We start from the raw sequence: 60,948 nt of genomic DNA, 5'->3' as shown, positions 1-60,948 counted from the left end.
GGGATGAAATTGCAAAGCTTTTCGTTATCTGTGGTAGTCACCATCTTTGTGAAGCTTTACGAGACAAGAACAGCGATCTGATTGGATATCGCGTTTTCATTACAAGGGGCACAACTCGTGATCTACACGAGTTGGCGCCAGAGTCGAGCAAAGAAAAGTGGCCTTGATGTGCTAAGGGTAGAAACTAGGCTTTGACAAAGGCTAATGGACACTGTTCGAGGCGGCGTTTAATCCAATTCGCTCAGTCACTGACTTTGCCTATCTTCACCTGATTTGTGACCAGTTAACCGAACGTTATGTCCGCCTAACGATTTTCCAATGAAAGAGTCATACGTATTCTTGAACTTATTGATGTAACGGTAGCAATAAAACGCTTGCCTCAGGACACAGATTATTTCGGTCTCGTGTTTCCAACGAACGACTGAAATACGTACTTCTGTCTTAAACTAAGAACAGTATGCGCTTGTAATATTGTTGCGCTATTTTCAAAGCATACATGTATCTCAACACCCGCCGGACACATTCAGATGATGATCAAAGAAACAACAGTGTTCGTTGTCATCTCTTGCGTGTATGTTGTATATCATGTAAATACGAAATATCGAACAATCTCAGAACATTTGAGTACATTAGCCTTGCTGTTTATATTGACTCGGGCTGCTATTTGTCCTTTAAACTGAAGAAGACCGACTTATTGAGAAACGCCTCGGAACATCACTAATGTATCAAAGTAGGGTGAGGTGTAACATTATATTAAAGAAAGAATTGATCTTCTTTAATGCTTAAGATTAAGTGTTCTTGCTATTTGTAGCTAGACATGTCTTATAAACGTGTCTCGCCCTTTTCAGATTATCTTCATAGCAAGACTGGCGTCGACAAGCTTACGGCATTGACAGATTGGGCAAATTCAATGAAACGGGATCGTATTAATCGATATTACGTGAAAGAGAAATCCACATCTACTTAAGCGCATTTCAATTTCAAAAAACGAGTAAAACCAACCCTAAAATACACCTTAGTGATTGCCAGAGCTCTGGCTGATTAAAACAAACATGAAATATTAATTTCAACCATGAGAACCAATTAATCATAAAATACCCTGATTGCATCACTTAAATGTGAACCACACAGAGCACTCTGACCAGTGCCTAGGCCTCCACAGACTAGTTGCAATGAACACCGTGAAACCATTCTTTATTTCAGGTAAACGTTTATAAATAACGAATACTGATAATCGAAGTTTAATGTCTGTTTAGCATCAGGCTTCGCAGGTTGGGCATGCATTTAGATCACAAAAAAAATGAATGTATTTGTCCTGAATGATTTTAAAACATTATTTGAAAATTAACTCCATTCCTTATAGAATGTGGTATATGTGATATTGATTGGCCAAAGCATAATAACTTATAACATGACCATTACCAAATAATATCCCGTTTGGTGAATAAGTGGTACATGTCGGAAATATAGAGCATTTGTTGCATTGAAGAGGGAAACATTGAAAGATAGTACCCCAGGGCAACGCATTCAGAGACTCAGGAATATCGCAAAGTACCCCAAAAATATTTTTCCAACAAATGGTTAAGGACTGTACTAGGTCGCCATCGGCTTAAGGGCTGGTTGATTAATGAGCATCATCCATTTCATTACTTCACACGCCTTCTGTGTTCTCGTTAGCCGTGGTCCTTTACACCAACGTGAAGTGTTCATCTGTCAGCTGGCAATGTTCGTCTTCACCACGTTATGCATCATAGAGATCACTAAGGAGGTCGTCTACAAAGTAGACACGGCACCAGGAATACCTCAGAGTATGTTCCCTCGCTCCAGACGTTTGATATCGGTTTGTTTGTCCTTGATACCGCCGACCTTCTTCACGTTATTGAACGTATTCGTAAACGGTTCTGCGTGAAGTTATCGGATAGAGGGCGTACGTGTTGTCCCTTATTATTGTAAACATCTCGGCCAATAATACCAACCGACAATGTTATTGTAGTGTAAAGCCACAATAACGATCGCCCCACACCTTAACAAAAACATGCCATGATGACTCACCGTCATTGAAATCGTCACATTTTAACAATATCGCTGATTCGACTTAAATGTGTTTTCTCGTTACTCACTCGTCTGACCCAGCGACCTGGAGGTTTGGATGTATGGTTTTCGTAAAATCAATTGCTTTATAGACTGTTTTCGGTTCATTTTACTTTTAATACCGATTTCTTTTCAAGGTTTGCTTGAGTGAATGAATTAGATGCAACGCCGGTTTAAACAGTATTTCAGCTATATCACGCCGTGCATGCTTAATGTGTGAGGAAAGTTAAATGTGACTCAGCATTACGCTCTTGTGAACTCCACAGGTAAGACATAATGCAGACAAACCAAGGGTTATTATCGGGGTGAAACTCTGATTCAGGCCCTCGTCCAGCGGATCCTTGCGCAGCTAAGGGACGCAACACTGCTCATGATCAGCCACGCATAATTTCAAGATGCCTGTCCACAGATCAACTTTAGGCGGGATTGACAAAATAGTTTTTCAAGTTTCTACCAAATATATTTGCCTATGCAAAGTCAATGAGCCCCCAATCATACTATGTGTGCGTTTCCCGACCACATCATGACTATCGGTTGTCATTTGTGCCCAACAAACTATTTTTCCTCCATGACAACTAGTTCTTTTACGTTAGGTACCGATGCATGGGTGCCCAAATCACACTAACCTGTTTTTTGTTCGCAGTTTGCCTATACGTTGGGCTTGGGTAAATTCTACAGGGAATAACCCCTTGTAGGTTTCAGTGACTATGAATACAATACGAAGTCCGATCCCTTAGTTTAACCATAAGCAGATATATGCATCACTTATATTTACATTATTTTAGTTCCTGTACTGATCTTGAAGACTGTGAAATAAGCCAACTCGTATCAAAACCGTGAAGATCCGGGTTAGGAATTGGTCTTCAGCAACCAATGCTTATAGTAAGAGACGACTGTGCTTGTTGTAAGAGGCGACTATTGGGATTGGGTGATGAGTGTTATCGTATCGTATCCTATCGTATCGTATCTGTGAATAATCGAGTCTGGACCAGACAGTCCGCTGATTGACATCATGAGCATCGATCCACGCGTACGTGTATTCTGTATTGATGGTCAAAAGCAGCCATGTGTTTTTGATTCAGTCACCTCGGCGTTCTCATCGAAAGTCCTAAATGACATTCATCGTGGATGTTTATCACTTCGGTTAAACCTACGAGCACGGATATTGCGTGACAAATCAAAGATCATTATCACAGCGAATGTTGGGCTTGACCTTTGTGCATTAAAGGGACACAACTCTACGTTACACCACCTAAGATCTGCCGTATACCGTCGTTCGTGAGCCAACAGCTATTGTGCAGATGAATGTGAGGTGAGGTCAAATTGGGGTTAACGTCGCGTCGACGTGCATGTACTGTGCGTGTTTGTACTAGTCCTGACAGATGCCGATTTATAGTGCCAGCTCACTGAGATACCATGCCGCAGTTAAACATGAATACCCCACTCTGACACAGTATACTTACTCCGAGCCGACCAGTCTTTGTTTTAGCCCCTTTATGCCGAGCGCCAGACAGGGTAACAACAAGTACCATCTTTTAACGTCTTATGGTATGACGCGGCCGGGGATCGAACCCCGGAGCTTCCGCTCTCCGGGCAGACGCCCTACCACTAGACCACGGAGGCGGTCTGTGCAGATAAAGACCTCATGAAGACTATGATTGATTGTTATCACAAAGAATAAAACCATGTCTCCTAGTTCTTCATCAACTACCTGACCAGCTCCCTACACGCTATAAATATAAATGTACATCTGATGGCGGCATAAGATCATCCTCCGTCATTATAAGAAAGAAGTTTGAGAAGAAATATTGCAAAATATGCCAACCCTAAAATAAACTTAACTGAAGTCACCCTAATGTTCAGATGACGTAATGTTATCAATGTGCACCATGAATGACTTCACGTCGTATAGTTTTCATCAATGTAACAGGGCATTGTGGAACTTCAACTGACACAAATTATGTACAAATCATCAAACAGTTAGTCCACTCAACGCTTTACATGTTCCATTTGATATGATTTCAACATTTAATCTCGTTATCTTTTCTCTGTCTTCATAGCGTTAAGATTGCTATTGACATGCGTAGTATATGAGGAAATGCTCTCTAACGTAACGCTATTGAGAAAGCTTCAGTTGATAAATTTTGTGTTGTTTATTTTCAACGCCACACACATCAATCGGCCAACTAGGTGACGTGGCCTTTAAATAATCAAGTCTGGACCAGACAATCCTGTTATTGAAATTATGAGAAACAATTCACGCCGTCGGGGTACGATGACACGCAACCAGCCTGACCATCCGATCCATTAGGTTACTGGTGACCAGGTCTCACCCGTAGTTCCGTAGGAGTCAGTTGATTGACGATCTTAGGGTAACATTATGTACCGTCTACATGACGTTAACGTTTCGCGATGAAAAATGAAACTTACTAGGATATTGCTAAGCACTTTATTACATGAAACATAAACCATAATATCACAGATACAGGACATGGGGCATGATTGAGATCAAGGCTGGGTGCTTCAAGGAAAATATAGTCTTTATTTCATCCACATTATGTAACAAGCCTGCAAAATGCAAAATTAGAGGTATATTGTATTTTGGAGCATGAAGGCGATCATGTTTCTCATTCGTACTTTGGAAGTGTGTATGCTTATTATGTAAATATATTTAGAACATACGTTTCCGACGCTTGTACCATTTAAATCTTATGAAACATATGAACAACAAAACAAACCTTGACAACAGTTTTAGGAAATAATAGCTTAAATATCTGAAAGAATATTAAAAAATATGAAAATAGAAGACTGAAACGGAAATAAAGAGTTTTCAAAAAGTTTACGAATACATTTGCTACATGTAATTTTTACATGCGCTGGAGTGGTAGAAGTAACGATGAAACACAAACTCGCTAGAAAAATTTACATGTAGATAGACTTTGACATTTGAATTTTTGAATGCTGGACACACAGTAAGAATTAAGCATTGCATTACAGTCTCAATGTACACGGCTTTATGGTACTGCCGCAGTAAAATCTTTGGTAGCGCCATGTGGAAGTGAGCTAAAGTGAGGCACCGATACTGTGTTTGGTTTTGAGGTTCTTTGACAGAAAGGATTAAAATGTTAAGGGCGTTGATTTTATAGCCTTCCTTATTAACAATATTGAGACATTTCGATGAATATGCTAGCATATATATATAAACATTACCATGAGATCCTAGTTTAGGTACAGAAAAGTTGCAATAGTGTGAATAAAGACTGCATGGTCATGTCTAAACCAACATCTAGATTATCCAACAAATGAAGACTGATGATTGGACTTCTGTATGTAACCCTGTTGATTGATTTAATGTTAAATTCAGGGAATTTCACCAATAACCGTTTGTTTTGATTTTGCCGAAGAAATAAAATTTGAAGCTATTTGTAATATGTCATAAGTTTTAGACACAATAAACACATACGAATTATGAACCTGTAACTATATAAAGGAAGGCTAACAATATTGAGTTCCGCGACAATGAACTGCTTCGAGGATAATTTCTTTTAAGAATGAAATATTGACTGTGAATAATTTTGCTCTTTGAGTTCACTTGTCATAAGCAGTAACGACCTCGTCAAACAACTGAAAGAGCATGATATTGAAATATTAGCATGCACCTACAATCTTCCTTTTGTTCCTCGACCCACTTTCAGTTTCAGTGTCCGTTCAGTTGATTTTAACTCAATATTTCCTTGAATAATGTCAATGTGAATGAGTTCATTTCACACATCTCGGTTGCCATGTAAGTGTTCCGGAATGGTTGTGATCGTCTCTCAGGTCAATACACGGGCACTCGTATTGCACGGAAAAAAGGTTAAACTATCAGGTATATGACTTGGTTCGTCTTGCTTTTTGTCTGAAACAAAAAAATAGATGGTGAATAATGTGAATGTCATGTTTCAAACCCTTTTTGTAATCTGACATTTATATTCTGCATCAAAGAAAACTAAACTATCCTTTTCTTTCTGTGGACGAATGTATAATATTACAAAGTTTGTTTTTAACACATACGTTTCACACAAGTAATGGCAATAAAATAAATACGAATTTAAGGTTGTCCTTTTGAAATTACACAAATACTCTTCTAGAGATATTAATCATGTTTGTTATACCTCTATTAAGAATCTTGCAATTTAATTGGTTAGTCCGCACCACGTGACAAAACAATACATTTCAATGTAGACTACCAAGTCATGTGACTGACACTGACCTCTAATATTAACTCGTCACTCGTCTCTTGTTACCGCTAACTATTAGAGCGTCACTACTGACCAAAGGACCGCCTCCGTGGTCTAGTGGTAGAGCGTCCACCCAGAGAGCGGAAGGTCCGGGGTTCGATCCCCGACCGCGTCATACCAAAAGACGTTAAAAGATGGTACTTGTTGTTACCCTGTCGGCATTAAGGGGCTTAAACAAGGACTGGTCGGCTCGGAGTCAGTATCCTGTGTCCGAGTGGGGTATTCATGTTAAACTGCGGCATGGTATCACGGTGAGCTAGCACTATAAATCGGCATCAGTCCGGACTAGTACAAGCAGCCACACACACACACACACACACACACACACACACACACACACGTGCATGTACGTCACTATATAAGTGCAATAATCTTGGACGCGAAGTTAAACCCCATTTCACCTCACCTCACCTACTGACAAAAGAATAAGGGAACTGAAGAAATGAAGGTGAAGGTGTAGTAACGATAAATGTCTGTAAAATTAATTTCTGTCGTGTTGATCAATATCTGACGAAATATCTTGGCGATACATGTACGACAACCTGACGTCATACTGTGAATTATCTTGCGTATGGTTGCCCATGATAATTCCCGCCAAGCCGCCCGAAGAGCTACCCAAAGCAGGGCCACGTTGATGTGTGCTGGGCGTACACTTTCCGCCCGAGAACATCCCACAGATGTTCTCGCGGGGAAATGGCAGTATAGTGTCCGTATGCCTTCTCGTCGGACAAACTCGGTGACGATCTGGGCTCCACGTGGTCTGGCATTGTCAACTTGCAATTCAACATTTCTGTGAAAACTCTACCGAATGGAACAACGACAGTACGCAAAGTTCGTCAACATATCGCTGGCCTGTCAAATGCCCATCCACAAGAACCCAATCAGTTTGCCTGTCATATGTGATACCGCCACACACCATGACACTACCGCCCCATACCGATCATGGTCAAGACTTTTTGCCCTGGAATACCGCTCGCCGCTACGTCGACAACGTCTTTTTCTGCTATCTGTGAATCGCATGCGAACCTTGATTCGTCTGTGAACATGATGTAACGGCCTGGCCTAGTCCACCCCAATCTTTGCCGCCTATGGTAAGCGGTAGGGGTCACACCCTTCACAGATCGCCTTCCTTTCAGTCGGTCTGCATTGAGCCAGTTTTTAACAATAGATGTTTTAAATCGGAATTGATAACAGAATCAGATTTGAATGTATTGCGTACTGCAATAAATGTAATGAGACGATCTTTTCTCGGTGTCGTATTTTAGACCTACCACGTCCAGGTCTCATTGCACCCTACCGTTTGGCGGTACTTGTCCCACAGTCGAGAAATTTTACTTTAAGATGTCAAGGGGAATAGAAAAAACACAGAGGTCCAGTGAAATAGAGGAAACAGATGTCAAGTGAAATAGAGGAAACAGATGTCGCGTGAAATAGAGGAACACAGATGTTAAGCGGAATATAGGAGACACAGACGTCAAGTGGAAATAGAGAAGACACAGGCGTCGAGTGGAAATAGAGGAAACACACATGTCAAGTGGAATAGAGGAACACAAATGTCACGTGAAATAGAGGAACACAGATGTCAAGCGGAATAAAGGAGACACAGACGTCAAGTGGAAAAAGAGGAGACACAGGCGTCGAGTGGAAATAGAGGAAACACACATGTCAAGAGGAATAGAGGAACACAGATGTCACGTGAAATAGAGGAAACATGTCAAGTGGAATAGAGGAGGCAGATGTCTCGTGGAATAGAGGAAACACAAATGTCACGTGAAATAGAGGAGACACACGTGTCAAGTGGAATAAAGGAGACACACGTGTCAAGTGGAATAGAGGAGACACACATGTCAAGTGGAATAGAGGAGACACACATGTCAAGTGGAATAGAGGAGACACAGGCGTCAAGTGGAATAGAGGAGACACAGGCGTCATGTGGAATAGAGGAAACACAGATGTCACGTGAAATAGAGGAAACACACGTGTCAAGTGGAATAAAGGAGACACACGTGTCAAGTGGAATAGAGGAGACACACATGTCAAGTGGAATAGAGGAGACACACATGTCAAGTGGAATAGAGGAGACACAGGCGTCAAGTGGAATAGAGGAGACACAGGCGTCAAGTGGAATAGAGGAAACACAGATGTCACGTGAAATAGAGGAAACACACGTGTCAAGTGGAATAAAGGAGACACACGTGTCAAGTGGAATAGAGGAGACACACATGTCAAGTGGAATAGAGGAGACACAGGCGTCAAGTGGAATAGAGGAAACACACATGTCACGTGGAATAGAGGAGACACAGGCGTCAAGTGGAATAGAGGAAACACACATGTCACGTGGAATAGAGGAGACACAGGCGTCAAGTGGAATAGAGGAAACACACATGTCACGTGGAATGAAAGAAACACAGTATGTCAGTGGGTTTGGTTTAACACTGCTTTGACCGATATTCCAGTTACATAACCGCCCGTCAGCTTAATGTGGGAGGAAAGCCAGAAATGATGCAGGTCTCAGACATTTACCACTTTGGCGAAACCCACGAGCACGGGTATGGTGCTGACAATCCTATAAACATAACCGGGACGAACCGTTTTGTTGGAAGCAACATTTAGTTATAAAATTGCACTCACCTATTTTGTGGTGATTTGACAGGCGTGATATCGGAGTGAAGAACTTTTTCACTGATAAGGTCATTGGGCACACTTTGGGTAAGGCTGAATATACCGGAAGAAGAACATTCCTCAGGCTCGAACACGTCTGAATCACTATCGGGATTCAAATTAGCGTCTGGTGTGTTACTGGCCCTGGAGGTTGACTCTATGGCGTCATCGGAATCAATATTTGACGAAGCAGCAACTGGAGGAAGAAGACGGAATATATCGACATAGATACCATCTGGTGAATCTGACTGATGCCTCTGGCTATTTGAGGAACTATCATAGGCACCGTTTAGTTCTGGAATGCCCCCAGCAGCAACTTTGGATCTTGTGACATCAGGAAGATGATCACTATTGTTTGATGATGCAGTTCTCATAACATCCGGAAGTGCACCGGCGCCATGTTGGAATTCCTGCGCGTTTGAACGAACTCTGGCTTCATCACAGCTTTGTCTTGCGGCAGGGTCACTTGGTTCTGTATTCCCGACAAAATAGTTCCTGTGACAAAGTTGACGTCTCACGTGCACGTATTGGTTACATCGACACTCCGGTACATCTTTTGAAGAAGTTGATTTTGAACAAACAAACTTTTTTGCAGTATCACGTATCTTTTTGAGGAAAGCCTTCCTCAAAAGAATGTAGAGCCATGGATCTAACGTCTGATTGAGGCTTGCCAGGCGGACTGCAGTTAATCCCAGCACTGGATTGGATTGTTTGGTTGCCAGCGTTATAACGATATGAATCTGAAATAGAAAAGTTAAGAGATAAACAATATTGTGCTGAAACATTGAACGTTACAAGGTACCATACATATAAAACATGCAAATAACATACAATTAACCCCATACGACTTACATTTCAAATTCATTTTGCAATACAAGAAACGAGATGAGATAAGCACTCTTCTTGGCTTACTGGATTATAGATTGAATGTTTCAAAAATGATTATTGTGAGTGAGTATGATTTTACGCCGCTTTTAGCAATATTCCAGCAATATCACGGCGGGGGACACCATATATGGGCTTCAAACTATATACCCATGTCGGGAATCGAACCCTGGTCTTCGGCATGACGAGCGAACGCTTAAACCACTAGGCTACCCGACCGCCCCAGAATGAATGTGAACGTTTCGGTATACGCCTTTTCATATCAGAGAAGTAAGCAGAACTTGACTACAGCTGTTTGTCGTGGTGATATTTAAAAAAACCCTATAGAAACATTAAATTCAACACGGGACAAAGATTTGCTCATAGGCTAGTTAATATTCACGCATGTTTATGACAATATTTCAGAGTTTTTGTGTTATTTTTGAAGTGTTAAAGTACAATGCCCCTTATCACACCCCGTCCTCGTAAATCTAACGTCAAGCTATCTCTGGTAAATATTTTAAGTGCACAGCTGACACAATCCTTAAACAACATTGTATTTATTGCTTCGATTGACGGCGCTTTAAATGAATGTCATTTGAGTTGATATTTAACGTCGTATCGGCATTATTTCAGCCTTATAGCGATTTATGATTGGTGGTACATATACTCTTCCAAGAAAAAGTAGGGGACCATTAACTATAAATGTTTTGATCTGTCGTCAGAAGAATGATCGGCTTTGGTTTTGAAACCAAAACGTACTAACGCCCCGACACACACGAACACTGAATGTGGACCATGCACGTGGGTAGGGGGTGGGAAAGGTAGTCAAATCGCACTGAGCTTTAATATAGTTGATTTTCATTATCCATAGTAACACGTCAGCTCTCTACTCTTGCTTTAATGCAATATTTGTGATCAGATTGTGAATGCGTCGTCTAACTGTTACATGCGCCAGACCACCGGAGTTCAAGTTACTGACCTGACTCTCAGAAATCGTTTGTATGCGGATAACCTGTATGGTCGACGACCACGTGTAAGTACCACCTTTATCAAGTCGACACATTCTAGCAACAGGCCAATGATGTATAGAGTGTAGAAACTGGGGGAATCGAAGATGGTTTCGTTTTAAGATGAGTCCAGATTCACTCTGGACTGTCTGGACAGGCGTGGACACGTCTGAAAGGGTCCTAACCAACATCAGCACAAGGCAACATGACAGATTTTGAGATGGGTCTCGGGATCAGGGGTAGGGGACGGGATCAGTACAACTGTTAGAACGCCACTGAACATCGTGGCAGCCTTAGTTGTGTCGTTTGCGTGCAATGCTGGTACACGTTTTGTCGTCAAAGACGAAAACGCTCGTGCCCATCGTGCATCGTAAATGACTACCTCAAGGAGCAAAACATCACCAGAATGCAATCGCTCGGCATGAGTCCTGACCTTTTGCCCATAGAGCACGCCTGGGACATTAGCGGGCGACGTGTACGTCGACGTCAAAAGTCACCCGCTGGCCGAACAGGGCCAGGTGCTACAAGAAGAGGAGGACAAGACTCCCTCCATTGTTATTGGGAGACAGACCATGCCACGCCGTAGGAACGAATGTTTGACCAATCGGGGGCATGACCGATTATTGATCATCTCAAACGTTACTTTTTTCTGCTGACCCCTGTCTTCTTGGTTGTTTCCACACTTACAATACACCGCCAACATGTTCTGTTGAGTGTCATCTTACACCTCGTCCATCTTTGTTCTTATCTATCCATTACCGTCACTCGACTTTGTGTTTCAGTAATCAGCTGTTGTTTTCGAATAGTTTTCGGCGAGTGTATTAATAACCATTAGCATAAATATGCATGTTGAGCTGTATCTTCTCTCCCCCATTCACTTTGTATTTTCGTCATCAGCCGTTGTTTTCAAACAGTTTTTGGAGAGTGTATTAATAACCACTAGTGTAAATAGGCAAGTTGAGCTGTATCTTCCCTCCCAATTCACAAACATAAACTATAACAGGTTGACTTATTCTTTGATAATATCAATGTGACATGTATAAACTATGATGGGTTCATTTGTTCATAAATAACATCACTGTCATGTCTACTATAATAAATGTGTGTTTCGTAATCTTGAATTACGGAGTAATTAAAGTCTGTTTATGCATCTTTGGTGGAAGGTACACGGGCACCTCTAAGCGGGACAAAGGTGTTGAAGTAAACGGAACGGATGGCAACAGGAGCGCTTTGTTGGTGAGGCCACACGCAGCTTAGATGTTTTCTGTGTGAATAATGTATATGTGTTTTACAGAGTGTAGTAGAGGATCGTAAAAGAGTTAAACCTCAAAATAGTTGTTTGTGCAGTGTTAAAAAATATATTACGACTTTAAATGTCATATGTTGGTCCTTTACCCTTTTTACGTTTATTGTGCTTTGGATATTTTTAATGAGCTTATTTGCTGTAAACAGGTTTGGATACAGACATGTCTGTTAATACAACGTACATGTTTGCAGCTGTCTGTCAGATAACGTTCGCACTTCACGACATAACGTATGGACGTCATAACCCGCAGCTAAGGTTATTTGAACGAAATAGATGCTCAGGTGAAATCTAGCAAGCATTTTACTCAGCAATTCGCAATATTGAAACCATATCATGGCGGGGAAACAAAAGGAGAATATGTTTTCTTGCGAACTAACATCTTGCCTTATCGAGTGTCAAATACCTGTCAAAGATGATATATTCATGCTCTGGTCATAATGGTATTGAGATGACGGAAAGTAACTCCGGAATAATGTCTTACACATTCACTTGAGAAAAATGTCGATTATATATTTTCAAATAAATAAGTATTTCCTATAATAAATACGAATGGACTTTATGTTGAGAATCGAACACGGGACTACGGAACTTGGTTACAATTATACTGCTAGCTAGGCTGTCCTACCACACTCATAAAAAGCTAGATATTTAAAGCACGATGTTTGAATGTTAAAATGTATGAAAATAAAGGAATAGCTCTCAGCAATACTGCTTTCTGCAAGATGTTACACACCTTGACGTTCTCTATATGAGAGTCAACAGTTCGCCTAACGTTAATGGATATGCCTTAGTCCCACTTGCAGAGCTACTCATTCCAAATCACACCGAGAGCCTGTTTCCGGTCACAACGTTAGGAATTCTAACCAGGGAGGACTATTATATTGCATTTTATTACAATGGTAACCACACGTCTCGAGACAAATTTCCCTATTACTGCCCACAACTGCCAATTAATCTCATCTTCATGGGCTCTCTCTTGCAACGCACATCACGGCCTCAACAGAACCACATGTATTTAACTGTCCATTCCATCGGCGTGCAGGATTGGGTACCAGATTAAGTACAACAATCATATTTGCAAACATGGACGTCACGCAGCCTTCGCAGTTCGATGGACCAATGTCTACATGTCTTTTACCTTAATTTGTTCTTGTTTATGATTACAAAAACTGTTTTGTTTATTGTTAACAGACAAGGATGTAACTGTAATGTATAATCTATTTATTCATTCGGGGGCACGGGTGGCCCAGTCGTCTAAGGCGCCACGATTCGCTGTGCAGAGTTGCGTCCCTTGGCCACGCCAGAAACCTATGATTGTGGGTTCGAATCCCGGTTCGCCCCGATTATGTTTCTAGGTTTGTCAGCACCATACCCGTGCTCGTGGGTTTCACTGAAGTGGTAAACGTCTGAGACCTGCATCACTTCGGGCTTTCCTCCCACATTAAGCTGACACGCCGTGATATAACTGGAATACTGTTAAAAGCGGCGTTTAACCCAACTCACTCACTCACTCACTATTTATTCATTCATGTATAATCATAACACATGCTCATGATATAGTCGGAAACGTACAATCGACTCTGCTTTCGACAGAGACTTCTTATGATAATTATGAATTTGGAAAGAGTTTTGTTATATTATTAAGGAATCGTGTTTGGTTTCAACAAAATCATTACATGCGCTGTCGTGTTACTGTAATTTCTAGCCCAACACTTGTTCGTCTTGTCAAGACTCAATTGTTAACAGGTCACTTTCTTATGGTAGGATACGGCTCACACTCCGTCGCAGCGGTGACTCAGCATAACACCACTGCCACAGGCTAATTTGCATATCACGTGACCGGACTTTTCTCTTGTTTGTAAACAAACGCGCTTTTTCAGAAATCAGTATAGAACGGACTAATGCAAGTATTTGGGGGCGCTTCGCATATTATTTTGCATAACTATATAGATATGCTACTACAACTGCGACAGTGAGTTGCATGACAATATATATTTATGCATCAAAGTGACCGTGTCGCTAGCTCTCCGTTGGGCTTCGATGACAGCACGTGGAGCCGTACAACCAATGTAAACATAGGATAACTACGCAAAAACAAGTAGATTTTTACGTATTTGCATACTTTCTCAATGAAAGTTAACCATTCTTTGACATTTGTTTATGAAAATGTGTAGACTTGTCAAACATGAAACGGATGAAAAGCATAATATTATGCAATATCTTGAATGGACTGTGAAAGATGTGACGAGGTGGCAGAGGTACTATGCTAGCTGGCTGCCGGACGCATGGAACTCTGGGTAGGAGGGTGGTACTATGCTAGCTGGCTGCCGGCCGCATGGAACTCTGGGTAGGAGAGTGGTACTATGCTAGCTGGCTGCCGGCCGCATGGAACTCTGGGTAGGAGAGTGGTACTATGCTAGCTGGCTGCCGGCCGCATGGAACTCTGGGTAGGAGAGTGGTACTATGCTAGCTGGCTGCCGGCCGCATGGAACTCTGGGTAGGAGAGTGGTACTATGCTAGCTAGCTGCCGGCCGCATGGAACTCTGGGTAGGAGAGTGGTACTATGCTAGCTGGCTGCCGGCCGCATGGAACTCTGGGTAGGAGAGCGGTACTATGCTAGCTGGCTGCCGGCCGCATGGAACTCTGGGTAGGAGAGTGGTACTATGCTAGCTGGCTGCCGGCCGCATGGAACTCTGGGTAGGAGAGTGGTACTATGCTAGCTGGCTGCCGGCCGCATGGAACTCTGGGTAGGAGAGTGGATACAGTTGTGTGGCATCAGGCTAAAAAACCAACTGACTTTTTTATGCAAAATGTATGCGTGGTGGGTGCGGTAGGACAGGGCATGCTTTTACCACTGATTTTCAGGGATCCATTCACATAATTGTCACTGCTATTTTGCTATACGACTAATGGAATCTATTTCAGAGGTTGTTCGAGACTGCTTGTTCTCTGGCGTTGACATTACATGTTTATGAAGCACATCGCATGGTCAACATCGTATCGTCGACATCACGTTTAATACCATCACCATGACTGTACAATAAGTGTCACGTTTCAAATTGTACATGGCAAGTGTTAGGTTAAAATGATAATAAAAACGGTTGAAAGAAAAAGGAAAACAACCGTTCAAAAGGAAAAATAGGTTTGTCATTAATGCTTTGCTACAATCGATAAATATTGCCAAAAAAACTGTTCTATGGAGTAATATAATATGTAATCGCATTTGTTATTAACCAGCTGTCCGTTACAGCACGATTAGTAGCACACGTAGTCTTACAGACCCTGATACAAACATATATCAAATACAGCCCATGCAAGTCTATAATGTTTGGCAAGTCGAGATTACTGCAGTATCAGGAGTATTCAGGAAGGGAGTCACTGGGCTCCTTTTATATTATATTTTTATTAAGATAACTGAACAACTGTTTTTTTCAGTACGATATGTTCATTCCAGAGACTAGATGTTGGTCTATAGCACACGGAGTCGTGGTGAAATGCATGAGTGCGTTGGACTTTATGTCGCTTTGAACAGTATTCCAGATATATCACGCAGTGGAAGCTTTATGTTGGAGCGAGTGAGTGAGTATGGTTTTACGCCGCTTTTAGCAATTATCCCAGCAATATCACGGCGGGGGACATCAGAAATGGGCTTCACACATTGTACCTATGTCGGGAATTGGACCCGGGTCTTCGGCGTGACGAGCTAGGCTACCCGATCGCCCGCTTTATGTTGTAGGAAAGTCCGATGTGATATGAGACGGTGAGTAGGGTTTTATGTCGTTGAACAGCATTATTCCGACAATAACGGCGATGAACATCTAGAATGTGTTTGATTATGTAGATATACAAATACATTATCACTCAGCGCGACGAACGGACGCTTTAATCATTGGACCTATCCCGTCGAACATATATTAACAAAAAGGTGCATGGTAGATCAGCTACAGATATGACTCATAAACTTACAACACAGAATACAGCCCAAACAGGAACGTTAACAGTTGAAGTGCACGAAAACATGACAATTTCATGCTTAATTTAACGCTTAAATATGAATGCCTTAAAAACACATCAAACCCCTATTAAAGTTCTTTCTAGGTCTTCAAACAACATTCAGACAGACTCGGGGAAATAAAATACTTTGTACGAACAGACCATAGAAATTCCCGAAAATAAACTTAATTCAAACAAGAACGTTTTAATAGTTTTGCACAGAATATCCTTGTGTATTCAAGCTTTTCAAACCATTTTGACGATGCTGTTCAAGGACACCGCTGCGCTTCACAATGTGTGAGTGCTCTCGTCTGAGATGCGACTAGGGATGAGACTAGGATTTCACGGGTGAGTAAGGAAAGTCCATAGTAATTCATAATAAATATAACAAACATCCTGTCTATAATGAAATATATAGAGGATATTTCATGTGTCGAGTAAAATATCTTGACAGGGGGAAAGGAGACATTTTCGTGGAAATATCTCTTTTTCCCACGTCACGAGATGAGAGAAACGTGATATTTCACTCGACACATGGAATATCCTATTTATTATATCCTTTTTGATGACTTGTCTACCGGAAAATTAAATTATTTCATTACAAATGTAAAACCTTGAAATGTAAATTCTCCCTACCTTACACACAGGGACCGTGCACCAACCCCTTGTAATTGATACAGTAACTTAAAAAGTAGTTTCGTGTTTGCAAAATCTTAAAATATATAAACAAAAGTATCTTTAACAAAAAGAATTCATGAAAACTTGGTGACCACTGTTGGAAGCGAAAGAATACACGCTGGTCATGTAACAACAATGCCGCTTGGCGAACGAACGGTTTCGATTGAAGAATTAAATGAGAAATTTACAGTTTATAACGAAAGATTTTCGAGAGAACAGAACAGATTGATATTAACTCCTGAAATGACCATCTGTCATTATTTTGCTTTGTCAATGTGGAACTAACGTAAAAAGGACGTCAACAGTTTGCTAAAGGGAGACAATTTGAGAGGAGGTAACTCTTGTATGGCAATAGTTCCGTCAAAATGTTATGTTCTCAACAGTGAAATATCAAGCGTTATGTTCTCTGAAGTGAAATATCAAGTGTTATGTTCACTGCAATGCAGCAAATATCACTAATCTCAACTTCAGAAAACTCAGTCTTTCACACTTAAGTATATAATAAATGATAACTACGGGATAAATCGCAAAGAACAATAAAGAGCGAAGGGTGGTTTATTTCACGATAAAACATTGTTCCATCATGACATTATTTCTGGAGATTCGAACATGCCCTCACAACTTTATGGCGTATATTGGACGACGTTAGTTTTGAGAGGGGAGTGTCTAGTGAGTTGTTTCCCAAAGCTGTTGCTGGGAAAAGCAGATGGCCGAACGATCGCATTCAAAACCGGGAGAGATGTGACAGCTTGGGACAGCACTGGGAGAAAAGGTACAGGTAATCGACGTGAGGATTGTGAGAATATGCGGGAAATACGCACCTGTGCACAAAATGGACTTGTCCGACATTGCCGAGGTCGGATTCTATTGGGGCAGTTATCATTATTAAAATACGCGTAATTTTTTTAAAGCCTGTACATTTTATCATCATCCTTATATAGGCTGTACATAATGTTGATATCACATATAGGAAATAAACGACTCGTTGTCGTTGTGTATCGTACAATAAAACACTGCTGCGCCCTTCATGGTTTGTTCTCCCTGCTGTGTTTATTTAACGATAAACAACGACCACAGTTGTTTATTTCTAATTTACAAGATCATAAAAATATCTTGAGAGAATGGGGTTTTCTGCATGTTTTATTAATATTATAACAATATATCAGTCTGGATGAGCTGAAAGATTTTGATGTCGCGTTCACGATTATTGCACTTATATAGAGATGCGCATACGCGTTTAAATGTGTTTGTGTGTGTGCGTGCGTGGCGTGTGACTATGTGTGCATTGTTGTGTGTGTGTTGTGTGTCTTGTGCGTGTTTAGTGTGCGTGTTAGGTGCATGTTTTGTGTGTCTTGAACGTGTTGTGTGTGCGTTGTGCTTGTTAGGTGCATGTTGTGTATGTACGTTGTGTGCATGTTGTGTGTGTGTGTCTTGTGCGGTTTGTGTGTGTCTGTGTTGTGATACAGCACTGAGACACAGTATACTGTACTGACTCCGAGCCGATGTATTATTCCCTTAATGCCGAGCTCTATCCACTAGACCACGGAGGCGGTCCATACAACGGCCTGAAGCAAACATAGGCTTTCTACATAGTATCCCTTTGGGTAATCAAATCTGGATACTTGGTGTGACGAGATCAAAGCACTTAGCAACATAAAATTGATCTTCTACTATATACTAGTGACTATATAGATAATTATGGACGATACAATAACAATCCACTACTTTCAAGTAAATATACGATAGGATGTACTACTTCATATGGGTGAAATTTAGAACTTTACAACCTTATTTATAATTTTAAACGATTACATTGATATGGACCCATGAAGATCCGGGGTAGACTTAGTCTTCATATAGGCTGTACATAATGTTGATATCCCATATAGGAAATAAACGACTCGTTTTCGTTGTGTATCGTACAATAAAACACTGCTGCGCCCTTCATGGTTTGTTCTCCCTGCGGTGTTTTAGTTAACGATAAACAACGACCACGAGTCGTTTATTTCTTAATTACAAGATCATAAAAATATCTTGAGAGAATGGGGTTTTCTGCATGTTTTATTAATATTATAACAATATATCAGTCTGGATGAGCTGAAAGAGATTTTAATGTCTCGTTCACGATTATTGCACTTATATACGCGTTTAAATGTGTGTGTGTGTGTGTGTGTGTGTGTGTGTTATGCGTGTTTGTAGGTGTGTGTGCGTGCGTGGCGTGTGAATGTGTGTGCATGTTTTGTGTGTCTTGTGCGTGTTGTGTGTGCGCTGTGCGTGTTAGGTGCATGTTGTGTGTGGGTATTGTGTGTGTTGTGTGTGTGTGTGTGTGTTGTGTATGTGCGTTGTGTGCATGTTGTGTGTGTGTGTGTTATGCGTGTGTGTGTGTGTGTGTGTTATGCGTGTGTGCAGGTGTGTGTGCGTGCGTGGCTTGTGAATGTGTGTGCATGTTTTTTGTGTCTTGTGTGTGCGTTGTGCGTGTTAGGTGCATGTTGTGTGTGCGTATTGTGTGTGTCTTGTGCTTGTTGTGTATGTGCGTTGTGTGCATGTTGTGTGTGTTTGTGTGTGTCTTGTTCGTGTTGTGTGTGTGCATGTTGTGTGTGTGTGTCTTGTGCGGTTTGTGTGTGTCTGTGTTATGATACAGCACTGAGACACAGTACACTGTACTGACTCCGAGCCGATGTATTATTCCCTTAATGCCGAGCTCTATCCACTAGACCACGGAGGCGGTCCATACAACGGCCTGAAGCAAACATAGGCTTTCTACATAGTATCCCTTTGGGTAATCAAATCTGGATACTTGGTGTGACGAGATCAAAGCACTTAGCAACATAAAATTGATCTTCTACTATATACTAGTGACTATATAGATAATTATGGACGATACAATAACAATCCACTACTTTCAAGTAAATATACGATAAGATGTACTACTTCATATGGGTGAAATTTAGAACTTTACAACCTTATTTATAATTTTTAAACGATTACATTGATATGGACCCGTGAAGGCCCGGGGTAGACTTAGTCTTCAGCAAACTATACGTGTCGTCAGAGGCGAATAACGGGATCGGGTGGTTTAGGCTCGATGACTTGGTTGATGCATGGCATTGTATCCATCCCAATTGCGTGGATCGATGCTCATGATGTCAATCACTGGATTGTCTGGTCCAGACTCCATTATTTACAGAGACGCTGCAATCTAGCTCTTATATTGCTGAGTGCGGCTTTAAACAGCAAACAAACACATGTTGATATGTTTGGTAATTTGGTCAATACCACTGCCATGCTGACAAGCTTTGATATTTATAGTCTCACAACGATATTACGATTACACACACGGACCAAACGTTCCATTGCTGTGTGGAACAGATACGATATAACATGATATCAGGGCAGTGAAAGTAAAGTCTCACAAAAGGCACTTCCTCCACGCGAACATACACAGACCGGTGTAGTACTTATGATTTTGATGTAATAGAGTTAGCTTCTACTCACCATAAGCGGCGCCCAACAAACAGCAAAAATAGTTGTAATGGCACACATGAGCCAAATCATTTGCATCTCAACATCATTCTGCTTATTCCGTTTCATCTGAGTCTGCATCCGCCGACTGTCGTCGAAGCTGTCGTGCAAGAGGCTGCTTGAGATGCTGTTCCGGCCCTGTTGTTGCTTAATGTAACGGACTCGCAGCAAGGTGATCATGACGAAGACGTTGCAACATGTCATCAGAACGACAATGCCAAGGTTGACGCCAGCGTAGAGGTAACCGTAGATAGCGAACACAAGGTCGTCGGTACGGAAGTTTAAGAAACACCACGTGTGCGGGTACTGAAGAGTGTAGTCTCCGAAGCCGAACAAGGGTAGAGCACCAAAGAAGAAAACAAAAGCCCACAACACCACCACAGTGATTCTGGCATTCTGTGGCGTACAATGCTTGGAATAAAAGTAAGTACACTTGATGGCAAGAAAGCGTTCGACTGCCATTGCACAGACTATTAAAGGCGTTGCCAGGCCAAAACACACCATTATGAAGGCGTTGAATTTACATAGGCCCTTTCCACCTGGCATTTCTCGTCGGTTCATATAGGCAGCAACGGTAACAGGAGTTGTCAATAGGATTCCAGCCAAGTCAGTGCAAGCCAGTGCTGCCACTAATGTATAAAACATCATTCTTCTTATCTCAGTCTTAGTCTTTTGAAGGACCACGAGGGCCAGGACATTGCCCACAACACCAGCCAGCGACATGATAATTGGGGACATGATAGTAGCTCCAATGGCATATTTTGCTTCACTTGTGTCATTGGGCGTCATGTTCTTCCCTTCTGGAGACAGGGTGCTGAACGGGAACTCGCTGGTATTCATTGTGTATCCTGTCAGTTATATCTAGAGTCGGTCCTCAATGCATGAGCTGTCACCATCTGCGGCTGATCATCAACTAAGGTCTACTGCATCTGAAATCAAACAGCCAGGATTAATAGCCTGTCTCTAATACAAATGGTGGTTTGTCTGATGGTGTAATTTGAGATATGTCAATTCGCGTGTCGGCGAATAGCTGCAACTGTAAAAGTGCTGAGGTTATTATTTAGCCGACAGGAAATACCTGTATTCAAGCAAAATGTTATCATCATGAAATCAAAGTCATTGCAATACTTGAGTCTGAAGCAAGCTGTGATATTGCTGTTGGCACTTGCATCTCTTGGGAAATAAATTAGACTTTCCACAAAGGTTTTAGAAATGAATTTTTGATATCAGCCTTCTCTGATCAGGCTGTTGTCAACGAAGAACTTAATAAAGACCCTTTTCCGTTGTCATGAACGCACAAATTGACATATAGAGTAATGAAAAGAGCGTTATTGTATTGTCCTTCTTTTGAAAGCTTTTATGAGAAAGGAAAGTGATGAATTCTCGGTTATTTAGAAAGCTATTGACCAATGAGACTGAGCTTGATAATGTGTTTGAGCGAACATCAACGTATTTTAACACATTTCACAGGTCCACCATCCCTGGTCGGTTTTCAGCTGACAAACACACCCAGAGGCGAGGTGGCGAGGTGAAATGTATTTTGACGTCGCGTTGAAGATTATTGCACTTACATAGCGACATGCCGGACTAATGCCGGTTATTGCTTGCTAGCCGACCTGGGCGACAGGTCCTTGTTTAATCCCCGTGGTGATGAGCGCCAGACAGGCTAACAACAAGCTTTTAACGTCTTTTGGTAGGTTAAACGAACAAAATAAATACATATATGTGGCGACGTCAAACTCCATTTCACCTCACCTTATGTGGAGCCGTCGGTATCGCTTAACATCGAAGGTGGTCAAAGAATATTACTTATAAATGCACCGTTGACAATATTTTGTGTTCACAATATTGAATTAAGTTGACCTGACAATCATAATGCTACTGCAAGTGTTACTTAACATATTTCAAACTCACGAACTTGTATGTTGCGCCACTCCATACCATATCGGATATCCTTTGTCAGTTCATTAACAGCAAGCATGTAGTTACAAAGGTGAAATATTACGTAGGTGTTTCGGAACATTGAAACTTCTCTGGACGTCTATTGTCTTTGTGGGGAACATCCATGACAAAAAACAGTTTCGTTTCGGGTTCAGTGTTTACTGGCAATGGGTAGGGACAGTGTAGGATGAATCAGGATAAATCGGATGTACTTATGTATATGAGGAAGAGAGTTTATGTCAACTTTTTTATTATGAGGAAGACAACGTTTCGGAGTATATGCTTACTCCTTCATCCACCTGATGAAGGAGTATGCATATACTATATTTTCACCATATCTATATTTTCACCATGTGCAAGCATAGTTAAATCCATTAATAGGATAGCAGGAACAAAAGAAAAAAGGTGAAAAGCGATATTAATGCTTTATTGCTCGAGCCTTCTTTTATAATCATCATGTCACGGATCAGTAAACATCTGTTTCTCCCAGTTGGGGATGGAGTAATGGTTGGGTATGGGGTGTATACTTTCTATTTCCACCGGAATCATGCAAGCAATTTAATCCATATAACAACGTGCATTTTACATTAATTCTCTGATGGGTGTATTTTGAGACATTGCAGAACACATTATGATCCGAACGTGACATCAAGATTTTAATGAGACATATGTGCTATATTCCTACTTTTACCTTGATAATTGACGAATGCGACTGTGTCGATGATACAACCTAATCGTCTTGCATTAAACAACGAAGAACTGAGTCCAACTCTAAAATAGCATAACGATACATTAATATCAGTTGAGAGAAATACATTGTAGCTGCGATGAATAATGGAACATGAAGAATGAGCATAAATATTATGTTACGCCATGATCCATCAATGTTTACAGAACTAACTAAACACAACAATCACATAGATGTAGAGAATTGCGTCTGGAATAGCTGGAGTATAACAGTTCGAGAACCAAAGATAACAATGTAACCTCAGATATCCTTTCTGGTTGCGCGTCGTTTGTGAAATGACGTCACAAATAGCTTTAACGTGTTGTTGTTCACCTGGAGGCATCATGGATTATTCATGACAGCGGCACAGCAGAAGCGTTGAGAGTGAATGAACACTGTCAGTTCGTGACAACATGTTAACTAACTGTACCAGCTGCGAGTGTATGAATAATAGGATAATTTAAAATACATGGCCACGGGTTTTGCTATAATAGAACAAATGTAAGAATACCGGTGTACAATTATTTAGGCATGTGATTGTTGAAGCATTTTTCAATTTTAAAATAATAATTTTAGTTTGCAAAACTTAAAACGTTAGTGTTTATTGCATTTAAAGATATGATCATTACAAAACGAGCAAACAGGACAATGGTGAACGTTTGGTATATCGACCATCCACATACAGTAAACTACGTTTATAACGAACACGCTTATAACGATCTTCCGGATATAACGAACTGTTTCTTGGTCCCGTCCATTTTGTGTATATATGTTGTACGTATGCCCATAACGAACTACGGTTATGACGAATTAGTGGTCCCTTTGAGTTCGTTATAACCGAAGTTGACTGTATGTACCAACGAGAGTAAGCATTGTAAGAATCAAAAAATGATATTGGATCTGCCCAAAATACAAATCCATGCAAACAAGCAAAGGGAAGCGTAGATAATGTTAAATTACACGATTACAAATAAGCAGGTTGCTGAGGTTTAAGGATACAGAGAGGCATAACCATTACATGGACATAAATCACTGTGCTTTGCACTCTGCTTGAGATACGTAATTACACACATACATCAAGCGTGGTACAGTAGCTAGCTTCAGGATACACGTGCTACATTGTGTTGCATCCGGGAGTACACACATTAAACGTAATGAACTGTCGTCGCTCTCACATGACAGACTGATTCATACACTACTGCTGGTGCATATGGAACTTCATTGTACTTAACTGATTCAGAAAGATCAAGTACTGCCATGAACCATGGCTAGGAATAAAGAGTAAATGTGTTTTTTAAGTTTTGTAAAACTGGGAAAGCTTGAAAAATCTAAAGTTTAACATTCTGGATTCTATATAACTGTGAATATGCATTGCTCTTTTTATATAGGAATGAGTTAATTCTACGAAACCATGTTTCGAAGACAAAATATACCGCAATGTCCATGTTTCTGATGGCGGTTTGATTAATATAATAGAGACGTATGTTCTATAATGTGGAGCCATTTTAGTAATTATTACGGCTACACGTAACAAGTAAATAGCATAAGTTGGCATGAAAGCAATACATAAATGATTGCGACTTGTGACCAAATATGTTATCAGGATCATTGAACCACTTTGAAAATATTTAAAAGGCATGGCGAATCCAGCGTTTTTTTAGTATGTATCATTCGAATACATGGATTTTGTACCATGTGTAGATTTAGAAACTAAACCAAAATTGGAATTAAGTGTATCTAAAGAGTAAATTGGATATGCTTTTAACATTCTTAATTTGACAATCCCATCTTTGGCTATGACAAGGTATTACATGAAAATATAGCACACGAATGTTGAAGCACATTTTGCATGATTATAAATACTGCTTTCTCTTAGGAAGGATAAGCATAACTTACATAGTGCAATAAATATGATAGTATTAACATAAACAGGTTTTATAGACGTGTTATAAATATATTATCAAATTCGGGGCAAAAGCTTTATAAAGTGATCATATTATCGAATGAAAGGTACAGATCGACAGTGCACCGAAAGAAGGATTGTCTTAGTATGCCACTTCTTGAACACCACATCGAGTATACAAGCCACTGACATTGCATCGTAGACAGGATGGTCTCGCAGTATCCCACTTTCTTAAGCATGCAGTATTAACCACAAATATTCGTGACAGAAATATATAAGTCAAATTGTGAGGAAGTTGGGATTCCTTAAATTCAGACAATACTGTACAGTATTGTACGTGATATTATCTTGTTACAGCAGGCTTTCCTGAAAAGCGAGCAGGAAAAGATGGATTTCACTGTTGTATGTATGACACCGATTCAACCTTCACAATACGACAAAACCCAACCGCCACACGTTTTCCTACCACAACAGATGAAAATACATGTGTCTGTTAAAGGCACAAGTAATCATTCCAAATAAAACTGAATTGTTACATGCATTCAATACAAATGTTAAATAGAATATTATTGTATCCAAAGCGAGTGTCATGATTATGTCAACGAACGAGGATCATTTGCGGCACATGCATTTAGCGTGTACACGTGTACGAGCGTGGCATGCATAAATCAATGAAACATTTGACTCATGTCTACATTTATATCGATATCAATCTCCGATATGACATTTTCGTCAAATTTTCAATGATCTCTATCAATTTGTAGTAATTAATCAGTCCGTTACCTAATGGTTAAATGAACATAGTATTCATTTATGTACAACGAGGAAGTAGAGATGAAAAGAAACATCACATATACCTGCAAAGTCGTGGATCACTCTTCTTTGTCACTGTATTCTATATATTACATGTAGCTGTTATCCAGTTGCGAAATCAGTTTTGCGATTAAAGGCAAATGAGAGGTATAAGCAGGTCCTACCAAGCACAACAACCAATGCAAAGACCAACCACAACCTGTTATATCTTTATACGCTACGATTCAGACTGATCTTAACCACTTAACTACCAGAGGAGATTCTAAACAACCAATGAACAACCTCCTTTGTTTCCGAGCTGGTTATTACCGTTGTTTTATGATAATGTTTGAAGAAGGTATACCTGCCTTATTTTATCAGTACCATAGCTCAAGGTTGAAAGAAAACAGTTGGGCTAAATTCACAGACCGTACTTGAAAGTTAAAGTGTTAATGGGTTAGCCAAGCGCGACTTCCAGGTGACCCAGGAAAGTGGCTATATAGGCCGAGTTGACCTTAACGTGTAAATAAACGCTGAAGGAAGAAACATCATGGTGGTAATAGTTCTTCAACTAAGATCTGTCATATTGTTTCAATGGATTACCTGCGTACCGTTCCCTGTACTGTCTCAGCGATGCTTTATAAAGTTTGGAAAAAGCACTGATGTATATGCCTGTATATAACACGGAAATGCCATCCGTGAAATGAAAATAACCTGTCACAGGGTAATGCTTGCTATAACCAATAGGGGCCACACTAAACGCCCCTGGGTAGGATGCTTGTATTTAAACCGTTATCTACACAGTCTGCTCAGGGGCTTTTACGCAAGTCTTGTGGTAGGACACCAGTAGGAAGAACAATATCGATTTGAATAACCACATGTATATTGCAGATCTTATCTCTGCTATGTCGAGACACATACAGTTGGTGATATCACGCCTCATTTCATGTGGGAGAAAAGCCAAACAGGACACAGCTTTGAGAGTTTACTTTACCATAAACGGGTTAGGTACTGACCAAGGATTAAAATCGGAGCGAACTGATGTTGAACCAACAACCTACGGAACTGGAAACAAAGGATCGCAAGTCTCCAATTCAAAGTCTGTACCAACGAGAGTCAGATATCGTAACTCGGCGACTGGGTTCCTAAATCCAATGTAGACCATCTTACTCCTGCTACCCTTCACAATAGCTTATTATGAACAGTGTAAAAGGTCATGTCTAAATAATAATATTAATAAATAATTACACTAATAAATCAGTAATCAGTCACTCACTGTCAGAATATTTGAGAACATTTTATACACGTCTGTTAGAAGCATATAATTCATACATATTGTGTGACATATAATTTCATTGAATTATTGAAATGCGATTCATTAACATTTCTTTGATGTAGAATGTGCTGTCAAATGAAGGAAATCGAAACTCACCTTGTGTTTAGTTATATATATATCTTCCTTCAATGTTGAAAAGAGAAAATGCACATATATTAATCCCTTGCATTCTTGTCTGCTTGGCTGCTCAGTAATCTCGGTCCCAACGCTAATCTACATGTATCCTGTGGTAGGCTGGTTAACCGCAGTGAGCAAACAGTTTATCAAAACACCGCAAAGGTTTCACCAAGAATGACACGACTATGTAATCCACCAGTCTTCCGAATCTATTCATCAACCATAACAGCTTTTGTTGTATCAATACCCTTGTACCTTACTCATGCATGAGTCATAAGGGTTATACTGAATCAATATGCATGCATGCATGTCCCTACAACAGAAGTGCCGTGAATATGTTAAACAAACGATGACACGCATTCGCGTGTACAGTCAACCCAAACTATCATGTCTCAATCTCGATTGCAGTAGTACGTACTAAGGGACAGATTTATACCCCAACGTATCATGCACAGCCTTGAACTCATTTGAACTGTGTACCTGTGTAATGTTTTCAGATAACGAAATCCTCCTTTTGTTGGCATGCCGGCTTTAACTATGATTGTCACTGCCCTACAAGTTTTACATATCATGAAATACAGTAAACTACGGTTATAACGAACTCAAAGGGACCACTAATTTTAGTTCGTTATAACCGTAGTTCGTAAGCATCGAACCGTTATAAGCATATATACATCATAACTACAGCAAATTTTAGGGACAAAAAAGCAAGTTCGTTATATCCGTAAGTTTGTTTACATTTATCCATTATCTAACTTTCTAAATAATGTCTTTGAGTGGCATTTGGAAGTTGGAATGGTAACTAAGACAAAATTGTTATGGATGAGCAATATTGTAATAAAGAAGTTGCTCATCCATAACAATTTTGTCTTAGTAACTTTCTAAATGCCTAGACGCCTACACATCTCATGCCCCTTTGAAATGTTTCTATATACGAATGGCCTCGTTTCAAGCAGTCAATGAGCATACATGTGTATCTACCTTAGTTGAATTGTGCTACAGGTATAAATCATCCTGTTATCACAATATTGACAGGGTTTCCACATTTAGGTCTGATAACGCTGTGTAAATGTATTTGACTTGCAGCTCAAATCTACGGCCTGAATGAGACAAGAAAGCAACGTTCAAGTGTTGTCTGAAAAAGCCCCTTACTGTCGCAGGAAATACCGACACATATTTGACCTAAAAAGTGAAAGCACGTGTTCCAGTTCTGAAATGTGTACTACATTCCAAACAAGAGAGAGCGAGTATGGTTTTATGCCGCTCAATATTCAAGCCATATCACTGAAGAGAGCCAGAAATGAGTTTACACATTGTACCCTCGTGGGGATTGGAACCCGGCCCTTTGGCATGACGAGTAAACACTTTAACTACGAGGCCACCTCACAGCCCCTTAACAAGAAAGGTATACACGGATATAACGAACTACAAGGGACCAGAGAAATCAGTTCGTTATATCCGCTGTTCGTTATACACGTTTTCGCACGGAAACGTCCGTCATCTTTGATAAGACAAAACACAATACACGTAATTGCAGCATTGATTTGTATTAGCAGTGATCACTCAATTGATAACAATTAATAACATTCATTTAATAACATTAAATTCATTGATAACATTTTCTGAAGATTGTTATCAAATATATGTACAAAATGTAAACATATTTATCATTTTTCGATTTACATACGAGATGTGTAGTTTGTGATTTTGCTTTTGATTCGCCGCTGATTGCGTACAGCCAATTGTCAGTGACACTTGACACTGAGTGAGATTTCTCAGTTCGCTATACATGTCACTAATTAGTGATAGATGGGCTTGTCGGTGATCAGATATCAGTTCGCTGTATCCGTTAATTCGCTGTAGAGAGGTCCTTATATACGTAAATTTTATATGATATTAAATAGGAGATAAATCAGGGATATTAAAACTAATATGATAGCCACCACAAATATTTATGCTATTCACCGGAGAAACGGAGAAACAAAAAGTATTTTATTTTTCACACTGACTAGAATTAAATTGATAATCAGTTAAAGAAATTGGCACGCATGGTTCAACGGAACGTAAAACGTAGTTGTCTGCAAAAAGAGGAAGATAAATAGTTTGTACACATGTAGAGAAAGTAACGAGGCCTTGATTTAATTTATTTGTCAGTATGCTGACTCAGCAAATCAATTTCAAATGACGTCTTTCCAATACTTTCCAGCATTCGTCCACCGAAATGGGCACCTATCAACAGAACACATCCCAGTGAGCTTAACAGCATGGCTGACCAGATATATAAGATTACGTTACATCCGATCAAAGGGAATAAAACCATCACCAGGAAATCCAGACTAATTACAATTTCTCCATAAATAATCAACAAAGGGTTTAAGCTTGTCTCGACTTTGCCAAAGACACATGGCTAATATATATGCTTTTGATCAACCACAGTGAAACAAAAGGAACATAAATAACGGATTTACGACAATTATTCATTCCCGGGACAGATTGCCAGTGTAAGTCAATGAAATGTAGAATCAATCAGCCACAGTTAATGTAAGATGCATGAGATGATGTAGACGTAAACAGTTTGTATTAAAAGCGACAAAACCTTTTCCATATTCATAAGAAGTCTCTGGTAAAAGCAGAGTCTATTGTATGATTCCGACTATATCATGTGTACACGAATCACTATCAAATGGTGATGATACCAGGTGTTAGCGAAAAGCGAGCGTATCTGACACCACCGTGGCACATGCAAAGGCAAGTCAATTGTTCACAGACAGAAAGAAAACCACGGGAACATGGTGCAGGTCAAAATAGGGAATTGCATCTGACATAATATTTGTCACTGAGTAACATTTTGTCCTGAGGTGTGTAGATATTATTAGATAATCAGTATTCACTATTCTGATCAAAGAGAGTGAGTGTGTATCGTTTTACGCGTCTTTTAGAAATATACCAGCAATATCCTAACTCATAAATCCCAGGTGTATAATCGAACCCGGGCCTCGGTTTGACAACGGTTTAACCACCAGACTACAGCACCGCCCTACTGGTCAAAGTTAGCAATGTACTTGCCTTGGCTCGTAATCCTTATATCTGAATTTTCACAGAAAACTATATTGATCCCAATCGGCCAAGAACTGCCTTAGAGTCATTCAATGTGTGTCATGGGACAGACGAAACCAAAGGTCACAGGGTAACTTATGACTGGCGCTTTGGGAATTGCTAAACTTCGGTCATGCTTTAAGTGTCCATTTACATAATGTAATCTTTCATGAAAATGATGAAGCCCCTGACAAGTGTGAGGAAGATGTAGGTACAGCATGTCGATATCTGACACTTACTTCCTCTAAGTGTTATGGCCAATAATGACAAGGATGCCCATTAAGGGTTAAACTGACACTGCAGACGTTCGGCTATATTAGTGATTGAACTGGACTTGAACTACAATTGACGTTTTATGTAAGTTGTTTGGTTCTTGGGTACAATCCTTGGGGACTGTCTGCGGACTGACCATTTCATTCATATTCGGGGCTGGGGGTGGCGGGGGAGAGTAGGGGCCCTTGAGATATCATAAGAATGTTCATTTGAGTGTGTGTCAAGGGAAACGAATGTGTGATACTGTTGCATGTATGTGATAAGCCTGGTGAGCTGAAGATATCATAAGAATCTTCATTTGGGTGTGTGGCAAGGGAATCGAATGTGTGATACTGCTGCATGCATGAGATAAGCCTGGCGAGCTGGAGATATCCAGAAACATCAAGAGATATCTGACAAAAAGCCCGAAGCGAAGTAAATGTCTAGGTAGATAATGATAAGCATACACCGCGGGATACGACATTGAAATAAATGAGTCTTTGCTCGGAAAGAGATAGACAACAGTCGTAAGAGAAATAACCTCAGGCTGGCTGGAATGTTATGGTTGGAATATTGCTGAAAGCGGCATAACACAATACTCATTCTCTGACTCTTTAATTATTCTGGATAGTAGTCTTTTGACTTACGATATCAATTACCATAGTTACGATAGATTTGTCAAAAACGAAATAAATGATGAGCAAATAAAGGAAGCCAAGCAATGATAACAATGCGTCCATATCATATGTTTTGATCGGAGTAAATGCAGGCATGCATCCGATTCAGTGCTGGTTATATATATTCTTCAGTATTTCACCTTGTGCACATGATGCATAGCTGTTTAGGATGTACAGTGAACAAACACACAAAATAACTTCTCACATGTGAGTTCGAGTGGATGTGTCAACAAAGTCAACCTTTCCTTTATCTTCAAGAATGTGTCCAAGGATAATTGTGGAGCCTTAAGATGTTTCTCTCAAACATTTGGCGTCTACCTAGGAATTCCTACATCAAGCACTCGGAGCGTTTTGACCGTGGAAAAAGTCGCCCCTCAGCTTTGTAACAACACAGAGCTTAGTTGGAGGGCCATCCACTCACTTTCAGCTCCCGGGGAGCACCGAGACATGCTTTATCAATTAGCCCAGATACCGTTGAAGCATGTTGTGTTGCAAGTATTACCTGTCGACATGAACTTACGTGTAACACTTCCAGTTGGCATTCTCTGTTGAGATATGCTTTGGAATGAATCCCTGGTTCTTATAACACGGAAGATGTGGGCCTGTGATAGAATATGCATTACTAATATTGTAGGATACGTGAGCTACTGTCAGTATTTGTTGACAAGAATGTTATGTTATTTTCTGATACGTGTTACAACAAATGGAATGCGGAAGTGACATTACCATAAAATGAGAAGCGTAAGTGATTTTCCAGGTGTGTGTGAAGTGGTCGGCTTCTGTGAATACTATAAGCAGAATATATGCACACGTTGGGAAAGTAACATTGTCGCTATTGCTAGTTAAGTGGACAAACTGTGGGAAAATATCGGATTGGTTTAACGCCGCTTTGAACAGTATTTTAATTATTTCACGGCGTGTCAGCTTGATGTTGGAGAAAATACCGCAGTGATGTACATTGTAGGACTTTGACGTTTACCACTTTGTTAAACCCACGACCACATGTATGGAAACAGAATCATGGCGAACCGGTTTTCGAACCCGCGATCATAAGTTTCTGGCACGCTTAAATAGACAGCTTTGTACCGTCAACTGCGGCGCTTTATCATAGGACTGGGTCACCCCGACCCTCGGTCCTCTCTCTCTCTCACATATACATATATATTTTATACAACTTTAAAATCATGATGAATGCCGTCGACGCATATGCCAAAACAATCGGCCAAAAAGAAGAGAACTTGTTGAATGTCTTCCAGAGTGGGTTAAGTCAGTGCGTGATGTTGTCATTGGTAGAATACATAAACTGAAATAGAGGAAACAGAATTGGATTAACCCAATCTGTCCCAGCCAGCTGTCATCCAACTTCTGGCTGCCCTGCATGAAGAGTCTGTAGTTGTTCCCACTGACAAGGCCTCACATAGCATAACCATTATTAGTAAGCATCACTACATTCATTGTTTGATCCAAGAATTTGTTATACGTGACATATCAAATAATCCCACATACAAGGTCAATATGTTAACTGGGGAAGAAATCTTCCCAAACCACGCATCAGTACTATCAACGTTTGACTTGACGCTAAAGCCTGAAGACAAGTCCATTCCATTCTTGTACTGGTTTCCATCAAATCCGTGCAAAGAGACAGATATTGTTGGGTCCAGCAAATGTACCACCAAATCCCTGTTTCAAAGATGCACCATAAGATCAGGGAAGGACTGTCTTTATATTCACGGAAAGTATTTAAAACAACTGGAATAAATACCATGTAGATTTTCCAAAATCTCAAAGGATTTGCTCATATTATTTTGCAAGCTCAGAAGAGAATCAAGTTCAGTACTGTCATAACACTGGTTGTTTCAATTTATACACTACTATCACTCGGGAAAACGTCGTTCCGTGACCAATGGGGCATTTAACACTGAACGTGGTGACCATACATATAATCTTTATTTAAAGGTACAGGACAATTTGTCAAAACTAAAAGCAAATGTCTTTTAAAAGTACTGATTAAACGATATGTGCAATACTGGACTTACTCAGTTAATGCGTTGTGTGGGAAATTTGGAGACGGGGCAATTAGAAGTAGAATCACCATGGGCACCATTTGTGCTCCAAATAGCCCATTCCATTCTACTGATTGACATAACTAGAAATGAAAGATTCCAGTAAAACCAGCCTAATCTGTTTCGCATCACATTCAGAAGGATGGCCCCATCTTTCCAAATGTCAACTTTCCCTTTTTGTCGAACAATACACCAGAAGGTTCAGTCTTTGTGCCTACATATCAGAACTTCACAGAACGTCATACTCAAGACTCTTGCTCAAAAGTTGTTTCACAAAGGTTACAACATTCAAGGCCTAATGCATGAAGATTAAGACTGTATGGCAAGAGGGATGGCTGCAACTTTTCAAGAGTCAACTTTCCCTTTATGTCGAGCATTACCCCAGCAGCTCCAGTCTTTGTGTCTATATTACACAACGTTTGAGGTACAATCCATTATACTCTTTCCTCGAAGAGCGTCATAATATTCTTACTCAAAGGTTGTTTGATCAGGGTTACAATATTTAATGCATCAGTAAAGCTTTTTAAAACGTTTTATGGTAAACATGTGTAGCGCTTCCAAATTTGGCGCATCAGTGACCAAAACGATGTCCGATTCAATGCCTTATTTTGACTTTACCAAATTTCCCCATTTTTTTTCAGGTGAACAATTGGCTTGCCTTTGCATGTGTTTGTGACGGGTGCCACCGATGGGGCATGATATTCTCACGTTTGCGCGAACACCTGCTGTCATTACTATTTGATTGTGATTCTTAGATATCGGAATCGTACAATGGACTCTGTTTTTAGTTGTCATTTCTTATCATTATGGAAATGGTTCTTTTATTTAGACTCATATTAAGACATTTAAGAAGAGAACATGTTTGAGTATTTGGTTTCTCAAAGATGTTTCACAGATGTAAGGCCGAATTATGAAAACCCTGTGGGAGAAATGATCACATGTTAACATGACGTCAGTTTCAGAGATGAACAATATCCCATATTGACATGATGTAGGTTCGGGTATAAACGATATCCTATTATGACATTTAATTAATGCCAAGGAAAACTTTATATCATACAATGACATTAGGGTAGTTTAAAGTAAAACCATATATCACACATCACATGATGAAAGTCTCAAACAAAATTCAGACTAATGTAAAAACGATCAACATGGATAAAGATTTAGGGTGATATTCAATAAGATGATATCTAGATTTTCAATAAATATATTAATCTGGATTTGAAACTTCACGATAATCTGTATAATATACTTTGTACTTGTGAATAATAATTAAAGATTCAGCTACTGTAGCACCTGTTTTCCCTCTATCGTTTTATTGAAACTCCATTCTTTGCCAAGGGTGGCGAACCATCTTGTAGTTAAAGCGTTCGCTCGTCACACCGAAGACCGGGGATCGATTCCCCACATGGTTACAACGTGTGAAACCCATTTCAGGTGTCCCCCGCCGTGACATTGGTAAGAGCGGCGTAAAACAGTACTCACTCACTCACTCATGCCTTGTTAGTGCGTGGAACCATGAGGAGATTCCTCGTAAACTTTGAACGATAAGAAGAAAAATTACTGCATGTAATATGTTGTTTAATAACCTACCTGTTTATGGCAAAAGTAATATGAAAACAATAGATGCCATCGGATGGCAAAGGCAATGTTCGCCGGATTGTTTTAGCTCGATAAATGTGCCATCTCACCCGGGGGGGAACGAAGGTAACAGAATCCCATGTAGCACTAATGTAGGTGTCAAAGTGAAGACGGTATCCTTAGTGTAGTGTACTCTCTTTAGGAGCGTTGCAAACTTAACAGGAGGTATCGTTACATGCGTAACTATGAACAGAATATCACCTTCAATATAGCGGTTCTTACAACAATATAAGGTGCATTGAGCGAAGCCCATGTCTGGTGTCATCTATCGGGATATTGCCGATACACTGATAAAACTATACTCACTCACCCTCTATACCAAAATAAGGATGTACGATGTAGCTTCTTGTTAATATGAATACATGACACTTAATTATGGATAGCAGCTTCTTTTTATTCTTCTTCGGGCTACTTCTTGCCCCTTCATCGGGTGAATGATGAAGAAGCAGGAAGCGGCTCTGAAACATAAAGAATAAAAGAAGTTGCTATCCATAAAAAATGTCATGTATTCATGTTCTTCCAACTATTAAATGCTTATCAAAGACTTCATTTTTGTTAATATGCATATTTACATTTACAATACATATTGTTACATGTAAACAATGATGATATTCACATTACAATCAAAACCATAGTAAATGAATAGATGTTGGCTCTATACTGATACTGATATGCATGGTGGTAAACATTTTTTGATTACCATATGATTTAGACATTACAGCAATATTTAATTCATCAGTATTGACTGATTGTAAAATTATTTTTAACTTAATATTTAACTAAGTGATATCACAACATTCAAGAAACTTAGTCAGAAAAGTCTTATCGTTGGTTAATCATATACTAGTAACAAAACATGAAAAGAAATTCAATATCAATACTCACGTTTGACCATAAGGTCATACGACATATAAATGTTTTCCTCATTATGTCCATATATTCATTTCACGAGTACATGTCGACCTGACCTACAAGATTACAATGCGGGACAATCATACGACAGCGACAAAGACGACCGGACCATGTGAGGCGAACAGTGTTTACCGGGTACTTCGCATACGCAGACCGTCAACAAACACTGACGTCTCCTAGCATGTGTTGCAAATGTCAAGCCCCTGGGTGAAAGTGATTATTTAAATATACAGCAGCTGACTGATATGAAACGTTCGTCACCGCGTCGATCTATCTTGATGGGGTTTCTATGTATGTATGTATGTATGTATGTATGTATGTATGTATGTATGTATGTATGTATGTATGTATGTATGTATGTATGTATGTATGTATGTATGTATGTTTCTATGGCGAACAATTCTCTGACGGCGTTGGATTGTTATGGGCAAGGCATTTACATATTCTGAAAACAGTTGTAATGTGGACAAATCTTAGACGTTCGGATGTTCAAACCTTAACTTTGAGTACATGTATAGATGAACATGGGACAAGTAAAGATACATTCTTGCCAAGTGATATAATATGACATTTCATAAACCTATGACACATTTATAAGACATTATGTCGTTTGTGGAAATATTTGAATATTGAATATTTGACGTTCCGTATTACACATTCGTGAATGGTATGATATTTTTACTTAATGGACCCGGAAATGGTTGTTTAAACAAGTAAATTATGAGCAATGCTTACAATTTGTAAAGTGAGTTTACCGTACCTTATAACCACGTGGCAGCTTACACGTGAATCAAATCCTCTGCTAAACAGCATCCTGACTCGTGTAAGAACACAAACATCCATCTTCCTCCCAGATCACGATCTCCGCTCGTGGTTGCTGAAGCACGCAGTGTTATTTGTACTGGCTCAGTGGGCGATGCGATACCACAGCTAACTGATTTACACAGTCACCGGTAACGTGCATGTGTACAACCCCACTACAGTAACGACGGCCCTCTCGTCCAACTGTTCCCCGTGAAAGATATGTCCGTCTTGAAGTCACACAAGTATACGCTGGTGAACATCTTCTGTTGGTTATTGTGAACGCCTAGTGCTGAAGCCATTTGCTCGGCATGACCAAGGTTTAATGGTTAAGGGTTAACAGTGCTAGAAATGTCATTATGTGATGACATTATAGCTTGTTCTCGTTGATAGTAGGCGTTAGAAACTGTCCCATTTGACAATACTGAGGAAACTCAAAGTAATACAAAGGTATACAAGTACAGTAAACTTCGGTTATAACGAACTCAAAGGGACTACTAATTTTAGTTCGTTATAACCGTAGTTCGTTATAAGCATATATACAGCATAACTACAGCAAATAGTCGGGACCAAAAAAGTAAGTTCGTTATATCCGTCAGTTCGTTATAAGCGTGTTCGTTATAACCGTGGTTTACTGTACAGAGAAGTACGTTTATAACGAACACGCTTATAACGAACTGGCGGATATAACGAACTCTTTTTGGTCCCGTCCATTTGCTGTATATATGCTGTATATATATATATGTTAAAAACAAAGTGCGGTTATAACGAACTAAGATAAGTGGTCCATTTGAGCTCGTTATAACCGTAGTTTACTGTATATTAATGTCTTGGGATAGGCAAACTACTCTTGGGGGCAATTTGGTGGAACATAAGTAAAGCATCGCTTATTTTGAAATGAATACCCCGGACCCAAAGGACAAAACCCTAGTACAAGAAAGGTATTACTATTCATTTTCAGTCGCTCCCTATGGCACGTGCGTGGATGGTTCCGCTTGACAGTTAACTCAGGCTTAATTTTCCTTGGAGAAAAGACGCTTATATGTATATGTGAATATTAATTGCACGTTGACATGTAGCAAATGCTTCAATGATTTTGGTAAATTTAATTTACATATATGTTTCTTAAAGTGTAGTTGCTTTACATTTTGATAGTTGAATGAGTGAGTGAGTGAGTTGGGTTTTACGCCTCTTTTAACAACATAACGACGGGGTGCCCAGAAATGGCCTTCACACAATGTACCCATGGGGGGAATCGAACCCGAGCCTTCGGCGTCACGAGCGAACGCGTTAACCACTAGGCTACCCCACCGACCATTTCGGAGTTGAACTATACCCGAGATTTTATATGGTGCCTCCCTATATAGTTGTTTCATAAAGTTATGAAACAATTGACTCCGTATAAGCCGCTATTTGGTTGGTATAAAGTGAATAACATGGACTTGGATAATATTTCAATCATATCGTGACTTGTCAGTTTAGTTTGGGAAGAACGCCCCAAATAATGCATGTTTTAATTTTCACTTTCAATCGAGAACCATCATCTTGCGGACTCTGGGATTCCAATTCAGGATCATGGGATTCTATTCCCTCCATACACGCGTTTCGCATGTCGTTAAAACATACCACAGCGTCCCTTGTTTGACAGCTCCACTGCACGCGTTCGTGACAGCTGTTTGAGTACATACAATAAGAGGAATTACAGAAGACTATCGATAACCTTTGTATTTACAATGTCGGGGAATACAATTACTGTACTCTATAACGCCTGGATATGTAAACACACATAATCCTATTTCCCAAATAGCCTAATAAAGTTGGCCACTGGAGATGTTCCACGTTATGACATCCAACTGCTGATACCAATAGTACCGTGGCTGAGGTTTGTAACAGTCGTAAAATATATCTCTTGGAATAAAACCAATGTCAACATTATAATAGGAATGGTAACAGGCGTCTAATGTGCACAGAACAGGAAATTAAAAAGCATATGTTTGTCTCTTGGTAACGATGTCACGAATGCTTTAATGTTTAAAGGGCAGTTCAACGTACATTGGTTGGCCATGATATATAATGCCATATAACATCGGAAACGTCAAGGGTCTAATAATAACACGGCAGCAGCATGTGTTTATGAATCAGTATCAAATAGTGATGTTACCAGATGTTCGCGAAAAGATGAGCGTATCCTGCATCCTTAACAAACACATGCAAAGGCAAGTCAGAATAAGAAACTGAATCGGACAAAATGTTTGTCGCTGAAACGTCAAATTTTGAAAATGTCCTCCACATGTGTACCGCAAAACATTTTGAGGCCATGAATGTTGTAACCCTGATAAAATGTTTGAGCAGGAGTCTTATGACGCTTTGTGAAATCTCCGTAGAAAGAACATGCGGGATTTGCTGGTCAGGATGCGTTCCCAGTATCCCATGCTTGTCGAAAGTACTGACCATGAAAAGGATTGGGTGGTCAGAGTATCCTATTCGGCTAATGGCGTGCTTACGCTTCTTTTGGTCAACTAAGCCAGTCGATTAGTCTGATGTCTGGAAAAAAAGTCAGCCTTATGAATAGATTTAACTTTATTGTGTTATTGTTACCCAATACAGACAAGTTTAGACATTATATTCACTGATGTAACGTCCCCAGTTTCCAATGTTTGACGTGAGAGTCATCTGATGATGGCTTTGTTGTTCATTCCATCCCCAGCAATATCCCAGCTATATGACGACGGCCTGTAAATAATCCAGTCTGGACCAGACACAACAGTGATTGATATTATGAGCAACGCTCCACGCCGTCGGGGTACGATGACATCCAATCGACCTGACCTCTGATCCATTAAGTCGTCTTTTACGACTAGCATAGGTTGGGGGGTACCAGGGCAGGGCAATTGATGAGGGTTAGGTGGTTACAAAGCCACCTGGTTGGTGTGTCCGAGTACCCATGACCCGGTGGGGCGGATAGAGCGCATGCTATAACTACTGGTCTCCATGTCCCAGACTCGATAAGTTTAGTGAGTAGGTGAGTGAGATGAGTTTAACGCCGCCTTGAACAATATTCCAGTTTTCGCAGCGTGTCTGCTTAATGTGGGAGGAAACCCCGAAGTGATGCAGCTCTCAGACGTGAAACCAAATTGCTCGGGTGTGGTGCTGACAGACCTAGAAACATAATCCGGAAAACCGGGATTCGAACCCAAAATAATAGGTTTCCCGTGTGCCCAAGGGACGCAACTCTGCATAGCGACTTGCGGTGCCTTAGATGACTGGGCCATCCGCGCTCCCCGACAATTAAACAGTGATGTAGCTGGAATATTCCTAGCGTAGAAAAAACACTCCTTTATGTACTATTACCGATTTGATTTGATGAAGTTTTCATTGTTGCGTGTATTTTTTTAAGTTTGTTTTGTATGTAATTGAAAATTGAAAGAACTGATGTTACATTTGATTATTTCTATTTAACCATCACTCATTCCTGCAAATGTTTGTAAAAATAAGCTGGATGGGTAATTTTGTGTAAATATATATTGGTTCATGAAGACTGGTAAAAAATTAATTTGCAACCACATGGCCCATGTTATGTTTGAAATTTACCAAAGATAAGATGTTTTAGATACCCAGCAACAGCTTTTAATTCACCCACAGGTTTTCCTGACCCACATCCATTATTTACCGCAGACCATCGTGATAGTGTTGGATTTTAGCTGACTGTAGCACATTGCAACATTCACTCACTAACCCGTTATGCAACCAAGGCTGACGACGTTTCCAAGTCACGGACAGAAACAGCTGTTTCTTGGATTCCTTTTAATGCTTAAAGTATAGGTGGCGGGATGCTACAATCAACTTCAGCAACATGTTGCTTTTTCATTCCGAAAAACTCTGCCCTGGGCATTCATTAATTACGTCATTGGGCCAAACATAATTTCGATTTATTGACAAAATCTATAGATATCTTTTTGTGATCTGAAAACTGGCCGATGGGTCTGTATATTGTGTCACGATTATGTCACGTTGTTAATGGCAAACGTCATTTGATTTAAGCAACAGCATGTTGAAATCAATTAGTTCTGAGTGTGCAACAAAACTCAACATATGTTATTTGTTTCCGAAACCCACGTTTCGTGTCTGGATTGCCTTCTGCAAAAACGTAAATTCAAAAGAATACGGCGATCCTTTTACACATCACAATATGACATTTTCAATCCATTTTGTATGATCTCAACATGCAATGTAAACCTTGTTAGATGGATGTTTCACAAAAAATAAATTTCTCATGTTTCGCAAACAGATATTAATTGAATTGTGTGCTCAAAGGCGCTCCACCTAGCAACTGTGACGTGGTGAATCTGTCTGCGGGTCAGATATCCAATGCCAGGTGAGGCAGAATGTGCTAACAGTACCTAATGAAATTTAATAGTTTGACTTAATCGGCAAACGCAACATCATGCAATATTATTATCCCTCATGACTCTACTGGTAAGACGAACGGCCTCCCATTTGAAATATTACATGTATGCAACCGTACACTTTAGCCCCTGGTATATGCTGGCACTTATGTGTAAATCTAAGCCACATGATCATGAATGCGTTCAGGCCGAGGCTTGGGTCGAGGAAGGATTGGTTCCTCTCCCTGGGGTTAAAGTGTCACACCTCAGCGCCGTTCACATGTGCAACTGACGCCAAAAACACGTTACGTGGGAGGTGTAAATCGTGGAATGCAAAGTGTTTTCATCTTTTTAACGCCTGTGGTGAGTTGGCGAGTATAAGGTCTTCGTCGGGCAGTTAAAATCTGTTTGTGGAAAATAGAGATTTTTCTCCGAACACAATATGAGGCTGCAAAATATGAAAGCATACATGATCATACGATGAAACCTGGACACAGATTTCTGGAAAGGTATTTGGTTACAGTAAACTACGTTTATAACGAACACGCTTATGCCAAACTGACGGATATAACGAACTGTTTGTAGGTCCCGTCGATTTGATGTATATAGGGTGTATATGTGCCTATAACGAACTACGGTTATAACGAACTAAAATTAGTGGAACCTTTTAGTTCGTTATAACCGTAGTTTACTGTATATGTTTTTGTATGTTTTCTGCTTTCAGGAGAGATTTTAATAAATATTGAAAGTAAGTTGTTGCTTCATAAAACGCAACACTGCATCACCTGACCCCTACATCTGGATCCAGATGGTCAATGTATTTACTTTATCGTAAGAAAAACACAGTTATCTCTTAGGATGACCAGATACATTTATAATTACAACCTGATTGATTTTGTGACACTTGAAACAAGAGCTCGTTGAAGGCTCGGAACTTGTGACAGATTGAATCCAGTTCATGGTGACATGTGCACATGCAGTTACCTAGTCATCAATAATTAGCAATCAATACTGTGCTGGGCTTGCGCAACTTTAAGCATGGATGTGATTGAATGCTTGATGAAATGGTAACCCCGTCGACATTCATTTCCCTAACGACGCTGCCTTTTTAAAACTTGGAATCAATTAGTCATTTACTCGATGTACACATGGGGATGTTGGTGATGTTCAATTATGTCGAGAATCCGAGAGACTGCGTGGTGGGCGCTATGGGGAGGTGCGGGGGTGTCGGGGGTGTCGGGGGTGTACCTGGCGATAGATGGAGAGAGGTCGATCAGCATCCCGGAAGGTACAATGTAACAGCATGTTGATAGAAATGGGTAGATAGTTGATAATAAGGTGCATTTTACATGGAAAGATAGATCAAGTAAGGTAGATGTAAGAAATAAGGTACTTCATACTAGGAGTAGATGATTTTTGTCCATTGTAAGATGGTAAATTAAGTAGGCAGGTTGATGGTAAACGAGGTTTGGTTGTTTGTTTGTTGTTTAACGCCGCACTAAGCAATATTCCAGCTATATGACGGCAGTCTGTAAATAATCGAATCTGGACCAGACAATCCAGTGATTAACATCATGAGCATCGATCCACGCAACTGGGATACGATGACATGCATCAACTAAGTCAGCGACAAGCATGGTCGCCTTTTACGGTAAGCATGGGTTGTTGAAGACCTATTCTACCCCGGATCTTCACGGGCTATTTCAGCAATATCACGGCGTGCTAGCAACCTCATTGATGGGGGAAACTGTAAGTGACGTGTGCAAGTATTGTAAAGCAACGACTGCCCAAGGATCATAATCGGATGGGATACGTTGTGGGTATGTGCATGCAAGTTCATTGTAAGTAAGAGGGCAGCGGTTATGTCCGCGCGAATTCGGTGAAATGGAAACATTGTAAGTAGGCACAAACAATCTACATGTAAAATTCAGTGTAAGCATGTAGTTGTGCATATACACTCGCAATGGACAACTTGCAGTCACAGTTGGGGTTAACAGGGGACATGGTGGGGGACAGTGACTTTACAACAGTATTTTCAGTTGATACGGCGTGCAACTTTGATGTGGGAGGAAATCCCGAAGTAATGCAGATCTTGGACGTATACCATTTTGTTGAAACCCACGAGCACGGGTTTGGAGCTGACTAACTTAGGAACATGATCGGGGCGAATCCGGGATTCGAACCTACGATCATGCATGTAGTTTCTGGTACGGATCAGGGATAAAACCTGCATAGCGAATTGTCGGCAGCTTAGACGAGTCTTAATCCAAGCAATAATCAGGAAAGGTAACTGCATGTACATTTGTGTAGGTGCGTTTTCTCCCTTAGTGCAATCTCATTAAAATCAGATTTTAGTTCTCGCTATCGCTTAACAAATATCTTAGGACATCCCATTACGGGTCACGTCAGAACGACCTTTCATCCAACTAATCAGAGCGTCGCTTACCAGATCATGAAAGTGACAGTCGGAATGTGTTTTCTGATCATGCAAATACGAAATATTTAACACGGGGTATTCCGAACGACAGTTACGGGTTTTATGATTATATCCATTACAATCTTCCTGTGCTTGGCGCTTTTTAACACGTATGTGACATGAACAGGATTGTCGTCTCGGCATTGTTCATGGACAAAGGACAGTAAGATTTAATAGCAAACGAGAAAAATATTGTGGACAAAACACGCATTTTTAGTCCCAAGAACAGACACTGATTTCTAATTAAGCTAGATTTACGAGGTTGATGGATGGAGATGCAGGCGCCATGTCACTGGGACTTTAACCGTTGCAGAAGCAGGCTGGCGCCTTTCAGTAAAAGATACGTCGTTTAGTTTCAAATATTCCCCCTGCTGATAAACGGCATTATTTTTGTATTTTTTAACCCAAGAAAGTAGGTGTGCTTATCTCACATCTTGTTATATCATGTCCAACATTATTTTTATTTTGATGTTAAGCAGAAGCTCAAACTGCACTTACGCCAAGATTCGTTGGTCTGAACCCCAACAATCCGGAAACCCAGCCTTTCGGACAATTGCCATTGGCAAAGTCAACATACGCACTAATGTTTGCAACAACAAACGAATTATTCGGTAATGCAAAATGTATTGCATGGTACACATTGTGTGTGTACGGATTAACGAATTTTCAATATATATCAGTTCCTTATCTTGAGTGTGTGGTTATCGCAAGGTCACCCACGACACAAACCAGAAAACAATGCATTTGACCACTCAATAATGTTCAGTACAATCATGTTAAATATGTATCCAAATAGCCCTGTGAAGATCCGGGGTAGAATAGGTCTTCAGCAACCCATGTTTGCCGTAAAAGGCGATTATGCTTGTCGTAAGAGGCGACTAACGGGATCGGGTGGTCGGGCTCGCTGACTTGGTTGATGCATCTCATCGTATCCCAGTTGTGTGGATCGATGCTCATGATGTCAATCACTGGATTGTCTGGTCCAGACTCGATTATTTACAGACCGCTGTCATATAGCTGGAATATTGCTGAGTGCGGTGTTAAACAACAAACAAACAAAAGAACTTTATCAAAATAAAAGCGATCATAATGATCATAAAGCAGAGGCCATTGTACGATTCCGACTTTATCATGAGAATGTCTTTATAAATCACAATCAAACACGGATGATACCAGGTGTTGGCGTACAGGTGAGCGTATTCTGCCCCACACTATGGCCAATGGCATCGGTGGAAATGATTTAGTGAATGAGGTTTGATGCAGTCATCAATATTAGTAATACAGATACATGCACATCATGGCCGATTGTGCCAGGCGGACCAGTGGTTGATAGTATGAGGAACGATCCACGCCATCGGGTACAATGACTCATCAGCCAGCTGTTACTTTATAACAATTTAACCCTTAACCGTAACCATTTAACCTTACCTCTCACGACACACACACTAGGGCCGAAAATGGGGGATAAAAATGATATGTTAGAGTTGAGTGTACTTCAAGGATTAATCAAGCTCTCTGTTACTTTCACAATAAACACAGTTAAAGTGTTCGCTCGTCATGCCGATGACCGAGGTTCGACTCCCCACATGGATACAAGGTGTGAAGCCCATCTCTGGTGGAATATTGCTGGAATATTGCTTAATGCGGCGTAAAACCATACTCACTCTCTTACAATAAAAAACATAATGCCGGAAATGACTCTACTAAAAGGTATTATTAGCCCAATCGGCTTGCTTAGTTAAACATTCCTGTTGATGCGTATTCACGAGTTTATTTCAACATGTTTTTTATATATCAAATGACTCTGAATAAAACCCCAATCTCGGAAATTATACAGATTATCTCCGAGTGGTGAATAAATACTGCAGCTTGCACGTCTGTTTATCTTTTGTTCGGCACAAATTATTCCTTCGGGGCCAATATCCTTCTCTCGTTAGTGCCCCTTTAAATGCTTATTCATCAGTATCATTCTCACCTTGAAAATCAAGTGCACTCTAGGAACATTATGAAAAGAGAACCAGAGTCGCTTTGGGACAATAAGAAATGAAATGTACCAGCTTACGTGCATAGGAGCGGCTGCAAAGTCGTTAAACATGACAGATCAGCACTCGGTCGTACTCATGGCTTCAGCTACGTGAACAGATTCCAAGAACTCTGTACAGCTGCTCTTGATATACGGTGATGTGATTGTAGAGGTTATTTACTTGAGTCGACTATGGTACCAGCACTCCTTGTGATAATTATGGTTAATTATGACTTATGTCTACTTGAAATGGACGAAGATCTTTCAATTCTAATGAGATATGTGTTTTAACAACATTACATTTGAAAAGTTTGGGATTAACGTCACTTCGAACATCATTTCCGTTTCATCAAGCCATGTCAACCTAATTTAGAAGGGGTTTGGTTAGCGCCGCTTTAAACATTATTTCAAGAACACCGGTGTTGGAGAAGACGTGATGCAGTTGTCAGACGTTCAACACATTGGTGAAACCCATGAAAACTAGAAATATTATCATGGCGAATCTGGGATTCGAAACTTTTGGAGGAAAGCAGATCGTGGACATTTAAATAAAGCGACAAACCCCTTTCCATATCCAATAGAAATCTCTGCATAAAGCAGGGTCGTTTGCCCGATTCTGACTGTATCATGAGCATGTGTTTATGAATAAATATCAAATACTACGGGTACCAGGGGTTCGCGAAAAGGTAAGCGTATCCCGGTGGTACCCTTCACGAACTGGTCGGACTTCATTTCTGTCACTGATGCGTCAAATTTGGAAATGTCCTCCACGTGTCTACCGTAGAACTTTTTGAAAGCTTTACCGAGGCCTTGAATGTTGTAACTTTGTTCAAACAACTTCCGAGCAAGAGTCGTATGACGTTCTTTGAAATCTTGGAAGAAAGGGCATGCTCGATTGTGTCTAAAATGTTCTGAAATGTAAACACCAAAGGCTGGAGATGCTCGATTGCTCGACATGGAGGGTAGTTGAGTATTCCAAAGTTGAAGTCATCCCTCTTGTCATACAGTCTTGTGGAGAGTGTTTTGTCACTCTGAATCTTTATGCAGAGATCTAATTATGAAACAGATGAGGCGATCTCACTAGTCTCCTTTATTTCTAGTTCAGGTTGGTAAATCAGTGGAAGGGAATTGGCTATTTGATTCTTATTGAACGATATCAGATTATCAATATAGAACCTTAAGTTGAACTTCTTGGACAAATAACCTCGTTTTGACTTTGCCAATCCGAACAGAAATTCCGATTCATATGCATAATGGGATTCGAACTCATGATAAACGAATCCTTGCGCATTTAAAGAACTCAGCTCTACACGTCGAATGAAGGTGCCTTAGACCACAGGGTGATCCGTGCCTCTAACTTTAATAATGAAAAAAGAACAGCATTTATGGACATGTATGACTTTATTTGTGAAGGAAACAGTTTGGATTATTCACCTAGCAAAATCTAATAGGATTCGGTGTTATATATCATAACCCTTTCCCAGTAATCCTGAATAACCAATTTCCCGTGATTGCCTAGTTTAGGTCCAGTACTTTTTATTATTGTGAGTCAAGTTACTCTTAAGGTCAAGTACCTTTTTATTGTCGTGAGTCTGGATATTCTGTAGGTCAAGTACCTGGATATTCTAGAAGTCTAGAATTCAGTCCAGACGACTTTAGTCTTTAAGGCGATGTTTTAAATCAGGCATTTTCGTCTATCTTAATTGTCCCAGAGAGTGAGAGTGTTGAGTTAATTAACTCTGGTGTTAATTGGTCACAGTCGGCTTAATTGCCTGTCTGTGCGTCTTGTCGATTGTCTTGTCAGAGTGCTGTTTTAGCTAACGATTGCGATTGCTTAGCCAATCAGCTTGTAAATTTATATTGGTTCTAAGTTTATTAATCAATAATCATTGTTTGTGTCAATTGGGGTCTTATCCTTCAGATTCAGATCTTTAGTTACTATTAGCTGATAATAACAAATATGTGAACTTTTACCACGTTTTCTATTATTACTTTGTTCTTATTTGATAACACCCTGGACTCGGGAACACAGCTCCGTGACACCAAATCTAAGGAATATTATTGTATCGATATAAATGTAATGGATGATCGACGTTTACCCGTCTATTTCCGCGAATCCTAAATATTGCATCGATACAGATTGATCACAGCAAACCCATTCCAGAAACAGACCAGGAAGAGCAAATCGGTTTGAAGGGGTTACTGTAAGAATGATGCGTCGCTGAGAGCTGACCAACTACAAACAGCGTCTAGTCATAATTTAACATGTGGGGCGGTCGGGTAGCCTAGTGGCGTTAGCTCGTCACACCGAAGACCCGCGTTCGATTCCCGATATGGGTACAATGTGTGAAGCCCATTTCTGGTGTCACCCGCCGTGATATTGCTGGAATATTGCTAAAAGCAGTCTGAAACCATACTCACTCACTTACTAATTCAACATGTCACAGAGAGCACATTTAGTTTTCGCGAAAGCTATTTCGTTGTGATGATCTGTTTTTGTACTGATATGTGATCACCGTAAAAATAATAATGACCAGCATAAACACCCCCCCCCCTCCCCTCCCCACACACGAACTGTGTTTATGAATAGAAACTTTATGTAATGGACATACGTTGTGTATATGTCTAAAAGGGCAACAGTACTCCAGATGTCAGTCCTCTCGCCGGTTCCGCTTTAATTAGCCCGCGTAATCACCAGATGCCAATTTGCGCTGAACACAAGCCAAACCAGTCGACATTATAGTCCATAATGAGCACATGTTGTATCCGCGAAGAACAAGGCCATCCGTATTTCAACACTTTTGAAATTGGAGTGCTGTACATGTTGCGGAATAAATTCCGTTCTTTGTGCCGGTTTTAGGTCTGAACCAAATCTTCATTATTTGGGGTATAACTATCTACACGACTAACCTATTTCCTGTAATTTCATAACACAGTGCACTATGAACTAGCTAGGTTATGATGTTATTTTCACATCGCTTCATCTATATTTTGTTTCACTTTTATCTTGACATGCAAATATTAACATCAACTACACTGGAACGATTCTCGATAAGACAAATTACCGTTGGTTATAGAGATTGATAAACACACGAACTAACGTTAGTTCCTATATAAGACACCCACCACATGTTAAATTATATCTTATCTTAAGATACATGAATCCACGGATGCCAGTGTACCAACGTGTTGGATGCCAGTGTACCAATATGTCGGATGCCTAAGGTAAGAACGTGTTGGATGCAAGTGTGCCAAGATGCTGGATGCCAGTGTACCAAGGTGTTTGATGCCAGTGTACCAAGGTGCTGGATACCAGTGTACCAAGGTGCTGGATGCGAGTGTACCAAGGTGCTTGATGCCAGTGTACCAAGGTGCTTGATGCCAGTGTACCAAGGTGCTTGATGCCAGTGTACCAAGGTGCTGGATGCCAGTGTACCAAGGTGCATGATGCCAGTGTACCAAGGTGCTGGATGCCAGTGTACCAAGGTGATGGATGCCACTGTACCAAGGTGCTGGATGCCAGTGTACCAAAGTGCTGGATGCCAGTGTACCAAGGTGCTGGATGCCACTGTACCAAGGTGCTGGATGCCAGTGTACCAACGTGCTTGATGCCAGTGTACCAAGGTGCTGGATGCCAGTGTACCAAGGTGCTGGATGCCAGTGTACCAACGTGCTTGATGCCAGTGTACCAAATTGCTGGATGCCAGTGTACCAAGGTGCTGGATGCCAGTGTACCAAGGTGCTAGATGCCAGTGTACCAACGTGCTAGATATGCAATCACTCTAACATATGATTTGGGTTTTCCACCCATATTATGTTATTACTAAATATGACTGAAACACTATGATTCAAAGCGGTGGTAAACACGAGTTCGGTAACTCACATTTAAAACGTGAATAAACTGAAGGCAAAACAAAGTATACACCTGAAAAATAGATTTGACCAGAATATGTCAAACGTTATCAAAACGCCACAAGGCTGAAAACACTGCAAACTTAAGGTCCAAAACACAACTATAATCCCTGTATTTGAATACATCACCATCGAGTAACCATTTCTTGTTTGCCTCATTATAGCCACCATCAAACATGGATGTATTCCTTAACCGACAGTTAATGACTAAAATACTGTTGTAAATGGTTCACTAACTCGCTACCGTACAGAAAATCCTTTACCTCAGTGTCATCCATGCTTGTGTGTAACTACACATGCTGTTACGCTGCAAATACAGGCGTCCGTTCCTGTTCCACTGTCAACGCAGACAAAGTCCTTGCTACACCACACGAAGGTTAACTGGCTATATATCAGACATGTCTGCTATTTGTAGTAGTGTACAATGGTAAACGACACTTACAAATAGACAGCAGGGAATATTTGCTTCTTTTTTTTTTGCTGTCAAAATAAAGAATAAAATAGTCGCTGTGTATGTGCACTTCCATCTGTTCCTTAGAGAAAGGTGTAAACATACCTGTTTATTGTTGCAGTAAATTTACAAAAACAGACATGATTCATTTCCACGGTATGGTAAAACAAAGTGTTGTCACCTGCTTCATTTGGCGAGCAATGGAGGTGAGTGAGCACAAGCAGTTGGCCCAGCTCAATGGTACAGCAACTCACAGAGTATACACATTTCAACACAACCACATTCCTTTATGGCTAGATGTTCGCATGCGTGTCTATAACGAGCGTTTGAGAAAGGGAATCAAAAATGGGAGCTGTTTATACTTGCAACACATGATATCATTCTCAACATATTGTGTGTTTCGTGTATAATCCGTATTATAGATATATTAATACAGAAAAGAGGTGTTTTTATATACTGTAAACTACGTTTATGACGAACTCAAAGGGTCCACTAATTTTAATTCGTTATAACCGTAGTTCGTCATAAGCATATGTACAGCATATTACAGCAAATGGCCGGGGCAAAACAAATAAGTTCGTCATATCCGTCAATTCGTTATAAGCGTGTTCGTTATAAACGTAGTTTACTGTATTGTCAAAGAGTGAGTACTGATCCAGTAATATTCCAGCTATGTCACGATAGCACAGTAGACTTGCTCGACAACGGTCCAAGGATCTATACCGAAACGTCGCTATTACAGTATAATTAAAAGGCTCATAAACGTTGTCATCCATCCACGTCTTATAAATGCCTATCAAACAATTCATGTCACGACAGCTATTACGAAGCAGACCCTAACTCTTTGTGTTAGTTGAGCCCTTCAGTAGTATATGTCACGTTCCCACAAGCCATGAATTTGTCGTTTACAACACTTGAACACATGTTCACAATCTGTTCCTCTATGTACATGGGAATTCGTTATGTATAAGGTTCGTTTACGTCTTTCAGTGACACGTTTAAATACACACTCTTCTATAGCTACCATGCTATTGGTGTTTCGGTTTTCGGACTGAGGAATCCCATTTAAGCAACATCACGGCGGGAACACCAGAAATAGACTTCACACATGGTACCATGTGGGAATAGAACCGTGGTCAAGGCGTGGTGAGCGAAGGCCTTACCCACTAGGCTATCTGGCAGTCTTAATAATAACTACTAATATACAGGCACTACAACGTCGTGAAGAAGTAAACGTTGCCGACGTTGTCACTTGCTTGTTGAGATGGTGTTATGTAGGATTTTGTAAAACATTTCAATTTCAGCTTCAAAGAACCTTCCCCAAGTTCAGAGTCCTTATTAGGTAAATGTATACAAGGAACAGTGACCATAACATGATAATCATGACAAGAGAGTTTGTCATCACTGATTTTCAGTGATCCATTCATAATAATATTATCATTTTCACTGTTATTTTGCCTTTTACGCCGGGTGGAGTCTGTTTGGTGGGCAATCGAGACTGGTTATTCTCTGGCGTTGAAGTTCTATATTCTACAGAATAAATGTTTCCATTCACCTTTTTACTGTGTGACGGAAACGGAAATGAAGTACGAAGAAACAGGAATACGAACGAAAGTGCAATATAAATTGACGCTAGCATTGATTCGAACAAGTTCCATTTGTGCCAGCAGACAGACCGGAAAACGTTCATTGCTGTGACTGGTCTGGAAATGACACCAAAGTAATGGCGATGATCCGATTTTCTGAATCATGGACTACAAGCACACCACCAACGTTGATTTTCATTGGGACACAAGCAAAATATTGCGTCTGAGACCTAACAATATAATGGGCTTTGCTAAGCAATTTCAAAACATTCTCTTCTTTTCCTATTACACGGCCGTAGAATAACAAACAGAAAAAGCCTTTGTGCTATCAAAGTACGCGTTCTATGTATACGAATCGTTCGTGTCAAAACAACAAATATAAATTTGTATTTGTTAAAAGTCCAGACTGACTGATATAAGATGGGGGTGGAGATGGATAGACATGATCTGTCTGCCAAACACGGGAACTAATTATAGCTTTGGTATTTAAAGAGAAGATAAGCAAGTATTTAGTGTTACTTGATATAAAATTGATCCGTTAAAAGAATGGTGAATTTAAACTAGTGGATATATTGATTAACTCAGAGTTAAAACTGGAAACCACTGGAATTTTGAAAGATGGTTTATGTGAACATGTGATAATTAAGTGAAATCTAAAGAAATCGTCAAAAACAAAAAAAACTCTCACAAATTATGTTAGAACATGTTCACGATGAAACTCAGTTGACACAAACCAGTCAAGGTCAAAGAAGAAATCTGGAAGAACCACGAACGAGCAACGCGGCCATAATTATTTACAGTCGGAACTGAACGTTTGAATCCGTTTTTTATAAGAGACACAGACATCAGATATGCTGGTCTGAATGTTTGGTTGAGTTGAGAGTGAACCTGACCTCCTATGGAGAGTATTGTCATATGTTCACACCTAGAGGTATCATAGCTGAATAAAAGATCTAGGCCACAAAACAATCCTAGCGCTATGTTAAGGTATGGGAGTTACGATCATATTACTGTCTGGAGCGAGACCCTGATTTGAACGAGTGATACGAACCGGATGTAAGTATTCGGACACACTGAGACAAGCAGACTCCAACCAATCAAAGACATCAATGATCGATACTCGGAGAAAATAACAACTCCCAAGGATAAGAGAAGGATATGGTGGCGTTAGTGTTTCAAATTCATAATCGGTGATATTTTTCTAACATTATTCATTGATGACCGATTTGTCTGTGAAACCCCGTGTTCTTTCCGAAAAAAATAAACATGTGTTTTAAAAAACCACATACATACAGGTTCGCCATTATTTGTTTGGTCATTTTATCAACAGTAATCAGAATCTTGAAAATCCTATCATGATTGGCGGACATTCCCCAAAGTAGATTTAAGTCAGTTCAAGTAATACTCAGTCTACAACAATGACTGGCATTACCTTGTACTTTCTATTGTCCAATCTAAGTTTTCTTACAGCGATAAATCTGTGATTAATTTGTCTCTGTAATGATACATTTCTCTCAAAATGCTCAAACAGACAAAGTTATGAGAAAGAAATCCTCAAAGACTTTGGCGTTTTAAAGTATTATATAATATAGTTCCTGTTGATCCGAGCTCTTTGATACAGTTGGTACTGTTTACGCCCACCTTATAATGACTGCAACATTAACGTGATGTCACGTTACACAAGATTAATGACAAACGACATTATTCATGAACATAGAGGAAGGCAATATGATGCTTTCAATGAAGAAAAAGCAATGTATCTTTATTGAGTACAAACACAGGAAACACATTTCTATTGGCTCGGATAACGGAAATATAGCCCTTGCAAGCACCGACGTGCAAAGAGTACAGTCTAATTGCGTTACATTATACTGTAATTACCGTTCTTGACATACATTTAGCTATTGTAGTATTCTTATACCCAAAGACCTGTGCGGCTTCCCGAACTTCCTTCCACATATGACACGTCCGTTACATAACTCAAATATTTTTCAAAGCCACGAAAAAACCCAACTCGCTCGCAGTCACTTTTATAACAGAAAGAAACAAAATATTCAGAAACAAAACATTTTCTATGAGAAACTGATTTCATAATGGACTCTTTGAATAGCGTTCAATATAAAATGTTTTAAATAATTCACGCCGTAGCGCTGAGGTTGTCTTCATCAAACATACAGAGAGAGCGATAAAACTGATTAGTCAACGTCAAACAAACATGATTTCCAACGGAACTTTAAGTAGAAAGATGTGCTTGGAGGTTTTGTTTATATTAGACGAAGGTGAATAAAAGAAAATTAATAACAGGAGAAGCATTATAGAAGATTGCTTGAGCCAACAAACCCTGTTTGGCATCAGACGATCTTGGACATCTCGTATTTTTTTCATAGCGTCTATTCATAGGACTTCAGACACGATCGTGCTCAATGCCAATGTCTGTGTGTAATCAAATTGCATTTTCTCAGTTCCCCGGTGCTTATTATTATTCAGTTTTGTGTTTGTTTCTTGGCGGGGTAGCTAAGTGATGAAACACCTGGTCTCTTCACATACTTTACAAGCACATTATTGGCAATGACAATCTGCATTTCCAGGTTGACAGAGCATTGGTCGTCGGTTCCAATACCGGACGGAATCAGATCGATTATGATTCTTGGTCGGTCAGATCAATAATCATCCTTTCTTTTTCCCCCAAATCCCCTTAGGCACAACAGAAACCTGTGATCGTGGGTTCGAATCCCGGTTCGCCCCGATTATATTTCTAGGATTGTCAGTGAGTGAGTATGGCTTTTAGTAATATTCCAGCTATATCACGGCGGGGGACATCAGAAATGGGCTTCACACATTGTACCCATGTCTGAATCGAACCCGGGTCTTCGGCGTGATGAGCGAACGCTTTAACTAATAGGCAACTCGACCGCCCCCTAGGTTTGTCAGCACCACACCCGAGCACATAGCTTTCACCAAAGTGGTAATCGTCTGATACCTGTATCACTTCGGGGTTTCCAACATTAAGCTGACATGCCGTGATATAAATGGGCTACTGTTCGAAGCGGCGTTAATACCAACTCACTTATTTCCCCAAGTCGTAAATGCCAGCCATTTGGTTTTCCTCCATCAAACAGCAAACCGGTTAGGATATATCCAATTTATTAAAAGCTCCCACTCCAACCCACACGTTCCATGACGTACAACACTCTACATAGATCCTACATTAAACTACGGTTATAACGAACTCAAAGGGACCACACATTTTAGTTCGTTATAACCGTAGTTCGTTATAAGCATATATACAGCATACATGCAGCATATATACAGCAAATGGCCGGGACCCCAAAAACTGTTCGTTATATCCGCCAGTTCGTTATAAGCGTGTTCGTTATAAACGCAGGTTATTGTATTTTGATTTCCTGATCCCAAGGTTCGGACTTATGCCCCCCCCCCTGCAGCAACAAAACATCTTCAGACCCGAGCCATCTACCACCGCCCTTACAAGATACAATACATCATAACACAGATTCTTCGCAAAGTGAGAGCACGCACTAAGAGATGTCCCCGAGATTGCGAAATCAATTGGGCAAATACCGCGCCCTTTAGAAAAAAGCCCGGGTCGCTGCAAGGCTATCCACGTGTTACAGCCACCACCGCCATTTGTCAGGTTTTGATTTGTGAAGCGTGCTTAATATTAGATATAAGAAATCCCACTAATGCACACACACAAAAAAAGGATTATGTTTATGCTGTAGAGATAGCGGTGATTTCGCTGTACAACTTCAACAGAAATCGATTACTGCTGGCGCATTTAACACGGCAGATGGGGCGAACGAGTAATTCGACACCACAACTGTGGGTTACTCAGGTGAACACAGTTGACTGTTATACCTGAAAGAAACATGACCGACTGGCAGGAAATGTTAAAAGCAGTTGAAAGGATATTATAACAGGTTAAGAAAAAATTTATCATGTTTTATGAAATAACTGCCTCTTCTGATAATTAATATTCTTTGTGTTTGTCAAAGGATGACGGACGAAAGGTAATACGCGTTTTCTCTGTTACTTCAGAAAGAGTGTTTATGACGTTTAGTGGTGTGATTGTGAACCAACTGTGACAGTCAATATGAGGTGTATGACAACAATGACTTTGATGACTTTGATACAACAGTAATCTCTATAATAAACGCCCACTATCCGTTGATATAAACTTATTAAAGACATTAATCGATTCCGGAGAAATGATGGAAAACCGAACACAAAATTAAAAACGTGTAGTTATATCTGACATGTAAAAACTCTTTACACCACATAAAAAGTGTCCAATGTCAACATAACGAGGACCATTCGGAATTCTTGAAACGAAACACAGCTGTCAAGGGAAATTGAAGTAGACGCTAAGTGGAATCAGTGAAACACATATGTTAAGTGGAATAGAGGAAACACACATGTCAATTGAAATAGAGGAAACACGGATGTCAAATGGGATAGGGGAAACAGATGCCAAGTGGAATAGAGGAAACAGATGTCAAGTGGAATAGAGGAAACATAGATGCCAAGTGGAATGGAGGAGACACATGTGTCAAGTGAAATAGAGGAAACACACGCGTCAAGTGGAATAGAGGAAACAATCACGTCAAGTGGAATAGAGGAAACACACACGTCAAGTGGAATAGAGGAAACACACGCGTCAAGTGGAATAGAGGAAAGACACACGTCAAGAGGAATAGGGGAAACACACGCGTCAAGTGGAATAGAGGAAACACGGATGTCAAGTGGAATAGAGGAAACACAGATGTCAAGTGGGATAGAGGAAACACAGATGTCAAGTGGAATAGAGGAAACACGGATGTCAAGTGGAATAGAGGAAACACAGATGTCAAGTGGAATAGAGGAAACACAGATGTCAAGTGGGATAGAGGACACACAGATGTCAAGTGAAATAGAGGAAACACGGATGTCAAGTGGAATAGAGGAAACACGGATGTCAAGTGGGATAGAGGAAACACAGATGTCAAGTGGGATAGAGGAAACACACATGTATAGTGGAATAGAGGAAACGGATGTCAAGTGAAATAGAGGAAACACGGATGTCAAGTGGAATAGAGGAAACACGGATGTCAAGTGGGATAGAGGAAACACAGATGTCAAGTGGAATAGAGGAAACACGGATGTCAAGTAGTAGAGTAAACAGATGTCACGTGGAATAGAGGAAACACACATGTCAAGTGGAATAGAGGAAACACGCACGTCAAGTGGAATAGAGGAAACAAAATCTAAGTGGAATAGAGGAAACAGATGCTAAATGGAATAGAGGAAACAGATGTCACGTGGAATAGAGGAAACACACATGTCAAGTGGAATAGAGGAAACACACACGTCAAGTGGAATAGAGGAGACAGATGTCAAGTGGAATAGAGGAAAAAGATGTCAAGTGGAATAGAGGAAACACGGATGTCAAGTGGGATAGAGGAAACACACACGTCAAGTGGGATAGAGGAAACACACACGTCAAGTGGGATAGAGGAAACACGGATGTCAAGTGGAATAGAGGAAACACACATGTCAAGTGGAATAGAGGAAACAGATGTCAAGTGGAAAAGAGGAAACACAGATGTCAACAGGGATAGAGGAAACACACACGTCAAGTGGGATAGAGGAAACACAGATGTCAAGTGGAATAGAGGAAACACAGATGTCAAGTGGAATAGAGGAAACACAGATGTCAAGTGGAATAGAGGAAACACACACGTCAAGTGGAATAGACGCAACAGATGTCAAGTGGAATAGAGGAGACACAGATGTCAAGTGGAATAGAGGAAACACACACGTCAAGTGGAATAGAGGAAACACACGCGTCAAGTGGAATAGAGGAAACACACACGTCAAGTGGAATAGAGGAAACACAGATGTCAAGTGGAATAGAGGAAACACACGCGTCAAGTGGAATAGAGGAAACACACACGTCAAGTGGAATAGACGCAACAGATGTCAAGTGGGATAGAGGAAACAGAGATGTCAAGTGGAATTGAGGAAACACAAATGTCAAGTGAAATAGAGGAAACACAGATGTCAAGTGGAATAGAGGAAACAGATGTCAAGTGGAATAGAGGAAACACGGATGTCAAGTGGGATAGAGGAAACAGATGTCAAGTGGAATAGAGGAGACACAGATGTCAAGTGGAATAGAGGAAACGCAGATGTCAAGTGGAATAGAGGAAACACACGCGTCAAGTGGAATAGAGGAAACACACGCGTCAAGTGGAATAGACGCAACAGATGTCAAGTGGAATAGAGGAGACACAGATGTCAAGTGGAATAGAGGAAACGCAGATGTCAAGTGGAATAGAGGAAACACACGCGTCAAGTGGAATAGAGGAAACACACACGTCAAGTGGAATAGAGGAAACACACGTGTCAAGTGGAATAGAGGAAACACACGCGTCAAGTGGAATAGAGGAAACACACGCGTCAAGTGGAATAGAGGAAACACACACGTCAAGTGGAATAGACGCAACAGATGTCAAGTGGGATAGAGGAAACACAGATGTCAAGTGGAATTGAGGAAACACAAATATCAAGTGAAATAGAGGAAACACAGATGTCAAGTGGAATAGAGGAAACGGATGTCAAGTGGAATAAAGGAAACAGATGTCAAGTGGAATAGAGGAAACATACGCGTCACGTGGAATAAACGCAACAGATGTCAAGTGGGATAGAGGAAACACAAATGTCAAGTGAAATAGAGGAAACACAGATGTCAAGTGGAATAGAGGAAACAGATGTCAAGTGGAATAGCGGAAACACACGTGTCAAGTGGGATAGAGGAAACACACCCGTCAAGTTGAATATAGGAAACAAATGTCAAGTGGAATAGAGGAAACACAGATGTCAAGTGGAATAGAGGAAACATAGGTGTCAAGTGGAATAGAGAAAACACAGATGTCAAGTGGGATAGAGGAAACAGAGATGTCAAGTGGGATAGAGGAAACACAGATGTCAAGTGGGATAGAGGAAACATAGGTGTCAAGTGGAATAGAGGAAACACAGATATCAAGTGGGATAGAGGAAACATAGGTGTCAAGTGGAATAGAGGAAACACAGATGTCAAGTGGGATAGAGGAAACATAGGTGTCAAGCCAATACAGGAAACAGATGTCAAGAGGGATAGAGGAGACGGAATTGAGAAAACAAACATGTTTAGTACAACAGAGGATCTAGCAAACATTCGTCAAGTGAAATTGATCATGAAGTAGACGCTAAGTGGAATCGGTGAAACACATATGTTAAGTTGAATAGAGGAAACACAGATGTCAGGTGAAACAGATGACAAACACATGTCAAGTGGCATGGACGAAACACTTACCGTTCAAATGACACCAGACTTGACTACTCAGTCGTGATGGTGTAGGACGTTATATGGCAACTCATGCCACAACTCTTCTGAACACATGATCTGACCGAAACTGGACAGACAGCAGTAAATAGCTACACGTACAGCGCCGTATCGACCGCGGCACCAACGCACCCATCTCCACAAAGTGCTTTAATTGAGATGTCCTAACGCCAGTATCACATGCCCGCTGACAGACGAGGGTAGCAGGTTCTCGTTTCACACTCCGTTAAACACAAAAAGAAGGTGTGGGTGACCTCCCGCCGTGAACAAAACATCTATTTCAGCGAAATTTTGATCTAATCTCACGCTATTGTAACGTCAAGTCCAATGTTTACGTTGCCACGTGGGTTGGAAAATGTTGAAGAACGTGATTAATACTCTTTGCTTGTCACTTTGGCCCCGTAGCTGTCACTACTTCGTGACGGACAAACAGATACATGTGCGTAATTAATCATTCATCTCCAGAGACCTTATGTATAGTAGAACTACAATAGCGTTGGGTAAATGACATAATACTGTAAGCACTGTCATGATGTCTGAGTGAACTTCTTACCTTACACCAGCCAGCACGAGATCTCAGATCAGCACATAAACTCCACTTTAATGTCCCTATGGTCTCAATCAAAGCATTCGGCAACAGAACTTTTGCTCACACTGCATCTGTGCTCTGGAATTCCCTTCCAGTGGAAATTAGGCAATCTCCAACTGTGGACACTTTCAAGACAAAACTAAAGACTTATCTCTTTAGATGTGTCTATGACCCTGTGTGAGGCCTTATGAGCGACTACGTAGACGGAAATGGCGCTGAAGAAATGGACTTTATTATTATTATTATCATTCACCCGTTTCGTCAAACCAAACTCGAAGATTTGTTTGTTTGTTGTTTCACGCCGCACGCCGGTCTGTAAATAATCGAATCTGGACAAGAGAGTTGACATCATAAGCATCGATCCCAATTGGGATAGATGACATGCACCATCCAAGTCAGCGAGCCTGACCACCCGATCCCGTTTAAATAACAGTCGGCTCTTACGACAAGCACAGTCGCCTTTAACAGCAAGCATGGGTTGCTGAAGACCTATTCCACCCCGCATCTTCGGGGGTCCTAAACGCTAAGAGATTTAATCAGCATGAATGTATACAAGTGACCTTTCATAATCTAAACCTTTTTTACACAAACCATGACACATTAATGCAATACTAAACCCTTAAACAAAATGCCGGGATGTGTATACTAGTTATAATGAGCTTGTATTCCATGGTTCCATGTCACGTTCAAGGCCTGCTATTATGTCCCTGTCAGAACATAAAGTCTCACATTGTCATGACTGCTTCATTATAAACCGTTAACGACGTATAGCCGTGCCGGGCATATCGAACCGTTCCGGGATTAATACACTTACAGCCCAACAAAGTAATCTCTTGTTATTCGGAACTTCCTGCTTTTTTCTGAAATTATGTTTTTGCTAATGATTTAGAAATTGGTATGCTGGATTCAGTTACACGGAGACAGCAAAAAGGGACAGTTTGGAAAGGTTCACAAAATGAAACAGAGAATAGCTCTCCATGTATAAATAATCTCTCAATTAATTTTTGTGTGCAACAAATGCATACTTGTGTGTGCGTTTCTATACTTTCTTCCCTGATGGTTTCATTGACAGATGATGGAGGAGAATTATCTGAATACTCTGTGTATCTGTGTGTGTAATGAACAATGAACAACAACAACAACAACAACAACAACAACAATGATCTTGCATATATTTATGTAAATATGTAACCAGTATTTGAACTCTACATGCAAAGATATGTTCATTTGATTTGTTAAATTTAGTACACATTCCAGATGTAGCAGCAGCATGTTTGTTTGTTTATTTGTTGTTTAACGCCGCACTCAGCAATATTCGCATATTGACATCATGATCATCGGTCCACTCAATTGGGATCAACCAAGTCAACGAGCCTGACCACCCGATCCCTTTAGTCACCTCCTACAACCAGCATAGTCGCCTTTTACGGCAAGCGTGGGTTACTGAAGACCTATTCTACCCCGGATCTTCATGGATCT

General features: G+C 40.3%; 1 protein-coding gene across 5 annotated transcripts; it reads right to left on the bottom strand.

Annotated features, from left to right (window-relative positions):
* Positions 1-4,526: 4,526 nt before the first annotated feature.
* LOC124116751 (prostaglandin E2 receptor EP4 subtype-like) lies at positions 4,527-49,812 on the bottom strand. Of its 5 annotated transcripts, none has more exons than XM_046478241.2 (4): positions 49,726-49,812; positions 20,379-21,334; positions 9,003-9,772; positions 4,527-5,989 (listed from the first exon to the last, which is right to left on the bottom strand). In XM_046478241.2, exons 2-4 carry the CDS (start codon positions 21,243-21,245, stop codon positions 5,956-5,958), a joined length of 1,671 nt encoding a protein of 556 aa, XP_046334197.1. In that variant the 5' UTR covers positions 21,246-21,334; positions 49,726-49,812; the 3' UTR covers positions 4,527-5,955. The 5 variants fall into 5 exon arrangements, with proteins under 5 accessions (XP_046334197.1, XP_046334195.1, XP_046334198.1 ...); XM_046478239.2 differs by lacking the exon at positions 49,726-49,812 and adding an exon at positions 36,626-36,871; XM_046478242.2 differs by lacking the exon at positions 49,726-49,812 and adding an exon at positions 35,839-35,960.
* Positions 49,813-60,948: the final 11,136 nt, after the last annotated feature.

This window comes from Haliotis rufescens, unplaced genomic scaffold (assembly GCF_023055435.1).
Source record: "Haliotis rufescens isolate VD_foot unplaced genomic scaffold, xgHalRufe1.0.p SCAF_2, whole genome shotgun sequence".
Classification (NCBI taxonomy): Eukaryota; Metazoa; Mollusca; class Gastropoda; order Lepetellida; family Haliotidae; genus Haliotis; species Haliotis rufescens.
The sequence above is the reverse complement of the archived record's forward strand: the minus strand, read 5'-3'. Positions and strand labels throughout refer to the sequence as shown.

Bases quoted from the DNA above. Each gene is read 5' to 3' on its own strand.
- LOC124116751 (XM_046478241.2), bottom strand. From the start codon at position 21,245: ATGAATACCAGCGAGTTCCCGTTCAGCACCCTGTCTCCAGAAGGGAAG. The intron at 9,773-20,378 runs GTGAGTAGAAGC...TTTCTATTTCAG, and splicing joins TTTGTTGGGCGCCGCTTATG to ATTCATATCGTTATAACGCT. The intron at 5,990-9,002 runs GTGAGTGCAATT...TTTTTGTTTCAG, and splicing joins GTCAAATCACCACAAAATAG to ACAAAAAGCAAGACGAACCA.